The sequence below is a fragment of the Leiobunum rupestre genome, chromosome 1 (assembly GCF_980474605.1).
Source record: "Leiobunum rupestre chromosome 1, qqLeiRupe1.1.hap1, whole genome shotgun sequence".
NCBI classification, from domain to species: Eukaryota; Metazoa; Arthropoda; class Arachnida; order Opiliones; family Sclerosomatidae; genus Leiobunum; species Leiobunum rupestre.
In genome coordinates, this window is record NC_143384.1 from 77572072 (window position 1) to 77641883 (window position 69812).

General features: G+C 37.3%; 3 protein-coding genes across 4 annotated transcripts; all 3 read left to right on the forward strand.

The window, feature by feature from the left end:
* Positions 1–11193: 11193 nt before the first annotated feature.
* Positions 11194–15586, forward strand: LOC149966697 (actin 403-like). Of its 2 annotated transcripts, none has more exons than XM_090153795.1 (4): positions 11194–11303; positions 12794–12933; positions 13838–14324; positions 14812–15586. In XM_090153795.1, the coding sequence occupies exons 2-4, from the start codon at positions 12808–12810 to the stop codon at positions 15327–15329; spliced, it is 1131 nt and encodes a 376-aa protein (XP_090009921.1). In that variant the 5' UTR covers positions 11194–11303; positions 12794–12807; the 3' UTR covers positions 15330–15586. The 2 variants fall into 2 exon arrangements, with proteins under 2 accessions (XP_090009921.1, XP_090009926.1); XM_090153800.1 differs by lacking the exon at positions 11194–11303 and adding an exon at positions 12478–12594.
* Positions 15587–21123: 5537 nt separating this feature from the next.
* Positions 21124–55986, forward strand: LOC149966698 (solute carrier family 22 member 19-like). Its single transcript, XM_090153806.1, has 11 exons — positions 21124–21175; positions 21243–21400; positions 27129–27232; positions 31883–32037; positions 48522–48693; positions 50467–50614; positions 53517–53605; positions 54371–54582; positions 54639–54838; positions 54934–55064; positions 55792–55986. Exons 4-11 carry the CDS (start codon positions 31968–31970, stop codon positions 55874–55876), a joined length of 1107 nt encoding a protein of 368 aa, XP_090009932.1. The 5' UTR covers positions 21124–21175; positions 21243–21400; positions 27129–27232; positions 31883–31967; the 3' UTR covers positions 55877–55986.
* On the forward strand, positions 28088–30897 carry LOC149966699 (uncharacterized). Its single transcript, XM_090153813.1, has 2 exons — positions 28088–28474; positions 28535–30897. The coding sequence occupies exons 1-2, from the start codon at positions 28160–28162 to the stop codon at positions 28679–28681; spliced, it is 462 nt and encodes a 153-aa protein (XP_090009939.1). The 5' UTR covers positions 28088–28159; the 3' UTR covers positions 28682–30897.
* Positions 55987–69812: the final 13826 nt, after the last annotated feature.

A 69812-nucleotide genomic window follows, 5' to 3' on the forward strand; every position in this document is an offset into this window, starting at 1 on the left:
TAGATGGATGTATAATTTATCGTTTACCACAAATTGTTCTAGAGTAATCACAAAAACGGCAGCGGCGGCGGCGGCTAAATCGCCTACGCAATGCGTGAAACTAATACACACAAATTATTAAGAACTGTGTGTAAGAAACTAAGAAATATCATATTTCTGTACGATTTAGTGTAGTCGCGTCAGTTTATATTATCTGGGACCAATAACTAGTTAAATATAATACATAATTTAACTAAATAATGAACCTGATAATTATCAGGGTTACTTCAATAATTTCAGATTCAAATTCCCTGACCATTTTAAGAGATTTTCCCTGACTTTTTAAAACCAAAATTAGACAATTTTTAGCATTATATATTAATTTATCAGAAGTTTATAAATTGATATCAACCAACATTTTATTAGAAAAGTATTATTGCAACGTAAAAAAATTCTCAAAAGTTTAAACGAAAAAATAATAATCATAGAATTTGTCAGATAACTAGATTCAAATTACCTTAAAAAAGTGTCAAGATAAAATTGAATTCCCTGACTTTTCCCGGACTTTTTAAAAATTCTTAAAATTACCTAACCTTTCCCTGGCTTTTAGGCCCACTTTTAAATTCCCTGATTTCCCTGACGTGTGGCAACACTGATTATGATTGTATGTTAAATGGCTATAATTAAAAAAACCTAAAAATTATATTAAAAACGTAACTACATGTATGGGAACTAGCGCTTTATTGGAATATAATGCTAATCCTTAGCCCGAACACGAAAAAAACATCGCTATAATACATTACCCTTCGGACTCCTTCAGCCGAAGACTTCGATGAGCAACCGATGAGCAGCGTGACGTCAAACCGGAAACGCAAAAAGCATTCAGTAAAAAACCGATGTCAGCGGTTACTAATAGGTGTATTCGATGAGAGTTACGTAACTATTTATAGAGACTACATAACTAGAAAGGGGTGAATAACCAACCGAAAAGAGGGAGTCAGAATTTACGGATGGCCCATATCCTCAGGAATTAATACATACTAGCTGCCTCGCTCTGTCATTTTTACTGGTTAATGGGGTTTTCCACACCATTTTTCGGTTTCCCTTTTTCATAAACACTTATCGTGGTTAACAGTAATAGTGAGTGTAGAGAGATGTTAACTAGCTTGACATGAAGGGCTTGCCATCACCCTCCTATGCGTTTTAGCCACCGGCGGCGTTGATTTTTTTCGGCGGCGGTGGCGGCGTGAAGGAGAAAAAATGTCTCCCCCTTTTGAAAATTGAAAAAAAAATTCCAAAACGATTTTGAAAGAAAAAAAATGAGTTACGTAGGAAAACTCAAAAAATTTCGGCGGCGGGAACAAAAGTTATCAGCGGCGGCGGCGTTGGATCGGGCTATTTTATTTATTAAAATAGTCACAGTAGCTCTTAACCATTAGGTCAAACTTATTTGGTTATTTCTACCTCTCCTCGAAAGCAGGGCGGCCTTCACAGTTTTACGGGCCCTACGCAAAGTCTTCTAATCTGGCCCCAATGTAGCATTTCATTTTTTAGGTATGGAAACCTACCTTTAAAATTCGGGCCCTTCGAATGTATGGGTCCCTAAACAATTGCCTATAATGCCTATTCTGCTACGTGGCATGCGTAACGAGAGTATACTGTTATAATCACCTGCTTATCCATATTTGATTTGATAAAATGACCACAAGTAGCCATTCTCGGAAAACGTTTCTACCTAGCTGACTCAAACTATTTACCATCACAGAATCGGAGTAAAAGAGCGTCATAGAGCAGCGTTTCCAGACGTACCATAATTATGGTACAATTGAATAATTCAAGCTTGGAATTTAAGCCGTACCATCATTTTCACAGTGTGCTATATGGTACGCCTTTTCGCAATAAAATTAATAAGGTGTACCAAAGAATATAAAGCCCCAGGAATGGAAGGTGTAGCTCCGTCTAGTGGAACTTTTGCGCCTCTCGTTTTTAAAGAGCGACCGGGTTGCGGTAACCTTTTCCGGTTACTCTGATTTGCTTTGCCGGAAGTTTCTAGCACAGCCAAAACACGCGGCCAATTTTAACAATCCTTCCATTCCTGGGGCTTTATATTCTTTGGGTATACCATAATTTCAATAATTCTGATAGGAATAATTTTCGAGCAAACTTACATTTTACACTCATGTTTAGCTCAAAAATGTTATTAATAGTCTTTAAATAAAAGATCATTCATAGCTGATTAAATAGTTTGTGCTGCTGCGACTGGACATATAAATGGTTTGTCTATGGTTTATCTTTATATTGCCAAAGCTGAAAAATTTCTATGCATAGATCTGGCAGCATTTTTCAACAGGGGGGCAAGACAGTCAGAGAGGGGTTTATTTAAACGCCTGTTGCCTTTGTAACAATTAAATCTCGATGTTCCCAACGGCAATATTTCGTAGTTTTATCATGAAAAATCACTTATAATTTTTAAAAGCTCACTAATCTCTCAAAACAGGCCTTCATAATGGAAGTGAAATAATTTTGCCAAGAATTCAATAATTTTGGAGCTTGTATACCATAATTTCTTTTTTTACCTCTGGCAACACTGTCATAGAGTTATGCTTCTTATCCTACTCCAAAATTTAGGAACAGGCGAAAAGAAAGCACGTATAGTAATGCAAAGAGAGTAAAAGTATTTCCCAAGACCTAAATGTTCTGTCGAATATCTAGTAAAAGTTTTTCGTTGAATTATCCAACCGAATTGGAAGCAGCAGACGAATTTGAACAGCAGACTACAATTCAGACCAATCACTCAATTTACACCGATTGTTCGAAGGGTAAAAGTGTAAGCCCTTCGCCCCTGTGTAAACGAATAATTTTCGTTTATTGCTAATTCAAATAACCATCCAATGAGCATACATAAAGCCATTAAAAATCCTAAAATTATAAAAAGTTAAAAATCAAAATACTAAAATAAATAATTATTGATTAAATTACTATTTTAATTGTCAAGAAAATTTTAATATAAAAATTAAGGTTAGAATGTGATTAAATCATGATTAAAATATTTGTGTAGCTTTTCAGAAATAAAACAATGAATAACTTTAAATGATTGAATAAATATTAAAAAGGTCTGAATCGCGATTAAAATACTAGAATGCTAACTAAAAATGACTAATTCGTGAATTAAAAAGATTCAGAAACTAGCAATGGTACCAAGAACGTAGTCTAAAAAATACGCGTTATTATCCGATTAGTATTTTTAATATAGCGATATAGGTAAAGTGATTTATCAAAAAAAACTCTAATTAAATACACATGCCAATAAATATTTAAAATGGCAAAAATAGCTTGTCAAAAATATATTTATTCAAATGTTAAAATAGAATACGATACTATATCGTATCAAATACATAAATAACATAAACTAACAGTTCCATTAACACGAGATTAAAAATATTTGTATAATATAATATTAAAATAAATTCTTACCAGGACCGATAACTTTCGCGAATATACTAAATGTGAAATGAGCGTTCGCGGCGAAAAACTGAACTCATTGTTCGTTCTGCCGACGACGAAATAGCGCCATGAACACAAAGAATCGTCTGCTCGCCCGATGCCTCTTCCCAAATCGTGGCGTTAGTATTTTTAAACTCATCCGCTGCCGCTTATAGAAGTAGTCAGTAAACGATATTAATAGATCCCCCAGTGCCAGCAAAATAGGGCCAAGGAAGGCATCGGGTCTCGTTCCCTTTCCATCCTCACTCCTAACCGAGGCTTAACACGCGCTAGGCCTCGGCCTAACAATTTCCAGCCAGTTCCAGAAGCTATTGGCGTTACGCTGAATTCACGCTCAACTCTCTCCGAGAGAGCGTACTGAAGAAAAAACCGAAGTTGCCAAATGTTTCCAAAATTTGCTAGACTATAGGGTTCGCTAACTGCAACTCCGCATTTCTTAAAGGATAAGCCACTAGAGAGCGGGAAAAACGAGCGGTTACTAAGTTGCAGTTTTCTCAGTGTAGACCTACACGTCTATAACACGGAATTTAAATTATAGCTGCAACTCCGGATAGTATCAATTTCAACGCCAAAATCTAAGCTTTGTAAAAATGTAATGACGAAATTCGAACGAAAGGGGGAGTCGATCCGTAGTTCCAAAATCGTCCGCCGCATTTCCGCTCCCGTTTAGCGTCTGAAACGATCGTTATATCTTGGGAGAGAGGCCTGTGCCCCTGGTCGCCTCCTCCCCCTCTCGCGCCTCTTTATTGCGTCTCTCGGCTGCAGATTTCCCAGCTATACTTCCTCTTCGCTCTATTTTTGGCCTGTCTCCTAAATCAGCCGTCTTCAAACCGCGTAGGAGACTAGCTCTCTCGTCTTCCCTTGGTCTCTCCCTCTTGGCTTGTAATACATGGTTTTTCAGTTCGCGTTTTCCGAGCTGCTCCTTTTAAGGAAATATTTAAGTCTAAAATAGGCCAGACAAGGCTTAGCTTTCCCGACAACGTTTTTTTCCTTCATTTCCGAAACTGTTACGCGCTATTTTTTTTTACGAAATAGTTTTCGCTCATTTTACGCGTGCCTTTCCAAATGTCTACGTCAAATTTAATTCAGTTTCAATTTGCGTATTTCAATTAACTCTTACAGTTAGTGCTAGATGACACACATATTCAAAAACGATCAAATTAAGTTGGTTTCAATCAAAATCAATAATTGGTGAAGAATTTCACTAAAAACTGCAATGGACTGCTAACATATGGGGCACCCTAGAGCTAGGGTGCCCTATATGTGAGCAGTCAATTGGTAGTACTATAAAATCTAGGCCCTAGATGTTTATTAGTTAGAACTAGCCAAAAATTTAAGATGACGCGTGACATCTAGATGTATTTTAATGGATATCGATTTCGTATGTCTCAGAGCGCTAAATATAAACATGAAAGTTCTCTCGCAGTGTCAAATAATTCAATTGATAATAGATTTTGATTTTTTATCATTAATCCTACTAGGGCCAGAAATAGAGCATAAATTGATTGACTTAGTACCATTAGGCAGAATTCTAAATATTAGTATTTGTACAAACTACGCGTAATAATAATAATCAACTAGGCTAATACCCAAGACACCACCCTAAGCCCAAGATAGCTAGCGACTTTTAACGCCTTGAATTCGGGTGGTCGGGTTACAATGCGTAGGAGGGTGGTGGCAAGCCCTTCATGCCACGCGAGCCAACAGCAGAACCCGTAGCTAGCCTACTTGGCGCCCTACTAGGCAAGACACCAAAACTGCGCCCCCTAGTATGTTTTTACTAATTCTGCGCGAATACCCAAACAAATATTTAATATTTCTAAACAAGCTCATCGAATTCGAATATCGATTAATCTGACCAGTTTTTGGGAGGTCTAAATTATAGTCCACTTATTTGATCACATACCAAATCGTTTGTTAAATATAAAAATTTCATCAAATATCAAATGATTTATAACATTTCATTTCGGAAAATGGTTGAAAAAGCTTTAATATTTTAGTTAAGATTAACTAATTTTTTTAAATTAAATTAAAATTCCAAATTTTGCTTTTGGTTTTACCTTTATTTCTATAAATTCTGGTCGTCAATGACCATCCCCGTAATATAACCAATAAAAGACTTAAGCATACAGGTAAACACTGTGACGTTATAAATTTAATGTTTAAGCTAGAAAGCTTTAGTTTTAAAGAAATAACTGCCGGATATTTGGATAAACTATTTGATATTTTGCAAACCTTTTGATATTTGGCAAATTTTCAAATACATGTATTCAATATTTTATTAAAAAATCGAATGTTCGCGAATATTTTGAAACTATATTCCATATGTTAGGATTTTGAACAGGTTTCCCACTATTGTAAGTCCGGGGTGGATTTTAAGGGAGAGCTATTTCGATGTGTGAGACCTAATTTAAACTAGAAACGGACACTAAAATTTTCCGTTAACTCTTTTTATTTGAATTTCACTAAGCCTATTTTTTGTTGAAGAAGAAAATACAACTTTTAACAACCGATTTTTATTCGAGAGTAAGCTTTTGGTTTTATTTCACTCGCGTGCTGCGCGCTAGCGCTCGTAACAAATATAATATACTTATACAATATTTTTATATACGTTTACAAAGCAGTATAATAACGGTTACTTTTAAAATTTAGATAGTTTTATATAGTGTAACGAATAAACATATAATAAATGAAATTTTCTACGCGCACAGTTCACTCTTGACGCGAGTTTTTTAACACCATACAACGAATCGAATAATATTTGATTTCATTTCTGTTAAAATTATTTAAGCTTTTGATAGTAAAACACGGTAGGCAAATTTATGATCGCACGTCTATTGGTGAGCAACAAACTACGTACAGCAATTAAAAGTCATTGGAATTTGATATAGGCCTACTGTAGTCTTAAGTTATATTTTGTTAGTCATGAGTTCTACTCTAGCTAAACTTTTTAAAATTTCCGTCTGCTTCAAATGCAATTATCAATAGGAAGCTTTTAATAAGGGTTTGATTGTGAAATTTTCTGATCGTCTGATGGTTTCAGATTCTGAATTTGACCCATTTGACCTGTTATCTAAACTAATTGCGCATAATTGGTGTTTAACTATATGTTTAACCTTAAAGTCCCAGGAAATCTTTAGCTAACCATAATTAAAAATCACATATTTTGCGACCCTCAGGATTTTGCGCCCTTGGCAAATGTCCCGCTTGCCATAACCCAGCCGAGGGGCTAACCACTCTTAGAAAGTCTGTACACCGATTACGCCGGATTACGCTAAGATTAGCACTGTCAAAGGCAGGGACTTCAAAGATTACGCATAATCCCATTAGTACAGTCAAAGGTACGGCTCTGTACACCGATTACGCGGAGTGATCAGCCCCTCGGACCCAGCTACTGCTCTGGCCAACAGGTCTCTACACCGACATTCACCGTTAACCTCAACACCAGGGCCAGATTAAGACTTCATGGGGCCCTAGGCCCAAGATAATTTTGGTACCCCCTTTCAATAGCGAGCGAAGCGAGCTAGGCGCCTCCTCAATTTTTTATTGAGAAATGGAAGGAAAATTCATTTTGCTGCCAGATTTAGTATGTCGTGAGGGGCTAGGCGGCAGTCCGTCAGAGAATGTGACAATCAAACGTTTTTGGTTCATAGGGGTGGACGCATTTACTAAAATTACTCCGGGAAATATTTTATGAAAAGCAAATGATTCAAGTTTTGTACTTTTATTTTTTTCGAACCCTCTTGGTGCCCCTGGTAGGCTTGGTGCCCTAGGCCCAGGCCTATTCGGCCTATTTGTTAATCCGGCCCTGCTCAACACGTATTTATGGTAAGAGGAAACCGAAGAAATCAATGGAAAACTCTTTTAAACGAAATACGGTTTCAAATGACAAAAAAAATTACTTTTACAATACTTTTAAATTCTATTAATACATTACTATGTATTTAATCTCGCTATTTATTTATCGCAAGGAATATTTTAATAAAAATATTTTGCTAAGCATAATAATACGGAAACCTAACCTAAGCTAAACTAACCTAACGTAACCTTCAGAAACAGTGAATTTCGTCTTTTTAACCAAACCCAATACAAACTAACCCAACTTAACCTGAGCTAAATTAACCTAACGTTGCCTAACTTAACCTACAGATCAACAATGAATTTCGTCTTTTTAACCCAACAAACCCAACCTAACCTACCTAAATAAAAACCACATAACATAACATAATCTAACAGATCAAAGGTTTAACCAACCTTAAAGGGAATATAACCTCTGGTATTTCTGTCGCCCTCCGAGGGTTCCAATATTGTCCGCTGCCTCCCATGGATTTTCACACTTGCGGCGCTGATAATCGCTGATTGTGAAGGGAATAAAGAAAATTGATGTGCAGTCTTTTACCCTGCACACCTTTAGTTTCGACATTGCACAGTAGGTGGCGACTGGAAACGGGTAACATTTCATTTCAATTTACGTTTAACATAAATTTCATAAGATATGGCTCTTTGCATTGGCATACGCCTGTCAAGGATGAAACGGATGGTTCCTGCAGTACTTCTGGTACTCGAATGAGCAAAATTATTCATATAGTCAGAGTCAACACAATATTTATTTCTTAATTTTCGGTGTATTTCCAACAAACGAATATGGACCTTATAGCACTGCTATCTTTTTTGGCGGACTAAGACTGTTCTTGCCTTCAGCGCTGTTTTCAACTCCCAAAATGCGTCTACACAAAAACTCTCCGTTGGGCCTCATACATTTCTTTTGCGTCTACTTAATACTCTCCGTTATGCTTAATACATTTATTTTGCGCCTACCCAAAAAATCTCCGTTAGGCCTAATATATTTCTTTTGCGCCTACCCAAAAAAACTCCATTAAGCCTAATACATTTCTTTCGCGCCTACCCTAAATACCTCCGTTATTCCTAATACATTTATTTTGCGCCTAGCCAAAAACTTTCAGTTAGGTCTAATACATTTCTTTTGCACCTACCCAAAAAATCTCCGTTATTCCTAATACATTTCTTTTGCATTTACACAAAAAATATCCGTTAGGCCTAATACATTTATATTGCGTCGCCGGAAAGATCTCATTTAAGCCTAATATTATTTTGACGACAACGCTCACCATAGCGGCCATTTAGCCCTAGTGGAAAAACCAGCCTTAAGTCTATCAACGTTTAAATATACACCTTTTTCGTCTAGTTAAATTTCCTCTGATTAATTAAGAGACCGTTTTAACTCTTCAGTGGCGTAGACAAAGGGGGGTTTGGACATGGAACCCCCCCCCCCTTGTCTACGCCCCTGAATTGCTCTATTACCTCTTAACAGGGACGCCTTATCCATTAGGCATACTAGGCAAAGTGCCTAGGGCCTCTGAAAATTTAAGATAAATTAGGGCCCACGATTCCACATAATAGGGTCTACGAAGGTCCGAAATGAAGGTAAATGAGATTTTTGCCAATGCCAACTGAAGAGTTAAAACGGCGTCTAAATTAATCAGAAGACATTTAACTAGACGAAAAAGGTATATATTTAAACGTTGATAGTCTTAAGGCTGGTTTTTCCACTAGGGCAAAATGGCCGCTATGGTGAGCGTTGTCGTCAAAATAATATTCGGTTTAAATGAGATCTTTCCGGCGACGCAATATAAATGTATTAGGCCTAACGGATATTTTTTGGACACGGAACCCCCCCCCCCCCCCCCACCCTTAGGCCTATCTTAGACTGCACTAAATTTCCACCCCCTTCTCGAACCCCCTTTTAACATTCACATATTTCGACCCCCCCCCCCTTAACGAATTTCTGGCTACGCCGCAGGAGCAATTTAGCTCGGAAATTTTGGGCCGCCGATAGGATAGCGAGCCTGGGTCCGGTAAAACAATAATTATGGGCCCCGGTAATTTATACCGGATTTACCCTGTTCTTTCTTCGGGCCCGCACAAAATGAAAAAATGCCTAATTTATGTACATCACTTTAAAATCATTCGTGTAGTGAAACTTACCTGTTCTGGGCTGTTTATTTGCGGAGGTTCCCTCTTTATCAATTTTCTTGAAAACAATTAATAGTTTCCGCCTTATTTAATTTAGTCAGCAGTTGCTATCATAAATTCCAGAGAACGCGCAAAAAAGTTAAGGAAGAGGAAGGGTTCGACGTTACTTGGAGAAATGTGTATTTTGGCAATACTTGTATCTCGAGCAATGATACCTTGAGCAATAGCAAGAAATATTTGGCACAGTTTCCCATTTTCTTAAACATTTTTTCCCAACAACATTTGTCGTTCATTTATCTTCTCATTTCTAGAAATTCAAGAAATAATCTGATGAAATTTAAATCCAACCCATGCTTAAATCCTAATTATACATAGTATTTTTTATTTAGAAACTTAATCTTTAGCGGTGATTTGTATCGGCTAAAATATATTTAACACAATTCATTTGTACTGGAGACATGCATAAATAAATTAAATTCTGCATAATCATTGAGATTATATAGAAGGCTTCAAATTTTGTGTCCCAAAGAAATTGCAATAAACTTTAAATATTAATTTTTCACTGCACTTTCTCAGAATATTTGTTTATCACCAATAAAGTCATATTTAATTGTTACGTTACTTTAAATGATGGTGAAAGCGTAAACTAAGAAAAATAAAAATACAAGGACAAAAAGAAAAATGAGCCTCAAATTTTTGCTTCCAAGTTTGGAAAAGTTTAAATATAGAGATGCAAAGTAAATACTTAAAACCTTTTGGACTTTACGGTATTTAAATCATTTCATAATTATAACGAAACCCACTACTTACTTAACTTATATTGGTAAAAAGACATAGTCTGAAAAACCTTCTTTCGCATCAGGTTTTATTGAAACACGTGAATGAACTAAAAGAATTTTTAACATCTATGTGTAAAGATATGAAAATATATGGATAAATAATTCGTTTTGTGATTGTATCAATCAGCGTTTATCAAGTACCATAGACAATGACAAATCAAAGGAAACTATGAAATGGGTGATTTGAAAAGATATTCCATCATGCACCGTGTATATCTCTAAGGAGACCTAAAAACGAATTGATTTTTAGACAATTACTCAGCTATCATGCTCGCGCCATATCTGAATATATACGAGCGTTCAAAAACGGGCGATCTCATGGTCATTCTAAGTACTTGTAGGGTCACTTTGGTGGCTCTTTCAAGCTTCTCTGATAGTGACAGCGAGGGAAACAAGGCGGTTTCTGGTCCACTTAGGAATCCATATGCCGTCAATTAATCCATAATTGATATCATCATATCAAACTCTGGCTGTCTTTAATCCATAGTAGTAAATAAAGAGGTTGCCTCTAGTTCTAAATGAGGTCGCAAGCTCGATTTCTGGCATACCGTGGCCCGCTCGTTGTCTGCGAATCAAAAAAGAAGAATAAAATGGTCTAGCACGAGGTACTTCCATTAGATTCCAAGGTCCTTAAACTCCACGTGCCTCTCGAGGTAAAATCTGTTTGGCGCGGTGGCCGCTGGAGGATTTAGTGTCGCTGATCGAGGCTGGCGTATTCGACCTTCCGGCCTATGTATGGGTGGCTTTCCTCTGACTTTCGGCGTAGTTTTGGCGCGAGGCACTACTTATAAGGGCTTGGAAGTTTCGCGCGGAGGGGAAAGAAGAGCTCGAAAGGGGGCCTGGCCTGACTACGTCACGAAAAGCTCAAGTAGAAAACCGACGTCTCGGCTGCTCTAGCGTTCACTTTCGTACTTGTTACTTGCCGGAGCAGAATCGTTCCGTTAGCGTGCACTTTGTTTATCTCGGAAAAGGAACACCAAGTGTTCGGTATGGATTATTACCAATCGAAATATACCGCGTTCGGGATACCGTCACCCTGAGTCTTCGGGACAGACCCGGCTTAAGCCCCCAACGGACTTCCTTCGACGGCTTTTCAACCATTCCGGATAGAATAGAGAAGTATTTAGTTTTCGCGAAATCGTGAATTGTGATAGATACCAGCGGATTAACCATCAGGATGGCAGATAATCGATTTGGAAGTAGTCTTTAATGTTTCACATGGGAAAAGAATAGGATACAGCATGTCATGCGACGAAATTAAATGAAAAGAACGGAAGTTGTAGCTTGAGATTTCAGAAAGGAACGGAAGTTGTAGTTTGGGATTTCAGAAAGGAACGGAAGTTGTAGTTTCTGATTTCAGAAAGGAACGGAAGTTGTAGTTTGGGATTTCAGAAAGGAACGGAAGTTGTAGTTTGGGATTTCAGAAAGGAACGGAAGTTGTAGTTTGGGATTTCAGAAAGGAACGGAAGTTGTAGTTTGGGATTTCAGAAAGGAACGGAAGTTGTAGTTTGGGATTTCAGAATACTTAAATTTCTTTATTCGGTAAATGTATTCATTGACAGTAAGGAACGAAAGTTGGAGCTTAGCAATTCAGCATAGTTAAATTTCTTTAATGGGTAAAGTATTCATTGATAGTAAAGTGATAGCTTAGCAATCAAGCATAGTTTTATATCTTTAATGGGTAAAAGTATTCATTGGCAGTACGGGAAGGATATGTTAGCTTAACAATACAGTGCAGTCTAAAAGTAATCTACTTAAACTAAGAAACGAAAGCTTTAGCTTAGCATTAGTTAAATTAACTTGATCGCACCAGGAAATTGTACTATCAAAAAAATAAAACAAATCTGATTAGTGGGTGTAAATGTTCGGTTATCCACTGGTATAATCATAGCAAAAGATTTTATCGAAAAAAAACCGTGTTCGAGTGGGAAACGGACTAATCTTTATTTTTAACTTCTAAAATTTCTCGGTTGGGGTATTTGAAAGTCTTAGGTAATAATTCGGAATCCCCCATCTTCCCCCCGCCTAGGGTTCGGTCTTTGCTATCCTCTCTTTGAAATCCCGCCTGAGAGACACGGAATGTCTCTACTGGGGTCTCTTCTCTCCATTTAGGGAGATGCTTGGCCCTGTTGCCAAAAATGAGACGCGCTTCGATTCTATTTTTGGGATCCCTTCGAACTCGCGGCTCTCGGGTCTCGCCGACGATAACACTTCATTTCGTGGATAGGACGGAAGCCGGTCGACACGAGAACCTAGCTACTCGTTGCTTGCCTTATTGGTAGGCGAACTTTAACAATTCAATTTTAAACTATTCCCCGGTTAGCGTATTCGCGACAGTTATCGACAAACGGACTTAGATCTTTTCTAGAAATAATTTTCGCGTTTCGGACTTCATTAAACGGTTTATTTCCTACGGGACGGTTTGTGGAAGGTTTTATTAAGATGACATTTTCTTTACTTTTTTTCTTCCGGTACAGTTCTGTAAGTAAATATGTGTGACGACGAAGTTGCTGCTCTCGTTGTGGACAATGGCTCCGGCATGTGCAAGGCCGGTTTCGCCGGAGATGACGCTCCCAGGGCTGTCTTCCCATCCATCGTCGGTCGCCCCAGGCATCAAGTACGCATCAAGTACCCTCGCCCCCTCCCCTTAATTTCTTCGAACTTAATTAGCCATTGACTATTAAGTCTTGAAAATTAGTCAGCGATAGACTAGTACTATGTGGGGATTTCAACTAGCTAAAAGCCTTCTTAAGGAAATCCTGATATCTCTGATGGAGGTTTGAGCATAGGTGATTGATAGCAGTTGAGGTATCGATATTAATTTATTAACAATGCTTCTATAGCTAGAAACCAATATCAATTGAAATTTATAACACTTTTCTACAGTTATCTAATCAATTTAAACCTTTTAATTATCTCTATTAAAATTTACTCTTAAATGAACTAAACCGATTAATAATAAATAAATACCTTTAAAAACCCTTTTTAGAGATACTAATTTTTTTAAATTGAATTAACAGTAGCTACTTTATAGAAGAAATTTTATACTACACAGCTTAAGAAGTTTAGTAATAGATAGCAATAATTAACTAACAAAACTCAGGTTCACAATATCTAAAATTAGTAAATAGGATAAATGTATTGCTAAATTAGTTATCACGATGTTAGTTAAAGCGTTAAAAAAGTTGATAGTAATGTTAGATCATTTTAGAACTAAAATAACCTTAGGAAAGGCGTTACTCTGTCCATTAGAGAAATTTCTAGTAATATTTAGACCATTTTAGAGTCATGTCTAGTACGTTAATTTTCAAGTTAAAATAATCTTAGTGAAGGCGCTACTCTGTCCGTTAGAGAAATTGATAGTAATTTTTAGACCATTTTAGAGCCATGTCTAGTACGTTCCTTTTGAAGCTAAAATCACCTTAGTGAAGGTGTTACTCTGCCCGTTAGAGAGTGTATTTTCCCTGACCGTTTAGGGGTCCGTATGGACGTCCTGTTAATTTTAAAAATGTCCTTTCCAGGGTGTCATGGTCGGTATGGGCCAAAAGGACTCCTACGTAGGAGATGAAGCCCAGAGCAAGAGAGGTATCTTGACCCTTAAGTACCCAATTGAGCACGGTATTGTCACCAACTGGGATGACATGGAGAAGATCTGGCATCACACCTTCTACAATGAATTGCGTGTCGCCCCCGAGGAGCACCCCGTCCTCTTGACCGAGGCTCCCTTGAACCCCAAGGCCAACAGGGAGAAGATGACCCAAATCATGTTTGAGACCTTCAACACCCCAGCCATGTACGTCGCCATCCAGGCTGTCCTCTCCTTGTACGCTTCCGGTCGTACCACCGGTATCGTCTTGGACTCCGGTGATGGTGTCTCTCACACCGTCCCCATCTATGAAGGTTACGCTCTCCCTCACGCCATCCTCCGTTTGGACTTGGCTGGCCGTGACTTGACCGACTACTTGGTCAAGATCTTGACTGAGCGTGGTTACTCTTTCACCACCACCGGTAATTATCACGATCTTATTCCCAAAACCTTCAGAGGGTGCCCCTTTAAATAAATATCAATTTCAATTACGGTTAACCATTTTATATCGATAGCTTATAATTAATGAAGATAGTGGACTTTTATTTAAAATGTAAACAAGGAGAACCCGTGACGATGTTTTATTTCTGCATTTCCCTTTCTTGATAGTTGTAATTAACGATTTATCGGGTGGGGGGGGGGGGAACCCGTGATGATATTTTATTTATGCATTTCCCCTTCATGATAGTTGTAATTAACGATTTATCGGGTGGAGGGGAACCCGTGACGATATTTTATTGATGCTTTTCCTCATCATGATAATTGTACGTTATGTTATTTGGTGGAGGGGAACCCGTGACGCCATTTTATTGATTATTTTCATAAGAGATAAAGTAGGGACCCCCGTGTCGTTATTTTATTAATGTTTCATGGGGCAGATAATAATAACTTTTTTCCTGCCATTTGCAGCTGAGCGAGAAATTGTCCGTGACATCAAGGAGAAGCTTTGCTACGTCGCCTTGGACTTCGAGCAGGAAATGGCCACCGCCGCTTCCTCCTCCTCCCTCGAGAAGTCCTATGAGCTTCCCGACGGTCAAGTCATCACCATCGGTAACGAGAGGTTCCGTTGCCCCGAGACCCTCTTCCAGCCATCCTTCGTAGGAATGGAGTCCTGCGGTATCCACGAAACCGCCTACAACTCCATCATGAAGTGCGACATCGATATCCGTAAGGATCTCTTCGCCAACACCGTTTTGTCCGGCGGCACCACCATGTACCCCGGTATCGCTGACAGGATGCAAAAGGAAATCACCGCCTTGGCTCCCAGCACCTTGAAGATCAAGATCATCGCTCCCCCGGAGAGGAAATACTCCGTCTGGATCGGTGGTTCCATCTTGGCCTCCTTGTCCACCTTCCAACAGATGTGGATCTCTAAGCAAGAGTACGACGAGTCCGGCCCAAGCATTGTCCACCGCAAGTGCTTCTAAACATCTCGAGTTCCACACCGTTATATTTATTAAAATTTCTATCGCTGGGGGATTATCGAGGGGTGAGATTCGGGCGATCGTTTTTCCCCTCGCGCCACGCGAAAACAACACACGACATTTGCCGATCCCCGCCAAAAATAAAAAGCCCCCCAAAAGTGCCTGTAGATCTAATGTTAATCGCCCCCTGGACTGAGTCCTGGATCTGGCACTGAAATGTATTTTAAATTAATAAAAATACACTTTTTTGCTTTGTCTTATGTTGTGCACAATTGTTTCAAAGAACGTGAAAATAAAAATTTATAAAAATTTTATTACACTGAACAAAAGTACTGTTTATGATGCAATACATATTGCAGCTATTACAACTCGCCGTGGTAAAAAAAACTTTTATAGTTTCGAAAGCACGTAAGACTAAAAACAAAGATTTATATCAGAATTAATATATTTCGTACGAGGGAAGTATCCATCTAGCCCAATAAAGTGAAACATCTTCCTTCGCAAGCTCGAGGCCATTTTCAGTGCGATTAAGTAAAAATTACAATCTTTATTTAAAGCTGCACTATTTTGTCTTCCAAAGACATTTTCAGAAATCAATGGGAACTTGCGAAGGTATTATTAAAATAAATACCATTAATTAAAGGAATTAAAAGTCGTTAGATGACTTGGGCCTAGGATGGAGTGTCTTCTGGGCCGTGCAGAGGTATAATGAGGCCCGGCTCAAACTTACTCGCGGGCCCCTTCGATTTGCACCCCTCCCCTTGAGCCCTGAAGTTATCTTGATTTGCACCCCCCCCCCCTCTGCACGTCCCTGAGTGTCTTCCCCCTTCCCGGAAGAAAGTGGGAAAGATTACATAACCGAAGACGGAGGGACGTGGTTTTTCTTCCGGAACTCACGAGGCGAATAGGGTGCTGCTGCTTATCCTCTGCTAACACGGATAAATCCTTGGTTGTACGAGTTCACCCGTACTTTTTGCTAAAATTAGAAACATATTCCTCCGAAATGGTGTCTATTGCCAAAACTATAAAGTAGTACTTTTCTATAGAACAGTTATTTAAATATTTTAGAGTTTGCCTTGTTGTAAAAACTGTATGTTTAATCGGCACGTGAGAAGGCAACGTCTTCACCCGTAGGCATTTTCCATTCCTACTTTCTGCTACACCAAGAATATATTTATACTTAGAGAGAATAACTATGTGGATTCGCTCGCATCTTGGATTAACAATAGTAGTGCCTACCTGGATATACCACTTCGAAGAAACCTGACAAGCAAATGACTTTTGCGACAGCAGCGCCGCTTCGGCGAAGTTGACGGAGAATTTCCGAAACTCCCGTAACGCGTAGCCTTCTACAAGGCAGAACCCGTAACAAACACTTAGCAAATGCACGCGGAACGCTAGTGTGATATATCCAGGTACGCACTACTATTTTTAATCCAAGCTGGCATCATGGTCGAATTTTCCCAATGGAAGGAAAAAGTCACAGGCGTGGGCTTCAATCGCGTCCTTAGACGTCAGTTCTAAGGAACCAATAAGATACCGGGGCTGATTTGATTGAACTTAGGAACTTGCTTTCCAAGGGTGAGGAAGATTGGGAGCCACGCTAAAAATCCGAAAAATTGTCTCAACTTAAGTTATTCTCTCTAAATAGAAATATATGCATTCTTGCGGAGTGTCGTAGATAGAAGGAATAAGGGCGTAGAAAAGGGAGCCCAGCTGCAGCTGCTTCGTCATCAGGGTTGGATTAAGGCCTCGTTCACACGGAAATAATTAAAAATGTTTCTATCGTTTTCTCATTCTGCGCTCCGCCTTCCGCAGTGCTATCAGAAATAGAGAAAACGGGGGAATTGGTTCGCGTGTGAATTAAGCTTTAGCACTCTAGAAGTTTTAACAACCACGTCGGGAGTTCCTCGACGTTCGAAGAGAAACATTTTTTAAAATCAGTTTTCCGGCTAACGCAATCAAGTAGTTTTGCCATCGAATTTTAACAAATTGCACATCTTTCGATAAACCAGGGTACCCGATGAATTAAAAATGACGTTTGAACAGTATTAAAGCAGGCGTTATGTATGGTTATGACTGTTGTCAAAATACAATTATATTTTTCTTCGTGTGCCCGGAAGTACCTCAAACGTTTCTCTTGCTATACTCTAGTCTCGTACTTACATTTATTTCGCCAAATTCGTCTAAACTGTACAAGGCCTGAGCCGCTGAGCGTATTTCAATTCAAACAAGTACGCTGCCAAATAAATAATAAGTGGTCATAATAAATAAATTATAATTATCAGAATTTTTATTTTAACACTATAAATATATTACGACTTGTCACGTAAGCTCGACAGAAAAAAGGCGTCGTCTTGATGTTGTTAAATATTCGACTTTGAAGCAGACATGGGCAAAATCGCTAGTGATATTTAGAGTTTCACTCTCACTCAAGAGTGCGAGTGGAACGTTAATTAAAAATGTTCCATCTTTCTCACTCTCGCTTTTCGTCACTCGCCGAGTGCACTCTTCCCCAAAGAGTGAGATTTGTCAAGTTCACCAATTTCACTCGTATTCTTGACGGGAAACTTGAAAATTAAGGCAGGAAATTTAAATTCGGTCCCAAAAGTATATTTTAGCCTTCTTTGCCGCTTATAGATGGCACCACGCTCTCCAGTAAAGTCTTTAAATTAAATATAAATCCAAATTTCCCGCGCGTCTTTTAACAGCCTTGAAAATCGATCAGAGTGAAAAAGTTGACCTTGACCAGCTTCACTCTTTTCGCGCGAGCTCACTTGGCGAGTGAAAAAAAGTGAAAACTCTACTCTTACAAGTAGAGTTTTTATTAGCGATTGTAGTGAGAAAAGCGTGGGGTAATACCACTCGCCAAAATTCACTCCGAGTTTTGCCCAACTCTGCTTCGAAGAACCAATGGGAAAAGTAAAACGTCTAAAATGATCACGTGAAACCCGACGTTGTTTGCTCAAACTACTAGAGTGTTCTGCTTAACCTCTCTATAAAGGGCAGTGTTCCCAAAATACCACTTTTTACGAATATTGTGCTTACCCATGGTAAATAACGGTAAATATGGGTTTTTAATCTTTAAATTTTAAGTTCCTATTAGGTTATTTACATTTCAATGTTTTTGAAAATTCCAGTTCTAAATATTATAGTTTCCATAAACGTAGATTTCAATTTTAAATATTGTAAATAATTAATGGAAGTTTATTATTAACGTTATTAACCATTACTTAGCACTGGTTAAATAACACCTATGCCCGAAACAAGTGTCCCCATCTAGCGGTCAAAGTGAGAAGCTCACTTCGCCGTTGTATTTTCGTCAGCTTGACAGACTGCTGTAGCTTCATAAGAATACATAGGTTTATTTTTTGTTATTATACGGTAGAGTATAGCTTTCGTGCAGGGTTGTCTTATTTAAAATTTTTAAATTAAGTTTCACTTTGAAAAAATAATAAATTTATACAATATATTATATTTAAATGTATTTAAGGAAATCTACGAAAGTAAATTCTAATGCAAAGAGTCAATTCAGAGCAAACTAGATTAAATTTAATTTTGAGTTAATAATTTAATTTAATTTAATGAACATTAATTTCCAATTTAGTTTTACATTGTCGCTGCCCTGAAATTATTAATGGAATTTATCAAGAAAAACTAGCAGAAAACTTTGACAATTAATAAAAGCAAAAAATCAACAACCCTGCTTTCGTGATATCATATGTAAGATAATTCATTATAGCATAAGTGGATCATTCTCTCTAAGTAGACAAATTCCGGGTCTCGGTCGGGTATCTTAGTCTGGTTTTCGTGACGTCAGAGCTTGTATAGAGAGCAAACTGCAGAGATAAAACTTTTGAAAATATGTCGGCAGAGGCGCCACCGAGTGGTCAAGACAGCAACTAAAGGGGCGTTTACTCTACCCTTGGATCTGAAACTGACCTTGAACAAATATGGTATAGGTTTTTTGGGGGGGAAAATTCGCGGAGCCAACCCCCAAAATTTCTCTCTCTCGGCCCTCGAGACACGTTCCAGACGTGAAACGTACCATAAGAGATGTAAGAAACGTTAGATTCGCCAGTATAAATTCAGAGTGAAGTTGAGGTGATACACAGTATAGAGCGGTTGTAAAGGGCAGCCAGACCGACCCCGACAAAGACTCTAGTCATAGGTAGCATTGCGTTTTGTCTACTTAGAGAGAATGACCCATGCTTTTTCCTATAGAGAAAAAAAACGCGCCTAAAATGGCGGCCATGTCCAAAGCTAGGAGGTGATACTACTCTATGCAAGTATCATTATTTATAAAGTCAAATTTACGAATAACGATGAGGAAAAACTAATAGCGTCTGCTTTAGCCTCTACCTATCTAGGTTTCGATGGCGAACCAAAGGGGGCGTAGCGGTAGTTTTAGGCCCCCAATTAGTGGACCATAAATGGAAAATTCTTATATTACTTGTGCCATTGGAAAGGTTACCATGGAAACAATATCTCGTTTGCGCGAGGACCGAACTTAACTATAGGCTGACGAAGCCAGAAAGATATAAAATGTAAAGAAACTATTATGAATCTGGGATACTTTGTTTTTTATATGTGATAGGTGCAAAGTTGCGTGGCGCCTCCTAGAAAATAAACTGGTAACAGACCTGTGGGAAATTTAAATGGACAATTTCGATAACCAATTTCAAAACGTAATTATTTTAGACTTCGTGGAGTTTTTAAGATTTTATTTTAAAAAAGTAGTTTTTTTTTCATTTTTTAAACTATTTACTTTTTTACTTAAAGTAAAACAACAGACGCTTCAATAAACCATCCCGGAATCATCCTCCCAGGAAATCGCCAAGAAGTAATATTTCCGAGTGCCAGGACCTACAAGACACTGTTTATATAGTGCTTGCTAAAATAATGGAAATCTTTCACCTTTACGGCAGCAACAAGCGTTCCCTTTTAACCAGGTAGCTTTTTAGACATATTAAGGCTTGGCAAAAACATGACGTTCTGTTTACAGGTGAAAAGTTTCCATTATTTCCACAAGCACTATATAAACAATAACTTGCGGGTCCTGGCTCTCGGAAATATTACTTCTTGGCGATTTCCTGGGAGGATGTTTTATTTAAGCGCCTATTATTTGAATGCATTTTAGACTACACGAACCTAAAAATGAATAAAGCTTGTGCCAGTCCTGGCTAGACTACTGCTTAAAAAATACTTTCATTGCTTTGAACAATACTCACGTTCCAAATTTATGTGAGCTTTCAGTACATGTGGTGCCAGTCATGATATGTTGCGAGAAACTCTTGATGAAAAGATTTATGATTTCATTATGTTCCTTTACGTCGTGTAGACACAGTCACGCGTGTTACCATAATTAAAGGCCACATATAATCTAACTCTAGCTTAGTAGTTGTGTATTGTTTTTCTCTATATAAATTTAAAAAAATAATTACGCAGCTGCTTGCCACATGATCTGGTACTTATAACGCTTAAGTTTTTCTTCAGAGATATCCCGTGAACAAAGTTTTATTAAAGATAATACCTTTATGGCATACTTATGAGTAATTATGTTACATATGGGGATACGAATAGCGCAAACAGAAGTACATGTATCAAGCGTCGCGTTTGCAGGTGTTAACTCGACACATGTGAAGTATCGTCAACCGTTGACGCAGTCACGGGGCATTTCATCTACATCAACATTCACTGGCGACGGTCTTCAAATAGAACTCGTGACTATTAAAAAGAGTCCTTCTATATTAGAAATGGATGTGACCAAAGTGATCGGGCAATTCGGTAAATTTCAGAAGCGACTACTAATGGTGAACATCTTGAAACAATTCGCGATCTCAACGGTGGTAAATAATTACGTATTCGTGTCTCGTAGTCCTTTGTTTCAGTGTAATGATTCTTCGGTGATATTAGACGAATTGTCAAACCAAACACGGACCTTCAATGACAGCTACACTTGCCACCTTCCAATATTGCATTCCAATGTGGACGATTCCAATTCGACCAGCCAGTTCGAGATATGTGACAATTTTGTTTACAAAACACCGCACCGATTTTCAATTGCCCAAGAGGTAACATTTTGGAATGAACAAACTTAACTTATCTGGAAGTTGTAATAAAACGGGCGACAATTTCAACCCATTCTTAGGTCTTTCATTCTTAAACTAAAAGCTAGACCTTTCCTGGCTAAGGTTATACTCCCTTTAAGAGCTACTTTTGTATCATGAAATGCGTATTTAAAGGGCCACACTGGCGTTTGGATTTGACATGTTTCAAGCGCTTGTTTCCAGAATAGGTTTGGTCGTATTTGCTACCACGTGCTAAATTCGGGACGAATTTTTCAAACGCCGGTGTGGCCCTTTAAAATGGAGATGATCGTTTCAAAGGTCATAATCAGGGAAATGTTATGTTTTTGATAGGCACGTGTGGTAGAAAATTTGACGTTTATCGTGACGTATGCTCGCGCTCGATGACTTTGTTGAGGCTAAGTCAATCATGTATTTAATTATAATTTGCCAGTTTCAATAACATTACCGCCATCTATCGGTTTCAAAAATTCACCATTGAATAACACAGCGCGTTCTTAAAATTAGTCTCGCGCGAAAGTACCATCCTGGCCAATCGCGATAAAATAAAAGTGCGTGTCAAAACTATTGAAGTTGTGTGTACTTGTGGTATTTGAAAATACTTTTACATTATTGAAACTGGCGAATTGGGAAGAATAAAAATGTTGAAACGATTTCCGGGTATCATGGTCGAATTAGCCATGTCAATAGAGGGGGAAGGGAAACCGTCACCGGCGTGAGCTTCATTAGTCCTTTAAATAAAAGGTCAGTCAAAGCCGATTATAGAGGTTGTGCTGCTGCGACTGGACATATAACTGGTTTGTCTATGGTTTCTATTTATACTGTCAAAGCTGAGAATTTTCTATGCATAGATCTGGCAGCATTTCTCAACAAGGGGGCAAGACAGTCAGAGAGGGGTTTATTTAACCGCCTATAGCGGAAGACGTAAGATTTTGCGAACCAATGACATACCGGACTTATTTGAATTTTTGGGGGAATTAGCTTATTCCTCGATGATGAGTTGAACTGACCGCAACGCTAAAAATCGTCTCAATCATGGTCATTCTCCCTAAGTTGGAGTGAATGCAATCTTGGTTATGTTATGAAGTAGTAACATGTTCCCGCTAAGCTTCTCCTTCGGTTATAAAATCAACTATTGTCTTTTATGCTTACTTATAATCTGCATTTAAACTTTCCAACGTAGTGTAACCAGAAATAAAACATCTTCAAGGAAATTGCCAAGAAGTAATATATCCGAGAGACAGGAGCTGCATGTTACCGTTTATATAATTCTTGATGAAATAAAGGAAACTTTTCACCGGTACGGTACGCATCAAGTGTGTCCTTTTAACCAGGTAGCTTATTTTGACATAATAAGGCTAAGCAACAATATGACGTTCTCTTTACTGGTGAAAAGTTTCCATTATTTCAACAACCACTATATAAACAGTAATTGCAGGTCCTGGCTCTCGGAAATATTACTTCTTGGCGATTTTCTTGAAGATGTTTTGTTGAAGCGTCTGTTCGCAAAATTTCAGAGGTAGTACGATTTAATATACAGGGTGTTTGAAAATGTTATGCAAAATGTTTAAGGAGTTGTAGGGGTGAGTTGATAAATATGCCGGTTTATCCCCCATTTTCGTACGAATACGATGAGTTAAAAGAGCGACAGAGAGCTTCAAAGTGTGGTCTACTAGCCCCTAGAAATAGGCTGTAACAAGCACAAAATCAGCTGAACATTGTGGCAACCCGTGGTCGACATACTTCGTTCCTGTTCTATAAGACGAACAATACGTTTGTAACGAACCAGTCGCAGATAAGATGGAGTAAAAAATTAAGTAACGTACCCAGAATGTGCCTGTCTCACGTAATCTACGATGGACATTGCTAAAAGTCCGTGAGACGGGGATGCGCCGGTTCGGGTACCTTTCCTGTTACAGACGTTGAGCAGCTAAAGCATTGCAATCCGCTAGTCCATACACGCAGTAGCGGCGCTAAGGTTTTTCCACAGGCGGGCTTATTATTTTGTGGCCCCAAAGAATTTTGTGGCCCTTACAACTTTACTACTTTAGTGACCCCTTATAAATTTTCCAGGAAGTGAGAAGAGCAAGATCGTTTAATTGTTGCGGCTCTCATCGCGTTTACTGAATCCCCTACTGACTTTGTACGTGACCTAGAAGGGACACGAGCATGCTCGGGGTATTTCGCTAAATTCCCTTAGGCCCATTTCTTTTCTTTCTACTGACCATTCAACTTTCTCTCAATTTCTGCTCCCTTCCTCCCGAATCTGTTCTTGGTCTACTATCTTCTCGAGTGAACGAATTGATTTTTAAAGATTTATTTCTAGAAAAACGTTTCTTGGCAATAAAACAAATTTCTAGAGATAAACAAAATTCAAACATCAAATATGTGGCCTCGTAATTATAAATATGTGGCCCCTCTCAGAAATGCAATGGGGACTAAAGCCCACTTCAGCCCACCCTTAGCGCCGCTACTGCATACACGAAATGATTATCCGCCAGTTCTTCCGAAGTGAGCTCCATTGTTGCAGTTTGAAAGTGATGAGAAATCGCGGTCCATCTCGACTTTAAATACTGTTTAAGTTTACTTTTTTTACGCTGGTTACCTCGATTTGTTTACAAAGTACTTTTTTACCTATCACACGAACCCAAAACCTTAATGTTCGCATTTCCCTGCTGCTTGGTTTTGCGCTTGTTGCAGCCTACTTCCAGGGGCTAGTAGGCCACACTTAGAAGCTATTTTAACTCATCGTAGGAAAATGAAAAAAAAACAGGCATACTTTTCAACTCACCCCATACAACTCTTTCAAATTTTTGCATAACCTTTTGAAACACCCTGTAATCAAAGCTACACCCAAGGGGGCGGGGGGGGAGTTAACACATTAACCTCACAACTTTGTTTGTCTACGTCACTGTATTAAAGAGTTGGCTTTCTAAAAAAAAGCTGGGTTAAAGCATGGACACTGTATCTCTAACCGGTTTCAGTTGCCGACTTTATTCATGGGCTTTACCACGATCATAATTTCCAAAAGTGTTTTAATTCCTATACTTTCCAATGCTAAAGATTAACTGAATGAAGCTACGGAGATGGACTATGCACCCACTTCCTTGTTTGTTCTTTAAAACGAAGATAGATGGCGGTAGCATTTCAGTACAGTGTTTAAAAAAATCATTAAGCTCGTTAGCCTTCTCTAGTGCCCCGTTAGTTCCCGAAGCTCTCACCAGGCGTCACTATTTCAACTTTTGAACTTCATTCCCTCCCCAATGAATTCCCTCCAAACTTACCCTTCGCGACTGACATTCATTTCAAAAACGCTTCCATTTACACACTTTTGCTACTTATTTAACTATTGCCATTAGTCTGTTCTTTTTATATTCAAAATATAACTGAAATCGATTTACGATTAATTTGTTATCAATTATTAGCTTTATCGCTATTGATAGATTGTTCATGAATAGATGTTTCTATAAATGAAAATGAAAAAGGAACACAACAAAGAAATGTTACCTCACAACAACCGAGCGCTTTATTAGTATAATCATAATAAGGTCCCCATAAGTAAAGGTCTAGCATAGGGGCCCATGGTAACGGCGTTGTCCTGGAGATAAGAAAATTAACGTACTACGATAGGGCAGTAGCTACATCTTTTTCACGACAGGGCAGAAAAACGTGTCCCCAACTCCCAACTCAATCAATATAGACGTTAATTTGGGTATTTATCGTTAACGGAGAATAGCGCTGCAAACCAGACGAATTTATCTAAGTTTCATTGGGCACGTGTTTATTATTTGGATAGAAATCTTTAAAATACTTGACACTACGGTGCTACAAGCGGCGCTGCTGTAGAAGCCCTAAAGTGACGTACTGTCTGTACAGCATGATCATCAGACCACTGCTCTCTTATGCTGTCCCATGTTCTCTCGGAGTATACGGTGGCTAACAGTGATGGGCATTCTCCTCTCACCGTGAGATCAGTGAGAGCAATTGAGAGAAGGTCACCTGAATTAAACGCTTTAAAAGTCGCTCGATGACTTAGGCCTAAGGTGGGGCCTTGGGTATTAGCCTAGCTGATTATTATTATTATTATTATTATTATTATTATTATTACTCTAAGCTTCCAATGGAGAGGAGCGTGTGAGGAATTGATGCTATTGCATGTGATAGAGACCTCCAGTGGCGGAATTTGGAATCACCGAGTGAGAGGTACAGTCGTGGTAAAAAAAATCTTTTCCCATAGCGTTACGCGATTTTCGAGGCGTCTTAAAATGGTTCTTATTTCTTAACCTAATTAAATATAGTTAATAAATAATAAATATTAGCGAAACGGCTTCAGAAAGGATCGAAACATAATCTATTAGCGTTTTGAGATATACTGGAACTTTATTTTCAAAGTAAAAAAGGGGAAAAATATGAAATTCTCGACATGTCTTCATGTAAATTATTTACTAATATTTATCAATCTCTTGTATAGTGCCGCTTGTAAGAACCTTTACTTTTACCAATGCTTTAAATCACAGCTGTAAGCTACCAGCTGATGCAGGACGCGGAAAATATATTCGCCGACTCGCCGAAGCTTAAAAAACTATGTCATATTTTCCCCCTTTTTTACTTAGAAAATAAAGTTCCAGTGTATCTCAAAACGCTAAAAGATTATGTTTCGATCCTTTCTGAAGCCGTTTCGCTAATATTTATTATTTATTAACTATATTTAATTAGGTTAAGAACCAATTTAAGACGCCTCGAAAATCGCGTAACGATATGGGAAAATATTTTTTTACCACGGCTGTACCTCTCACTCGGTGATTCCAAATTCCGCCACTGGACGTCTCTATCACATGCAATAGCATCAATTGCTAAGCTATGAATTTAAGTGAGAGGAGAGTGAGTGGAAATAAGATTTTTAAAAGAATGTATTTTTAGTGTGAGCGAGGTTAATTTAATTAGTGAAATGCGTTGAGAGGAGATCAGCTAAAAAGTTAGATGGCGGTGGTGAGTGGAGGTGAGTTTGAGTTTCGATGTAAGAAAAGAAAACAAAGGAAATATAAAAACCTGGCCTTCTTGGAAATAATTATGTAATTTTGGCCAATTACAAAACCCAAAGACTATAAAGAAGTTAAATACAGTAAATCTAATGTGACCACCGGCCAGTGATGGTCGTTGTTCTTCCCCTGTGAGAACAGTGTGAGAATCTGAGAGGAGGTAAGATGCCCAAAACTTCAAATGGAGAGGAGCGTGAGAGGAGTTTCACAAAGTACGCGTTTCAGAGAGAGGAGATTGAAAGGAGGTATTTTACGACTTCCATAAACGGAAAAGAGCGTGAGATGAGATCAGATTTTTCAACAAAACTAGCGGGAGTGTGCGTGAGGTTAGATTAGTCCATGGATTAATTAGCGAAATTCGATGAGTGGAGTAGGTTAGAGGAGCTGAGTTTGAGTTTAAAATTTTAGAAACGGGAACGGGGTGGAGTGAGAGTTATCACAAAATTTTTAAAAATTCCCATCACTGGCTAATGATAGAGTGGAATATTCATGGTTTCATCTAGGTTTTCCTTTTTCTAATACGTTGAGAGGGCAGGTGTTTCTCCCCCAACTAGCCTGGAGGAAAGTCCCAAAAGCAAATTGCTTCCATGTATGATAAATATAGCGTTCTGATAACACAAATTCATTTACTTTTGTTATAACCATTCGTAATGATTGTATTTGTTTATTTTTAGTGGGGCCTAGTGTGCTCGAGGCAATGGCTCGTGTCTGGCGGCTATTTAATTTTTTCTCTCTCCAATTTGTTCGCTTTCATTCCTTGCGGTCTTTTTTCCGATAAGTAAGTGTTTTATTCGCATAAAAAGTTTTATTCAAGAACGCATAAAAGTAACTAAGAACTATAATTAAATGCTAGCACCGTTAAGTTATACCATATGTAACATAGTCACTCATAAGTATGCCTCTGCGTAACATTTCCATAGAAAAATTCATTGAGATCTTGTTTGAGACGGAAAATACAAGAAGCGGACCCAAAAATGCCAAAATTCTAGTGTTGGTAATTTTCCGGAAAAATAAAATTCGGAAAAATTTAGTAGGAAATCGGCGGCCGCAATTCCTAATTTGGCTTGTTTATGGTTGAATTTCTACGTATACCTGCGTGCGTTATAGTTTTGGAAAATACCGTCTATTGCGTTATATTTAAGATTTAAAAACAGTTGAATATTTTATTTTTACCTCTCTGAGGGGACTATGTAAACTAGGAGGGGTATACCAAACACTATGTCTGTGGGTCTCTGGGTCTGTCTGTATGTCAAGGTAGCTTTCCCACATAGTCCAGTGAGTAAAATCCAATTTTCCATTAAAATGAGTTTTCAACTTTATTATCTAGTGAGAAAAATTCGATTTTGCTCACTGAAATTTATTTGCCCCTCTCGACGCACTTGTTTATTTCTGCAGGAGTGAGCAAATAAATTAATAAATAAAACAAATAGCCCTTTTCGCAAACCGAGGGGTCGTAATGGGGGATAAACGCTCACGCATGCGCAAATAGCTGTTGGGGGCCAAGTTACTAGACGATGGTTTGTTATTGTGCGGGAATTTAATGCGGTTTGATAACGCTGTGTGACCATTTAAGTTAAATCGTGTATATTTATGTTATATCAACATAGGTTTTACTTAAATGGAAACTAACAGAGTTCCCAGAAGAAGTGATCGTAACTAAGCCTTGGAGATATGCCATCTCGCTGTTGCAAAAGTCACTCTACCTATGGTGATAGTAAAACGGCGTAAATTGTGGCAAAGACTACTTAATCGTATAGAATGGAAAGCTGCACGGGATGATAAAGTTTGCAGCAGGCATTTTGTTAGTGGGTATCCAGGGTGGGAACCATCGGATGTTGACCCGGTACCAACACTTTTTATGAAACCTATTATAAATAAAGTTACCCATAAAAATGCTGTATCTGAAAACAATGTAGAGAACGATTCTTTTGAAATAATTAACCCATCTGATGACAACTTGAGCAGCAATGTCTTAGAGCTCTCACGAGAAAGTAGATATGAAAATCGGATTAAAAAGAAGGTATGCTTTTATATTTCAAAATTATTGACTCGAACTACTTATTAATGTAATATTTTATAGAAAAAATTGGAAAGAGAGTTATTTGATAGAAATTCGGAAAATTTATCTCTTCAATCATCACTTTCATTTCATGACTATGTAGGAGACAACCCGTCTGAACCAGTATTTATTGAAAATAATGAAAAATCATTTCGAAGTAATTTTTAAGTGGTTTCCCTTAAATATCAATAATCTCACTTCTTGTGGACGAAAATGTTAAACTGAAGCAAGAAATACAGGAGTTGAATAATATCTTTCCTCCCGCGTTTCGTGATTGTGACCAGAGTGACTTTTGGGACGGACCGACTGCTGAGGGTTACGGTAAACGTCTCAACATCCAAAAGGCAGCGGTTCCAACAAATGTTCACGGTATACGTCTTATTATTTCGTTTTGCTTACTTTACTCGTAACTTCGTAATTTATTTTACGTGTTTTCTTATCGGCTTTAAATGTGTGATACATTTTCATTAATGTGGTTACGTTGGTTTTATATTTTGTGATATGCGCTGTTGTTTAGCCTTCACTATTCAGTTAAGGTGTTTTGGTGTGTGTTATAAGCCGGGTATTGTTAACGGTAAGGTGTTTTTGGTTTTTTCTATTACAATTTTCATTACCGTGCAGTGGCGTAGCGTACACGGGGTTTGCCAGACAGGCGGGTTGGGGGCCCCATCGCAATCGCGAACAAGAAGAGGTGGCCCGCGTGGGAATCACTGCAGGTGGCAAAAAATAGGGTAAAAATAATTATTTCCACTATTCCATAATTTCATCTAAAATAAAAGCTTATAATTAAAAAATATATGGCTTCAAATTACTTAAGCTTTAGGTAAAGCAGGGTAGATGAAAATGCAAAATGTGTCTGAACTAAACTCACTTTGTCACGTGAAGTCGAGGGTAAAAATTGATCGAGGGGCTGATCACTCCTGGTAATCAGTGTACAAGCACTAAAATGATTACGTAAGTGAGTACAGATCTAGCACTACCAAAGGCTGTACTCATTTTCATATTTATGTAATCGGTGTACAGATTTTCAGAGAGTGGTTAGCCCCTCGGAATAGATTTTTGAAAACTACATTTTGTATCTTTCGTGCGGCAACGTATATAATTATTAAAGGGATATACAAGTGATGTTGCATGGGCTTTGCGTCATAATTTTATGAATTGCTAAATTTGTAGTCATAATTTTAATAAAATTACCTAAAATCTGAACCGTAATAGTGTGTCAGAATTCATAGCCCGGTGTACCTAGTAACAGAGACCATACCACCGGAGGTCTATCATCATAGTGCCCTACACCAGCGTCCACCTAGCCCGGACAGGTGACAAAACCAGCATGGGTAGTAGTACCCTACTACTGATGGTCGCACCTTTTCGCGCAAGCCACTCAACCCAGCAGAAGGTGCAGCAATGGGTTGACCATTTCCCACTTCGCACACAGCAGTGGGATTAAGAGCGGATGCTGTAGCAACTTCAGCCGACAATCTACCTACGTAGGTAAAGAGTCAAACCCTTTGGAGAGAGCTCCTAAAGGGGAACGACGAGCACAGAGCAGTACAAGTAACCCGGCAAAGCTGGCACCGGAGATCCCGGTGCGACTCCAAAAGGCCCGCCGCCCCACAGCGGGCTACCCAATGCGGCGAGGCGGCCAGTTTGCACGAACCCTCTCCGTTAGCCTGAGCTGAAACTCAGTTTCCAGCCCCTACCTGACCGAAGTCGGAGGTGGAGATAGGACCATTTGACCAGAGCTAACATCTCCCAGTGCGCCACCGCCCTTATGGGTTACAAGAGCCGGACCCCGACTCCCCGGTAAAGCCACCAGTTATTGCACACTCTGACCCGTTAAGGGCCAGAATTTAGTAATAGTCTGAACTTGTTTAAGTTGACCTTTATGGGTGCGTTTTAAAAACAGGTAGGGTGTGGGCCCCTTTTTCGCGTTCAACCATGGGCCCCACGTCAATTCGCTACGCCACTATCCGTGCATGGGTATATGGATTGACATTTTCTGGATTTCTAAGTATTTGAATTACCTTGTTGTTTGATTGGGTTATTATAGAGTAATGGCAATCCGTAGCTTTGACCATGGTCGCCATTTTGGTCGCGATTTTTTATCTATAGGAAAAAGCATGGGTGACGTACCGTGACGTCACACTGCCATTACTCTATTATATATTTTTTATTGCATATTTCTGTTAATACAATGTTTATTACTGTGGGTATTTTGATTAACTTTTTCTTGATTCCTAAGTATTTTAACTAACTTGTTACTTAGTTGGGTTATTATTATATATTTTTCTTGTTTGTTGATAATGTGGGGGATAATTCAGATCTTAACCTGCAACTGACATTGTGACTTTTGTGAGTATAGCAGGCTTATTGGTTTTTTTTCACTCGACGGAAACGCTACCGCCATCTATCTTCGTTTAAATACAAAACACGAAAGAACAAACTAGAAAGTGGGTGTATCTTCCATCCCAAACTCTTAAAATATAAATGTTATGAAAGTGTTTAAGGGTGTTTTAGTGGTGTGCAAAGGGTGTACAGTCCCCTTAAAGGAATAAAAAGGAGTGAAACATGTGCAGAGCTTCACTACACTTTGTTGGAGTTGCACTACACCTTTTAGCGTATTAGAAAGGTGTAAAGGGCGACTGCCTAGGGCGCCGCGCTTCACAATACTTCCCGGGGGCCCCACTTTCAGTGTAAAACTATTTTTGGGCCCCTATTTCATATCTTGCTGCCTAGCCCAGAGCCCCGCATACCGTTAAAGTTATAATAAGCCTTTCAGTGATTCTAGCCTATCTAGGCGCTCAATCTCGCTATGCAGTCAGTCTTTAACATTGGAGAGTATAGGAACTTACTCTTGGCAAAAGCGACATAAGACCCAAAAGTGTGTCAGTACGGTATAATGTTTAATGAGAACTTGTCGCGAAGTAAAAAGAGGGAGTGGGAGAGGGGGTGGAAAATACGTCATAAAAATTTTAAATTTTCTCCACTTCAGCGCCGCCGAGTGAGGCGTTTTAGAACGTATGTTTACGGGAGAATAAAACGAAGAGATAAAATCGCGGCAGACCATAGACTAAATATAACGTTGCTAGTACTATTCCAACTAGTGGGTTATGTAGTCTATTGTGAGACTAGCTCTCAGTAAATATTCCAACGGGCGCAAAGGTAGAGTTGACACACTTTTGGGTCTTATGTCACTTTTGCTCTTGGTAATTATGTCACTTTTGCTAGTATAATCATGACTATCTCGACCTTCAAAACAGCGATGTTTAGGCAATATCAGGCACTATGCTTACTAGATTGTAGTTGAATAACGAACTCAAATATAGGTATTAAAATTGATTAGTTAAGAATGTTTTTCACTCGGAACAGATTTGGCCGTCGCTACGCTCTCCTGAGCGGCACTGCTTTCAATGTGGTTGGCTGCTTCTTATTGACCATTTCAGACTCCTTCCTCATGTTTTGTGGATCTACCATTTTCCTGGGAATCGGCTGTGTTTTAGTAAAAGTCACGAGTGATTTGTATTGTAGGTATACACAATTATTTATTCTATAACAAAACTTTTTAAGAGAGTAAAGTCTGTACTGAATGTGTTTCCAGCTATACCCGAAGTAAATTAACCAAAGTTATCAGACCGTTATATCTTTCAAACTAACTTGTAACAAGAGACATAGAAGAAAAAGAGTCTGCCTCTTGAGCTCTCCCCTAGCTTCCACCACAGGTTTCCTGAAAACTTCCAACCTCCCTCTTACGCCCCATACTAGCGAGCCAATCATATTGTTAGAATTCAAATTTTTTTTGGGGAAAAAATAGTATCGCGACACTAGCGACCCTATTAGTAATTCGGCCGAATTCACGAAACTTCGTCTGCTTTAGTCAACGAGTTTCCAAACATAGGCTTATTACGTTATAATCGTTTTTTATTATACTTTTACGTGAAATAAATTTTAAAATGTCGGGGAAGAAAAGTAGGGTGAAGTTGACCAATAAGTCAACGCAGTACAATGCTTTTGCAAAGCTTAAATATGTTCGTTAAATTGGTGTTCAGTGCCTTAAGTTATACTGAGAACTCTCTCATGCAATTTATTTCCTGTTTTCTTAATCCAGTTTCATCAGTTGTAAAGAAATCATCCTTCTCATAATCTTTCAATATGATTTCCCAGCCAATTTTACTAGTTTCCATTTCAATTAGTTTTTAAAATTTTCAGTACTTATAATATTAAATAATACACTAAGCCTTGGTAAAAACGTGTTTGGTTACTTGGTAAATTGCAACTAAGCCTTGGTAAAAACGTGTTCGGTAAGTTGCAAGTTTTTGCAACTATGCAAGGAGTATAATTTCAGCAGCACTATTTTTCTCAGCCGAATAACGCATATTCAAAGTGCTACGCCCGTCAAATTTCTAGTAATCTAGCGCCTCCACAATGGGGAAAAGAACTGAGGGAGTAATTGGAAGTTTTCACGGCACACGGGGCAGCGCTGAGGCAGACTCTTTTTCTTATATGTCTCTTGCTTGTAAGTGCATTTTCCACATGGGATTTCCCTTTAATCGACGTTTTCAGGTTTCACGCCTTCATAGCTCCATTATCGCCATCTAGCAACTAGTAGGTGATGACGTGTATATCGAATGTGGATAACCACCATTCCCAGGTGCAATTTTTGGCGGCATTCCGATGGGTTTTCATCTCCCCACGTTAATTAAAATAGCTTTTAAAATTTTGGCCCTCTCCAATAACTTCAGTTCATTTACTTCTGGCTATACCTAGTACCTAAAATTAAAAACGGTTGAAATTTTAATTTGTAGAATCAAGTTGAAACATTCACTAAAAAGTAATTTTTCGACTGAAAACAATATAGCTCGACTAAAGATATCAGACCTTAAAACCCAGTTTAAATCGGTTTAAATGCCAGTTTTTACTAATAAAATTGACATAAAAACTGATTTCAATTGATAGTGTGAACCATAATGTTTTTATTTCAAATTATGGAGAATAACCTTTGACACAATTTGGGGCATCGAATTTTGCCTAGTCTCAAGAGGGGGTACAACGTCACCAGCATGCGCTTAATTCGCATAGGAAGACGTCACCCCCGGAAACTCCAAAATTCATACAGTAGAAAACGCACCGATGTTTCTGATAAGTGTTACTAAACGTTAAATGTACTCGTAAAAGAAAATTTTGATTATAAAATCGTTGGCGATACGTAATAGTTTGACAATAACTGCCACTTACATTGTTAGTTCCGCCGCTCCGCGTCGTCAAGTAAAATTCATCATTTTTAACTCATTTAAAATACCTCATTTTAAAGCATTTCGTGATCTAGAGTTTACAATACTCAAAAAATACATCGTTAGCGATATCTGCAATTTGAGGCGCTGTAGTAACCTTTAATTCTTAATTGATGGATTTTTACAAACCACCAGCCTCGGTGAAAGATACTTGCAATTATCATAAAAAGGTAACAATATGAACTAACTAACTGTCACTTGGGGCCTGTGGTAACATTTAATTCTTAATCGATGGACTTTTACAAACCTCGACTTTTAAAGCTATTGGCAATCATCACTTGCATATGGTAACACAATGAACACATAAAATATTAAGATAACTAACACTAGGGCGCTCAGTGGCGTAGCTGATGGTCCACAGGGCCCACGGCGCGGGCGAGCTGCGGGGGCCTCGCTCACCAGTCACCATAAAAAATAGAAAAGAGGGGCCCCATCAAGATTTTTGCGGGGTGGCCTCTGAGTTCTCAGCTACGCCACTGAGGGCGCTGTAGTAAGATTTTAATATTTATCGATGAATTTTGACACACCGCGTAGATTTAAATACCTCGTTTCAAAGCTATTTGTAATCATCACTTGCGCATGGTAACACTAGGTACTTAATTAATAACATAATTGTCACTAGGGGCACTTTGATAAGTTTAAATTAATCGTCAATGTATCTGATAGGCTACAAATGTAAGCATTATATCCATTATTTAAGTAACCCAATTAGGATATCTCGGCAGATACGTTTCCGATGAGAATAGCCTTCAACTTGAATCCCTTGCAGATGTTAGTTCTTGTACGCCGTTGGCTACAATACACCGCTCTTAATTGGAAGGTCCTTGAGTTAATAATAATAATAATAATAATAATTTTTCTTTTCATTGGTCTGAAGAGTTGTTAGGAAAAATACCACCGCTAATGAATATTAAACCTTAAGTCTATAAAAATGTGAGAAGTATACCTCTTTAACAAATATTTTATTGGAAGTCAATCGCGGAGTTACGTCGCCATAGAAAGTAAAGCGTCCTCTAATGAAGCGCTGCCAAACCCCGGATTTGACTGATAAATATAATTAGAGGCCTGCGCCGAACTGATATGGGTCGGCGGCGGCGTTTGACCCAAAATATATGGCGGCGGCGGCCTACGCCAGCGTTTAGGCTTACGGCGGCTGCGTCTTCGACGTGGCCAAAATGACCAGCGGCGGCGGCGTAGTTAGGAACTAACGGAAAAATAGGGTCAACCGGGGAAGAAGGAAAAGGGGGGGGGGGACATATCGATAAACCAAGCAACATTTCAATTTAAAGGGAATTAAAATAAGGATAAGCCTTGGTTATATTAGTGACTCTCTCTATAGCCAAGATAACAATGCTGGAATCTATTGACGCTAAGTGAAAATGCTATTACTCTGCGTCGACCGAAATCCGAAAACCGAAATTTGATGTTCGACGTCGTGTTCAAATGTCGTTATTTTCGCGTAAATGAAAACCAAGCTTAATATACCAAAAAAAAATATATAAAGAAAAAAAGAAACGGCGGTGCGCCGTTTAGCAGCGGCGCAAGCCTCTAAATATAATTACCATTAGGCAGTGGTACAGAATGAGCCTACATAATTTAAAGTAAAGGACCATGTAAGGTTCTAAAATCCAGAATCATAAATATATTATTATCTGCCCTGTTTTATTTGTATCAGACGTCTAAGCAGACGTCTCTTAAGTTTAAAAAAAAACGTTTTAGTAACCCTGGTTTTAGTTATAATCGGTTGTCAAGTCCGCTGACATGTAATCAATAATCATTGACCATTAAATATAACTTTATGTTTTATAATTATATGTACTTTATCAACCTACGAATATCACAGACGACCTAAAGTTTCGACAATTAAGGGGTCTCCGAACTCAAAATGAAGAACACATAAACAAACGAAAATGAGCTGCAGAGCTTTCGGCAGCACTTTCGTTGGTTTGTTTCATTTTCGAGTGAAGCAGAGTACACGACGACGCATTCGAGTGTTCGGACACGGCCGTCTCGAGATCTGCTTCGCGCTCATAGCGGCCTAGGCGATCGTACGAAAATCACGTATGGAAATTAGTTCAAAAACTTCTCACATCATTTTTTGGCGTTAGTGTAGCCCCCCCCCCCCTTCAGAAAATTCGTAGCCATGTTAACGAATGGGAGGAACTGCGCGTAACTTTGGAATTTTTCAATTATTATCGCGTAATGTGTAATTTTTTGTAAAATATTTTTTTAGTAATATTTAAGTTAATTAATAATAAAAAAGTTAAACACCTCTTGAGATTTTTTAACGCAAAGTTAAGTTTTGAAAAACGTTATTAAAATTTGGTGATTCTGGAGCCAGAAGTCGCCGTCGACGTTTTCTGCATAAAAATGTCAACATAAACACTTGGTTCTCCTTACAGCTGTATTTTTGTTATGTAGTAACTTCCAGAGGCCTTTGTTTTGTATTAATGTTTAAAATTTAATTTAATTAAATTAGTAAAATAAATTAATTTTAAAAGAAAACAAATGTGACTTCTCTTGAAGAATATGTAAAACTTTATTATTAAGGTATTGACTTGTTTTTTTAAGAGCCAAAATAAGTTTAATAATACATAATAGTTGGAATATGGGATAATGTATTATAATGATAATTTATACAGGACTAGTTGGAATATTGTTTAACATAGTATGATTATTTATTCAAATATTGACTAGTTAAAATATGGGTTAACGTGTAATAATTTATACAGGTACGTAAGGGTGGTTCAAAAAAAATGCAAATATCGAAATGTTTTGGTGCACATGGATTTTCTTGTTCATTTTGATGAGAACATGACCCACGAAAAATTTTAGGTTATTTCATTAATATTTACGACTGCCTCAACGAGGTTACGTTTTACCACTATGAACTAACCCATTTATAAGCAAAAATCAGTTATGTCACTTAAATACTTTACTTGAACCAGTAGAAGGAAAGTAAGGGTGTGGCGTCAAACCCGGGTTCGGGTTTGGGTTCGGGATCGGGATCCGGGATTTAAGGGGTGAAATGGGGGTAAAATCGTCGAAAATTCATAGCGGCTTTGGAATACCTAAGGAACTACCAAGGAAGTCATCCACAAGCGCACAGTTTAAAACAACGGGTTCAACTATCACTTATATGAAAGTTATTCAAAAGTGGTCTGACATTCACAATGTAGCCACTATGAGTCTTGGATACAGGTCCAGAAATCAGAACAAGTGTCCATTCTTCTCTGTTAATGACGAGAGACTGGCTTGGCTAAAAAATGATTTTCCTCAATATCTAGAAAAAGTTCAAACCAACTGCGAGAAGAAAATATTGAAAAGGAAACACATGAATCTATTAGAATAACTTCATTGTCTACAATATCTTGCGTGTCATACCTCCTAAAATCTGGTTTCCAGAAAATGAAAGAACTTGTGTATAAGCCTCTTTCTCGAAAAGTACTTCCAAGTTTCCATCACTATTTTCATTCATAGTGATCTTCCAAGTGACAGTTAGTTAATTAATCCATTCCAGTATAAATTATCATTATATGTTAACTCATATTCCACCTAGTCAACACATGTACATGGACGTACCTTAGGGTGTTTAAAAAAAATGCAAATATCGAAATGTTTTGGTGCACATTGATTTTCTCGTTCATTTTGGTCGGAAAATGACACAGGAAAAATTTTACGTAAATTCTTTAATATTTAGGACTGCCTCAACGAGCTAAAGTTTTACCATTATAAACAAACCCATTTATAAGCAAAAAATAATTATGTCACTCAAATACTTTAACTGAACGAAATATTTAATATTTATTACTTACTTAAATTTACACAGGGTTTATTATAGTAATAAGTACCGGTACACAATAAAATAATTGGCAGAAATCCCCACAAAACCAGGTCCTAACTTGTGATTTTCAGCAGTTATAACCTGGTTTAGTGGGGCTTTCTGCGAAATATTTTATTGTGTACCGGTACTTATTTCTATAATAAACCTTATAAAAACTTAAATAAGTAATAAATATTAAATGGTGGTAAAATCATCGAAAATTCAATGTATTTATGATATTTCTCGCGACGATTTGTTTTTTCGTATATCAACATATTATGTTCAGGCCAACTTGTTTATTTATCTCCGCATATCTCGAGTAAGACTTAGCGTACGGAATAAGTTGAAATGATGTAAAAAGTGATAACCTGAGTGGGAGATAGCGCGCGTGCGCGGATTCCCCGGGGGACGCGGTTAATTTGAATTTAAGAGTGTTTTGACGTCATGGAATATTCGTTGTTAAAGTAAAATGAAAATATTTTTAAACTTCATTTTAATATCATTGCAGTACGCTTGGCACTTGAATCTATCTCACGAGTATTTCTTAAAACGAATATCTCGATCGCGTTTTATCGTACGAAATAAGTTGAAATTATGTAAGTTGTATGATACTTAATAACCTTGGCGGGAAGATAGTGCGCGGATTACCTGGGAGGCGTGGATTGACCGGGGGCGCGGTTAATTTGAATTTAAAACATGGATTCCCTCTCCGAAATAATTCATGTACCCAAAATTGGACCGCAAGTTTTTTTCTTTTTAGGGGAAGCTCTATGGGAGTTTAACATTACAATAAAGCTAATAAGTCCAGTTTGGGGTACTTTTGGTTCGAAATGGGGTACATAGGGCCGAAAATGGTGACTTTGGTCGTTTTTAGGGTAGTTTTGGTCTATTTTGGTCCATTTTTGGGTACATCAGAAAAGCAGTTGGAAAAACGAAGAGCCTTATTTTTTTTCCACCCATCCCCAAACTCTAAAAATTTATTGCTATAATTTATTTATCGCTTCCGTAGGTATAAAATAAGATAAAAACCACTTACCTATATTTTAATTTCGGTAAATTAAAAATACTTAATTAATGTACTAAGTTACGTTTAAAAGAACCATTTGTAACAATTCCAATATGTAAATATAGGTAAAAGGATTGAAAAAATACTTAAAGTAAGTGATTTTACTGATAAACTCTAAAGGAATTTAACTTTAAAGGGTATCTTAGATTATTGTTTTTAATTTTATTCAAGTTGAAAACGTATTAAGAGTCCTTCAAAGTACTATAAAAGGATTTTATTTACGAACTAAATTCATATTTTCTTCAAACTTTCAATTCGCTTTTATTACTATTTAAATACGGTAAAATAGAATTCTAATACACAAATATAGTCAAAAAGATACTATCAAACACTAAAATTAAAATTAAATGAAATTTGTGTGGATAAGATTTGTAAATATAATTTTGAAAATAATTACTTTCACGCTTTATTTAACCCCACACTCTCGATCCAGCTCCCTACTATACGTGCCCATTTATAAAATCAAAATTGAACCGTCATGAATAATCCATATAAACGTAAAAGACGCGGGCGTCTTGAAGTCCAAGTTTCGTCTCCACTGAAATAGAAACAACAAGAGGAAAGGGTCTTTCTGGTGACCTAACTTTTAACATTGCTGGACGTTTTATATTTATTGTGTTCTGTTACTTATAGTCATATGGATTTCCATTCATTCGAGGAAGTTAGCGAAATAGTGGAAGAGTATAATAGGACGTGGTTAGATATGCAAGAAATAAAAGGGCATTTGGACGAAATGGAAAAGCATTTAAAAAGTGGGAATTGAGTTAGAAGAAGCTTGTCAAAGGGAAATTGTACTGAGAAATAAAGTTACAGATATAAAACCAAATACAATTGGATTGAAAATATTGCAAGATAGTTGGAAGGGAGCAGAGAAGTAAAGGGATAATATTGTATGTCATTGATTGGCTTAAGACCTGTTAAATAAAATATAAAATAAAATATGAAATAAAATAAAATATAAAATGAAATGAAATGAAAAAAAATTTATAAAAATATAGAAATATAAAAATATAAAAACATAAAAATATAAAAATATTAAAATATTAAAATTACTAATTTTTAACAGAATTTTCTAAATTATTCTAATTTTTTACCATAAGCCAACTTAATTTTAAAACTATTGTCTATTTATGAAAATTGAGTTTTGTAGATATTTTGAATTTTTTCATTTTTATCCCTAAATTTTGTAATAAATTTATATTATTTTTATCGGCTATACGATATTTCAAGTTAATTTATAAAAATTATAAATGAGTTTAATTAAATTAATAATTATTAGTGTTTTAAAAAGCGATATGAAATACACTTTATTTTTTAACTACGTTAGGGAATATTTGACAAATGTCACGAGTGTTTTGAAGTGTAATTTTTAGCTCCATTTTAGTATCATTAAGTGCCTACATACTAAAGTGGCTGTTAAAGCTGGATGGGAGCAGAGAAGTAAAGGGATAATATTGTATGTCATTGATTGCTTTAAGACCTGTTAAATAAAATGTAAAATAAAATATAAAATAAAATGAAATAAAATAAAATAAAAAATATAAAAATATAAAAATATTAAAATTACTAATTTTTAACAGAATTTCCTAAATTATTCTAATTTTTATCATAAGCCAACTTAATTTTAAAACTATTGTCTATTTATGAAAATTGAGTTTTGTAGATATTTTGAATCGTTTCATTTTTATACCTGGTTAAAAGTTATTATAATTGGGGATATTTTGTTAAAAGTTAGTATAATTTGGGAGATTCTTTTAAAAAACTGTATAGTTTTCGTTATTTTCAAACAAAAATAGAAAATTAAAGCCTGCTTTTTGATTTTGGATACCTTGGATCTTAATAACAACGCTAATCACTTGCATCTTGTAAAAACAGAAACCTGAGATTAGAATTAAAATTTGCAAAACCGTTACCGGAGACGATTTCCATTCTAATATACGCTGAGTTTCAAAATTTGATTGAAATTGATAAAAATTGAAACGTGATTTTCGATTACAGTAATTAATGGATTCGCTACAGATAACTAAAATTCTTGAAAAAGATTTAAGTACTAAAAGTATATTTCGAGGCGTGTTCGCGGCTGACAAGCTACCTAAATAGGTAAAAATATTCCCTTCTCTATTTGTTGTAAATACCGATACGAGTGCTGAACCTGGAGAACACGGGGTTCTAATATATTTTTCTAAACATAAAAATAGTGAATACCTGGATTCCTTTGGAAACCCGCCAGATTATTTTAAATTTAATGACTTTATTGAACGAAACAGTAAAACTGTTACTTTTAATTCTAATCAATTACAGAGTAATTCTAGTAATACGTGTGGAGCATTCTGTATCTATTTTGCTATAAACAGGTGTAAAGGAATAGAAATGTATAACATTGTGTCTAGGTTTAAGAAAGATAAAAATGTAAACGATAAAATGATTAAAGAGTTTATCTGCAAAATGTATTCAATAAAATAATTTTTTACAATTTATAGCAATAGCAGTTTTTATATATTCATAAATACAAGCATTCATTATCATTTTTCAATATCTTTATGACCGTGCGCTAAGGTACGAACCCCGCCGGGTAGAATATATCTCTGATCATCATTTGGTGATAAACAAAGTTTTCTAGTATTTAAAGTAAATAGCTCATGCTTGAAACTAGCTATACGCATCATCTTGGCTGACATGGTTTCTTGATTAAAAAGACAACGTTCATAGTCTTCGTGGCGGATGACGATTCTAATAACGTTCATGGCAACACCCTTACAAACCTTTTTATGGTTTAAAATTGACTCTAAAGATTTCCCCAATCGCAACTCCTTTTCTATCTTTTCAGCGGTCTTAGACTCCCCGTACAATTTAATAGAATAAAGCTTTGGACGAAGTCCTACAAAGCTTTGAATTAACTGTGAATTTGTTTCGTCTTTAAAATAGCCGAGAGCTTTTTTATTCTGATCAGAATGAAGGAAATTCGAAGGTGGATAATCAGAGAAGTCAAAGCGGTTTTTATGAACTTCAATGTCTTTATAAACATCATCCGTCTTAATGTTGTACGTTAAACTGTCTGTAAATATTTTATGTATTAGTACTATTTAAATAAAAAAATTAGGATTTTATTTACAAACTAAATTCATATTTTCTTCTAACTTAGAAGTTGGTTTGTATGAAATACTTACTAATACCTGAAAAATGGACTTTAGGCCATAACGTCGACGCCGTTGCGTATTGCTAGATCTGAACGTGGAGCGAAAGATACATGTACTATAGAATAAATTAAAGGGGAATAATTTTAGTAACCATTAATAAATAATTACCTATACGTCCATATTTATTTCATTTCATTTTATATTTTATTTTATTTCATAATTTATTTTATTTTATATTTTATTTAACAGGTCTTAAGCCAATCAATGACATACAATATTATCCCTTTACTTCTCTGCTCCCTTCCAACTATCTTGCAATATTTTCAATCCAATTGTATTTGGTTTTATATCTGTAACTTTATTTCTCAGTACAATTTCCCTTTGACAAACTTCATCTAACTTCAATTCCCACTTTTTAAATGCTTTTCCATTTCGTCCAAATGCCCTTTTATTTCTTGTATATCTAACCACGTCCTATTATACTCTTCCACTATTTCACTAACTTCCTCGAATGAATGGAAATCCATATGACTATAAGTAACAGAACACAATAAATATAAAACGTCCAGCAATGTTAAAAGTTAGGTCACCAGAAAGACCCTTTCCTCTTGTTGTTTCTATTTCAGTGGAGACGAAACTTGGACTTCAAGACGCCCGCGTCTTTTACGTTTATATGGATTATTCATGACGGTTCAATTTTGATTTTATAAATGGGCACGTATAGTAGGGAGCTGGATCGAGAGTGTGGGGTTAAATAAAGCGTGAAAGTAATTATTTTCAAAATTATATTTACAAATCTTATCCACACAATTTTCATTTAATTTTAATTTTAGTGTTTGATAGTATCTTTCTGACTATATTTGTGTATTAGAATTCTATTTTACCGTATTTAAATAGTAATAAAAGCGAATTGAAAGTTTGAAGAAAATATGAATTTAGTTCGTAAATAAAATCCTTTTATAGTACTTTGAAGGACTCTTTATACGTTTTCAACTTGAATAAAATCAAAAACAATAATCTAAGATACCCTTTAAAGTTAAATTCCTTTAGAGTTTATCAGTAAAACCACTTACTTTAAGTATTTTTTCAATCCTTTTACCTATATTTACATATTGGAATTGTTACAAATGGTTCTTTTAAACGTAACTTAGTACATTAATTAAGTATTTTTAATTTACCGAAATTAAAATATAGGTAAGTGGTTTTTATCTTATTTTATACCTACGTAAGCGATAAATAAATTATAGCAATAAATTTTTAGAGTTTGGGGATGGGTGGAAAAAAAATAAGGCTCTTCGTTTTTCCAACTGATGTTTTTTCTGATGTACCCAAAAATGGACCAAAATAGACCAAAAGTACCCTAAAAACGACCAAAGTCACCATTTTCGGCCCTATGTACCCCATTTCGAACCAAAAGTACCCCAAACTGGACTTATTAGCTTTATTGTAATGTTAAACTCCCATAGAGCTTCCCCTAAAAAGAAAAAAACTTGCGGTCCAATTTTGGGTACATGAATTATTTCGGAGAGGGAATCCATGTTTTAAATTCAAATTAACCGCGAGAAAATCAATGTGCACCAAAACATTTCGATATTTGCATTTTTTTAAACACCCTAAGGTACGTCCATGTACATGTGTTGACTAGGGGGAATATGAGTTAACATATAATGATAATTTATACTGGAATGGATTAATTAACTAACTGTCACTTGGAAGATCACTATGAATGAAAATAGTGATGGAAACTTGGAAGTACTTTTCGAGAAAGAGGCTTATACACAAGTTCTTTCATTTTCTGGAAACCAGATTTTAGGAGGTATGACACGCAAGATATTGTAGACAATGAAGTTATTCTATAGATTCATGTGTTTCCTTTTCAATATTTTCTTCTCGCAGTTGGTTTGAACTTTTTCTAGATATTGAGGAAAATCATTTTCTAGCCAAGCCAGTCTCTCGTCATTAACAGAGAAGAATGGACACTTGTTCTGATTTCTGGACCTGTATCCAAGACTCATAGTGGCTACATTGTGAATGTCATACCACTTTTGAATAACTTTCATATAAGTGATAGTTGAACCCGTTGTTTTAAACTGTGCGCTTGTGGATGACTTCTTTGGTAGTTCATTAGGTATTCCAAAGCCGCTTTGACAGGAGTTGAAAATATATCTATTGCTCGCCTTACACTCAACTTTTCTAGATATGTTCTTAGTCCATAATTTGCATAAATTTTCATCAACTGGAAACTGATAAAATGATACATTGATATTCTTCTTAGATTCACAGAATGGATCACAACAAATTTTTGTTGTGGGCATTTTTGAATCTTAAAAATTGGCAATATTTTAAAACTAAAGTTTGAGAAATGTGAACTTAATTTAAAGAATAATAAAACTATTTTTTAAATAATATGAATAATAGTGTGGTTGTTTATTTAAAATTCTGATAAAATAAATGCAAATACTGGTTTGAAAACTTAAAAACTTGAATCCTGTAAAAAACTTTGGTTAGGCTTAGCAATTAACTTATAAAACTCAATTAACTAGTTGAATTTACCGCCATAGAAAACTATTAAATATCCCGCTGATTTTTTACATTTAAGGGGGGGGCTCGGACAGCGCTCCTAGTGTTAAAAAAAGGTATTCACTGGTTAACATCTCAAAACAAAGTGTAGCTCGTTTTATTTAATTCCACTCTTTTTATCCAGGGCCACCGGATATGGCTTTGTAGCGAAATCTATAATTTTTGTTAAATTCCCATTTGATATTGAACGTGACGTCACTAGGTGACGAGGTGATAGATAATTTTTTTGTTTTTCTACAGTGAAATATCCTTACGTTTATTTATCCACGACTATCATTTAAAATCGCGCAAGCTGTGGAGCTAGTGTCTCAACCAATTTCCAACAAAATTTTAATTTTAAACTTTCCATAGCGGCTCTAGTGGCAGGTATTGCTAGAGGCTTGCGCCGCCGCTAAACGCCGCCGCCGCCGATAATTTTGAACGCGCCGATCGCACCGCCGCCGATTGATCGAAAATCGGCGCACGCCGCCGCCACCGCCGATACAAAGAACGGCGAGCCGCCGTTTCTTTTTTTTTCTTTATACACTTTTTTTTTTGGTATTAAGCTTGGTTTTCATTTACGCGAAAATAACTACATTTGAACACGACGTCGATCGTCAAATTTTGGTTTTCGGATTTCGGTCGACGCAGAGTAATAGCATTTTCACTTAGCGTCAATAGATTCCCGCATTGCTATCTTGGCTATACACTCTTTTTCGCGGACTTTTCGACCCCTCTTTTTGGCCGCCCACTAGTCGGCCATTACCTGGAACCACCGGTGGGGGGTCTAGGCTCGGGTCTTTGGTCCCAGGATATGGAGAATGGGACTTAAGGGGGGTGAACTCAACATGAACGCGCCCAGCAAAATTCCCAAAAAAAGAGTGTATAGATAGAGTCACTAATATAACCAAGGCTTATCCACATTTTAATTTTCTTAAAATTTAAAGGTTGCTGAGGTTTATCGATATGTTTTCTAAAATTGCATTATATTAATCAGTGGCGGACTGGGTCTAATATTTTTTGGTTGCTAGGAGACTAAGGATCCCAGCTTTAACAACTATAACGCTACCATGTTTACGGAGGCCCACTTCATGAACGGTCCATGGGATCCACGCCATCGGGCAGGTTACCTCAATGGCCAATGCGAGACTGATTATATTTTTTTATTTTAAATTCAATAAATAAGGCATTTGATATCCTGCATTTTAGACGTTCAATACGTTTATAAAATCACATAATAATACCTTAAATTATATTTAAATGGAAAATAACATAGCAATCTATGTTCGCCGTGCGATGATAACCTTCGGCAGCAAAAATCATATTATTCGTAACTCGGATTTATTTCTGATTGGAAGGCTCAGAGCGTCAGTGGCGTAGCCAGAAATTCGTCAAAGGGGGTCCAAGAATGTTAATATTAAGAGGGGTGTCGAGAAGGGGGTGTCAATTTAGTATAGTCAAGGTAGGCCCAGGGGGTTGACATTGAACCCTCCTTGTCTACGCCACTGCAGAGCGTTATCGTGGAGCACGACCAAAAAAATAAAAAGCCAATATCGAGCCTTCAACCGAATTTTGACCCGGCATAACTGCGAATAACTTTGGTTGTCGTTTGACGTGACCTCGGAAGGACCATGGACCAATTAATGTTCTTCGCACATTAAAACATTAAAAGAAACGTTTTACAAATTGAGCCAGTCCCACGTGTTTTCCAGCTGCTGAGCTACATTTGTATTTTCCCTCCCCTAACCCCTTTTCCTTCGTCCCCGGTTATCATTAGTTAGTGTGTTCCTAACTCGGCCACCAGAGCGCACATTTAACATTCGCCCGAAGCAAATATTCGGGAACGGGTCGTCCCTGTGCGAAGTACATTAATTGGTCCATGGAAGGACTAGTACGAGTTGGAATTTGCCCTTGCCCTTCTGGTCGCGTGTTTTTTAAACTGTCGCTACAAGAAGTAGCTCTAAAATTTATACAAACGCCGGCGTACGCCGCCGGTCATTTTGGCCACGCCAAAGACGCCGCCGCCAGTATATTTGGGCGCAGGCCTCTAGGTATTGCCATGATTTGAAGACTATTGTATTATGATGTTCAACAGATTGCAAAATAAATTTAATCAAGCCTATATTATTCATAAACTAGGGCGTCACAAAACCCCAACGGGTATTTTTGACAAAAACCTGAGCGGAATGAGCTAGCGACAATATAAATAATTCAAATATTGAACACACATTTAAAGAAATTAAGGTAATAACTTTTATTTTTATGACATTCATATCAAAGTAGTTTCAGCCTCTCCAGTTCTTTTTTTTGAAAGCTAGCCCGGTCTTACTAATGACTTTCAAAAGTCGTTCTACGTTAAATCTGGGATCGAAAATTATGCTGTCCAATGTTTTTACGCGCGAAACGACAACGTATGCCATGCCGAGAGCGAATTCGTTGGGTCCGAGATCAACAACTGCTTGCTCAAGTGTTAAGCCCTGGGAACGATGAATGCTGATTGCGTAAGCAAGTTGCAGTGGGAATTGCTTACGAGTACAAGTGGCTGCCCCCTTTTTAAACGAAACGGTGTCTGGTGGGATCGGTATCAGATTGTTGTATAACGACGGACCTGAGTATGTATGTTGGAAAATTAACAAGCACACAAAGTGGCAACTCGTTTAAATACTCGCGAGTATCGGTGGAAATATAGATAATATCAATGACTTTGCCTATAGTACCATTGCCAGTTTCCCTATCTCTCAATAAAAAAAACCCTCGAAGGGATTCCCCTCATCAATTACTGTTTTCGAGATATTGCGAAATTTCTGCGAATTATCAGAGCCCCCACCCCCCTCCACTTCTCTACAAAACGTTCCCGTACAACTCGCTCCTATCCCCGCTGAGCGCCCCCCCCCTCTACCCTCTCTCTCTCTCTCTCTCTCTCTCTCTCTCTCTCTCGCAACAAGTGGCTCATACAATTCCTCTTTCTCTTCCGCCCCCCTCCTTTGAAACTTACTAACGGACGACCGTTCCTATCCCCGTCTAGCACCCCCCTACCCTCTCGCTTTCTCTCTCTCTCGCAACCCGTGGCTCATACCAGGCCTCTTTATCTTGCGCCCCCCCCCCCCCTCCTTCGAAACTTATTAACAGACGGACGGACGGACGGACGGACGAACGGACAAAACTTTCCCATTGAACTCGCTGCTAAGAGAGCTACGCTCAAAAATACAGTGACGATGATTTAAAGATCATAACTATACACGTTTTAAAATACAACTGACGTTGATAGTGGAATGGCTTTAAACTGGAGATATTGTCATACCATTGGTGCCCAAATTTCCAAATTAAAAGAACAGCATTTAGAATGTATAAATCGCCATTTTGAAGGCAGTTATTCTTTAATATACCATTTCAGTATATTTTTGAGTTAAACATTTTGAAGGTCGTGATTGCCATTTTCAAGGTCGAGATCACCATTTACTAAAGATCGCCCATTTTGGCACCCCGGGTTTATGGTACCGTAAAAACTATTGCTTTTCGAATGTTGCTTAAAATAGGATTTTCCCTCAACTGGTTTTTGAGATATGACATGATTGGTGTTATGAGACCAGGTACCATCTTGAACCGAGAATGCCTAACTCCTCAGGTTGGCAGGCGGTAGATTCGTGATCAGCGCCCTCGAAAATACCCGAATGAATCAAAACTTGGGCTAAGTAAGGAGATTTCCATCTATTTCTAGGAGAAAGTTAGGAACGTTGGAGGAATAACAGGAGGTAGACTCTCATAGGAGGTTTCGATAGTTGGAAGCAAAAATTCAAAAGGAGGTCGCAAAATTTTAACGTGGAGACAGTCAGACTCTGTGACCACCGTACAAAACCAGTTTTATAATGCAAAAATGGCGTTCATGTGTCATTCTGTCATTGATTGATACCTTTACAACTTTTGAATTACCAACCTCAACACATTCTAGTAGTGTTTCGATAAGTATAGGGTAGGATTTTTCTCACGAGTATGGAGGTTTGTTTTTTTATACTTGGCCACACTGATCAAAAGACCTTGGTCTTCTCGTTCACTTGGCTGTGAGCTGTCTCTTCGTTTATTGAGGTCGATTTTAAATGGAAAATATTATCTTAGCTGGATTTGTTTTCTCGTTTAGTGTTGGAATTCGTCGGCCCGAAGTTCAGGTTCGTTTCTAATTTGGAACTGATTGCGCACGGCTTTGGAATCATTTTTCTGTCGGGAGTTTCTTGGACCATCGTCAATTGGAAATATTTCACTTTGGTCACGACACTGCCAATAAACGTTTTGTTACTGGGTTTGCAAATAAGGTGAGGTGAGCTCTTTATCTAAATTTATGATAGTGCAGATAATGGCGAAATGTATGTCACGCTGGTACGCACAGTAAACAATAAAGAGACCACAAATCGTTTTAAAAATTCTGACCGAATTTCATGTAGTTCCTCCCTTTCTCCCAGGCATACCTTCCCGTTTCCCAAAACATGTTATTCCGTAGGCCCACCATCAAAATTTAAACGAATTTGAGACCCTTTAACTGAATCGAATGAAATTTTTGTAATTAGTAAAATACTTAAATTAAAATTTGATTTTTCAAGTACAAGCCGCACCATATAAGTTAATGGGATATTTAGAAGAAAAAAAATAGATTTCATTGGCATGAAGGGTACTTTTTCCCCACCTTTATTGTAACCCATCTACCTGAATCAATGGCCTTAAAAGTCGCTCGATGACTTAGGCCTAAAGTGGTGCCTGGGGTATAAGGATAATTGATTAGTATTTTATTATTTTGAATATTAGAAGACCAGAACAACTGCTAAGTCCTTACTTTTAAAATTTAATATGTGGTTTGAAATATTTGAATTTAAAATTCGACATGTTAAATCAATTGGTGAAGCTGATCAAAATTAACACATATTAGTTATCCATCGATTTAAATAAAATTTTCATATTAACATCATAATAAGCCGAAAAAAAGCCTAAATCCAACCAAAATCCGAATTTTAAAAATAAATCTGTGACCTGATGTATTTGTCAGGGAAAATAGTTATTTGGGAAAAATGGGTTGTAATATTTAGACGACCCATATATATGCTTAGTAGCTCGCTTCACTTCAGTATCGGGTTACGAGAGACAACCTAGCTATATCATAAGTAACATATGAAAATAAGTATGACACTAATTTTATATGATCATCTGATTCGTTAATAACCATATTATATAAATCATTAGCTGACTAAGAACTGAGAACTGTCGCGAAATGTTTGTGTTCTTTGAAACTATTAAGTTTCGCCTGTTTGAAAGATCAGCCGAGGCTTATCGGAAATTGAAACGTTTTAACTAGTAAAACATTGTTTACTTGCGAAAAAGAATGATAAATTATCGAATTGGAACATAAAATTGGCTATTAATAAACACCCACTTCGTATGTGAAAGTATTTATTTTCAAATTTGGCTATCGCCATCACACCAACCTGGCAGTCACTTACCAACGAATTTAGTAGGGTGTTACGAATTTCCTCTTCCGATGACCGTGTCGTAATTTCACTATTACGTTACTTATGTCAATATTTATTGTAAATGTTTGAGACCCTTTAATTGGCACAACTGAGAATGTATTTATATGAAAGGACACCATAGTCAGTGTGTGTTTTTATGGCGTCGCAAGATTTACGGAACTAATGGGATACCGGACCAATTTCATTGACACTTAAGGAGAGGCACATACTGGCATACCTTGAGGTGGATAAACACTTTCCTTAAGTATAAACACAAGTGTATGATATTTTCACATAAGTATGTGACTTCCTATTCTTCAACTGCAAAGGTTTTACGTAAAACCAGTTACAACACAGACTCTATAGTGGACTTCGTCGCGGTTTCATGTCCTCTCACTGTCGCGTCTCGTGTAGTCTTTGACAGGGCCTCACCAGAGGGAGATTATCTCCCGCGATGACATCACTTCACGAATGGCTCTCAGTAAAATATTTCACAAAGAAACATAATTAAGGAACATTATTATAAACTTATGGTATAAATAAAACATTTTCTTGGTGAAACGATAAAACCACGTTATATTTCGGCAGGTACATTCCCGAGTCTCTACGATGGCTGCTGTCCGTCTGTAAATACGAAAAAGCCTGGAAATGTTTGGAAGCTATCAATAAAGTGAACAATCTAGAGATAGCTGAACCTGAGGACACAATGGGAAGATTACGGTATAAAATCGATGAGGTAATTAACTTTATAGTGCAAATTATAAGTATCAACAGGAAACTATAGAGGTATACACTTGGAATGTATAAGGTTCCATTGGGACGGTGATACGAAAGCGCGTCGAGAATAAGGCGGGGCTTAACTACGTCAAGTGTAAGACGTAACACGACATTTCAAATTCATTGGCTCGAGGTTTGACGCGAAAAGAATGCGTCGTCATGGTAACAAATAGGCGATCTTCCCGCGCAAAAAAAGCTTATTAAATGATGGATTTAAAAACCTCAATTTGTTATCGTACTTAATATTTTGAAGTAATTATAATGTTATTCGCGAAAGAAGCGTAGTGATACCTAATTTCAGGTATTTGCATGGTTAGAAAAGAGATAATCAGGTAAGCTAATAATATAATAACCATGACTAGGCTTAATGACGAGTTTTCGTCGAATTAGGGTAGCGAGGCGCGAGAGTGTTCTCGTGAGTTTTACCGCTTTAAGACACGACCATTTCTACGAGCTTCATCACTGCCGTTAAAATCTTCCTTAGACATTCCAAGTGTATACCTATATAGTTTCCTGGTATCAAATATTTAATCAGTTCGACCAGCTGCACGATAGGCGAGAAACAATCGTCTCCACTCTGCCAATCAGGACGTTAGTTTCGGAATTTTCCCGCCAACGAAGAATGGCGCTGCAAATCTGACGTTCTCTCTCGGTTCTCCCTCCACGAAGAAGTTCTGCTAAAGAATGAATCGATTTGCAAACCGAAATCAGTTGTTGCAATTAATTAAATAATATAGGTGTAGAACATGATAGCATTTCTCGAGTTCACTCTAAAACTGACACTAAAACAATTTAATTTAAATGAATATTAACATATATAAAAAATTTGCCAACAAAATGAATAGCATTCGTGCAATTTTAAAGGGCCACAGAACCATTTGAAACATTCGTCCCAAATTTCAGATCACTCCTCCCCTTCCGTACCTAGTGATAGCTCGTGCAACGAATGATAATTTGGCATTTTCCAAGCCCTATTTCCGAAATTATAACGATTCTGTGGCCCTTTAAGTAAAATCCCTGCTGCCTTTTGAAATACTTTTCGAAATAAATAATATTGCCCAGGGACAGTACGTCATACTTTCAAAATTATTGAGAAAATAATTTATCACTTTACATGAGTAGGCGGTGCAATAAAATAATTAAATACGCGAATAAGTAGAATTATAGTCCATAATTAAAAAGGATAAAAAAGCTAAACCCTAAACAAATTTGAAGAAATTTAAAAACTTACAAATAGCTCGTACCAATAGTTCGTACCAATAGCTAAAATGTGCTATAATAAAAGAATTACATTTTTAGCAGTGACGTGGTTTCCCTGAAAATTATCGTTATGTTTTTAATTATAGTATATACTTTACAATTTTTTTCCCGATAGTAACACTCAGATCAGACAGTAGAAATAACCGGGCCCCTGCAACTTATGTGGCCCGTGTATGCAACAGCTAAGTATCCTTATCCCGAGTTTCTCCACGAAATTGTATCGTTATTTCCAATCGAATGGGTCCCCGGAATTAATGCTTTACCAGGCCTGAGCTTGGTGGCCCTCGTACCACTGGAAATACTCTATTATGACAAATCCCATTTTATACTTCCCTCAATTAAAGATATTTATACATGTATTAAATATAATATGTATATATAGAATCCAGAATGAATGCACGTTAACTGATATCATGCAAACCAGGGGGGCACAGGGGGCACATGCCCCCCCCCCCCGAAACGTATGGTCGTACGTACAATTTTTTTTTTTTTTTTACTTTTTTCAATGGTGTGCCCCCCTCCCGAAACAAAATCCTGGCTACGCCACTGATGCAAACGATACCACCGCCTCTGTTTTCTAGGGCTGTGCGAGTAGTGGTATTAGGCAATCGAGTATCAAATTTTTTTTCATCGAGTATTGATTAAGGGCAAACTTTATCTTATTCGAGTCGAGCAACTAAAAAGTAATATTTTTAACGAGTGGGGTTATCGAGTACTTGATTAGGTGCTGGTTTTTTTAATTATGAAATTAAATTTAAAATGATTATAAAGTAGCTTTCAATGTTGAAAAGTATTCCTTTAATTTAAATGAACCACAGTTTCCACAACTTTGAAGGTACCGTTTATTGCCCCCAAAAAGTTGAAAAATCCCCTCTTTGAACTTTGAAGCAACCGGTATAGAAAAAAAATACTCGACGAGTTTAGAGAGCAGCTTATTCGAGTAATCGGGTACCCGACTATTCAATTTGTTGGTACTCGGTAATCGACGAGTATTCTCCAATTACTTATTCGAGGTCCAGTTCGAGTACTCGACCTTTAAAAAGACCGGGTATTCGATGATGTTCGAGTACTCTTCAAGGGCGTGTCCAGGATTTTATTTCAGGGGGGGGGGTTTGAGGGAAAATTTCAAGGGGGGTGCTGACGGAAGTTTCACTGATTGTTATTAGGCACCCCCCCCCCCCGTCATCAGCATTTCGGGGGGGTTTGAGGGAAAATTTCAAGGGGGGTGCTGACGGAAGTTTCACTGATTGTTATTAGGCACCCCCCCCCCCCCGTCATCAGCATTTCGGGGGGGTTGGACCCCCAACCCCCCCTTAAATACGCCCTTGGGACTACTCTTACAGCTCCACTGTTTTCCCGATTTAAGGACGATATGCTGCACCCACCGAGAGTGAATCTCCCCCTGCCAGACGAGCGCGAACGGTGTGTCTTCCCCCTTTAGCTCGGAAAAGATAAGAGGCCAAATTATTTCGTAAAATGTGCTATAAATTGACATAATGTTTTGTCACTCGGACCAAATTTAAAAATTCCAGGGAAAATTAACCATTGTCTTTATACTTCTAGCCATTTGATATAAAGTATTAATTTAAGTGTGTATTTAGGATCAAACGTGGAATTTAACACCATCATTTCGTTCTCTAACGAAAAATGTAAAAATTAGGATGGTATTCATTTCATTATCGATAATCGGGTACGTCATTGGTTTAATGTTATTTTAGTTTTTTTAGCTACGCCTATAATCGATATGTTTCTATATTTTCCAATCCAGAAATTAGGGCGTGCATGCTAATACCATTTTTTGGAGATCGAATCGAATGTTAAATATTTCTTCTCTAGCCACGTCAAATACCAAAATCGTATATCTAATATTTAAAACGTGGAATACTTTGGTACAATATTTGAAACGTCGAATAGTTTTGTTGAATATTCGAGTATTTAAAATGTAGAATAGTGTGGCCGAACATTCGACTATTTGCTCAGCAAAAACGAATATTTAAAACGTCGAATAGTGTTGTCGAACATTTGACTATTTGCTCAGCCAAAACGAATATTTAAAACGTCGAGTAGTTTGGTCGAACATTTGACTATTTGCTCAGCCAAAACGAATAATTAAAACGTCGAACAGTTTGGTCGAATATTCGACTATTTGCTCAGCAAAAATGAATATTTAAAACGTCGAATAGTGTGGCCAAACATTCGACTATATGCTCAGCAAAAACGAATATTTAAAACGTCGAATAGTTTGGCCGAACATTCGACTCTTTGCTCAGCAAAAACGAACATTCGCATACATTTTCAAGGTCCATTGGATTCGACGAATGGAATATTCAACGTGGTATTCGATCGAAACCCAACATTTTGCACACCCCTACCAGAAATAGATCATAGCGGTGATTTAAAACGCGAAATTAATTAATTAATTATTAATAAAATCTATTTCATACCTTTATTCTAGATTTACGAGATCATTCATCAGGTTTGAATTTGTCATTACTACAACGCAGTTCGAAGGATCTTTTCACTCGAAGATGTGCTTGTTCGGTCTATTATCCGTCATTCAAGCGTTCATCGGGGCTCTAACTATTAAATACGTCAGAAGGAAAACAGCCATTTTGATGAGTTCAATATTATCCTCCGCGTTCTTTATAGCGCTCACAATTTTGTTCGGTAAATTTAGATTTCCAAACAATTTCTTGTCTTGTAAGGTTTCTTCTAAATTTTAGGTTGTACTACGAGTAGTGCGTATCATTGGCTAGAACTAACGCTGGGCGCATTGGCTTTCGCTAGCCACAGTGCCAGTGGATCTGTTTACCATTTTTATCTGACGGAGGTTTTTCCGACAAACGCGAGGACCACCATGACCGGCAGCGTTAAAACATTCGCCAAATTTGGACAAATGCTTTCTCCATTGATTCATCTACTGGTTCGTGAACTTACTTCAAGCTTGTATATTTCCTAATTGTAACAATCACTTTCCAATTATGGACTTGATGATATAACTATTCTTGATATTATCAGGGCAGTTACCACGGTATCTTCGTGGTTTCAACAATATATGCCGTACTGGCGATTTTCCCCGCATTTCTGTCATTAATGCTACCAGAAACTAAAGATCTTTACTTACCAGACACCTTCAGCGAGACTAAAAGGTAGACAGTGAGTAGAAAACGGTTAGCCTGGTTCACAAAACTCCTTCGAAATGTTTTGAATCAATAACAATGCAGAGTGCAAACGCATCTTTATTTATTGAAAAGACGCTTACAGAAAACTAACTATAAAAGCAAGAAATCCTAGTTTCAACTAAAAATGTAAAATATTACAAAAAATTGTTCGTATAAATTCCTATTTTTAGCTAAAATTTTCCTATAAATTCCTATTTTTAGCTAAAATGTTGCTATAAATTCCTATTTTTTGGCTAAAATGTTCCTATAAATTCCTATATTTTCTATGAAATTTCCTATAATTCCTATAATATTTAAAAAAAAATCGCTGGGAGCCCTGCTTAATTATATTTGAACTGCCTCCGAAAAAAGTTGTCATTTTTTAACAAGGGTGTTTTAAGTCGGATTGTTTAAAAAAAATGGTACCTAAAAAGGTCATCAAAGTCTTGGCTTAACGTTTGATTATCGTTTAACAAAGAATTGAATCCATACTGCTTTTGACCCAACCGCAAGAGTTCATGTACGCCAGATTTTTCTGTGTACATTTACACTTCGGTTATTAAGCCCTAGCTCAAAACGTAGTACAAAAACACTTGTTTTATTTGTTTTTAGTAAACGTGTAAACTGAATTATATTTTGGTCTATTCTCCCAAATATTGGCCTATTTTAATAGTAACTCAAAAAGACAAGCTTAAACAAATTTAATTTGTTCTAGGATCGCGAATAACGACATGTCGAGGAAATCTGAAGACGAGGAGAACCACGATAATGAATATCAATTAAACCTAATGTTAATGTAATTGTTAATGTAATCTAAAACTATAGACTATGTTAACTTCTACCCACTTTAGAAATTCGTTACTATGATTATTAATAGAAACGTAAATCATAGAATTCAAACTATTTTTTAACCTACAAAAATAAATACAAATTTAAAACATTTCATTTTTTTGAGTGATTACCTCTTTTGATTTGCTGTGTCAGCAGAAATTCATACAATATACTTTATCTTCCTATCTTATATTTTTTTCATATTTGACTACTAAACTAAATGAAAACCATGATTGACTAATATAGGTTTCGAGCTTAGGAAATATATCGCCATCTGCCTTAATATCCGTCAACTAAATATGTGAAGAAATAGCAGACGACTTTTTCGGTTGAACTTTCAGCTGTTGCGTAGAGATAATTTTGAACGAGCAAACAGCTTTCATATATTTAATTTAAAACTCGGACGGTAGGCGGCGATACTTATGACTAAAATTTAAACTTCGCACGAAGCCTATAGATTGGTTACTAAGACCCATCAATTTAGCAATTAGTTGATTTGATATTTGATATATTTCGCGGCATTAAATTACGCTTGATAATAATACGAAAATTATTTCATGTCTTATTCGTCCCTTAATAATTTACCATAATTCACATTTCCAAACGACATCGATTATAAGCCACAATTGAGCAATTTCAAATCTTACTTCACGACACTTTCCCTCGGATGAATTACGTCTATTCTATTCTCTATTACAATTTATGTAGCACAAATATACCTTATAGGGTATTAAATAACAAATGAAGAAACGAAGGCAATATATAAAACCTTTTATCGATAGGACTACAATGGAAATATTCCGTTTTAAAAACAACTTCGTCTGTAATGAAATATTAGGCTATACACGAAAATAGTCGTAACAGAAGTCCCAAGAAAATAACACGTTACTGAGTTATATAATCTAAAGCCATTTCCTTACCAATAGAATGAATCCCTAAATAGAGATATGTGTTTACCTCAAAACATCTTTCAAGGAAATTACCAAGAAGTAATATTTCCGAGAGCCAGGACCTGCAAGTCTTTGTTTATAAAGTGCTTTTTGAAATAATCCTAACTTTTCACCTGTAAATAGAACGCCGTGTTTTTGCTAAGCCTTAATACGTACAAAAAATACCTGGTTAAAAGGAAACACTTTTTGCATACCGTGCAAGTGGAAAGTAACTTGCAAATGCTGGCTCTCGGAAATATTACTTCTTGGCAATTTCATTGAAGAGGTTTTATTGGAGCGTCTATAGGTGGAAACTAAGTGTCCCGAGATACAACACTGCCAACTTCTACCGCAGCTCGTGGTACATAAGTAGCGTTCGAAACTGCCGCAGTAGTGCAGTACCTAACGCTCACTAATGCTTTTTACCTATATTGATGGTCAATATTTTGAAAAGGGGAATAGTAATTTCCATACAGAACTCATTCGGCTTATAAAAGGTAGCAACGTTTATCAGTTTAGTCGATTGCGTTTTGAATCTGTATCATGCTGCACCTCAGAGTAACCGCAAGACGAGTAAGTACTTTTACTACAAGTGGTTTTCATTTCTAACTGACAGCCAGCATGGAAGCTTTGTGCTTCTCCTGCTCTTGTTTTATGCAGATCCATTACGAAAATGGTGGATCAAAATTTTATTAAAATTAAAAAAATAGGAAGATCTAAAGTGTCATATTTGATACTATCACAATTTATGAAATTCAACGTTATTACAATTGAAAATAATTGGATACAAACTGGATGTGTCTTGATTCCAGTTGGATCCAAATTTGAACATTGGATTAAGTCATTATCGTAGGGGATAACATACATGCAGAATTGCAGATGACAAAACACGTTCACCGCACTTGTAAAATGCGTTTGTAATGTTGAAATATGTTAACTGCTCTGATTTTTAAATATAAATCCGTTAATAAAACTGAAATCAGACTTTAGAATTGTATTCTGTTGGTTTTTTTCATTATAGATTTTAACAGACACTTTTAAGAAGCATTATCTCACGTTAGTTAATTAATTAAACGTAACGTTTACTTTCTGATATGATATCTCGGATAAATTGTAAATTTGGTTTCTGTGAACCAGCCAACTGCTATATGCAAATGGTTTTAAAAAATTGGTAATACTGATTTTATACAGTTTAAAGTATCTAGGTAATAGCAAAAGTGAAATAATTACCAAAAGTGTGTCAATCGGACCTATTTGTTAATGAATGTTACGAGCGAAATACAAGTTGGGAGGGGGAGAAGGGAAAGTATGCCTTGGGGAGTGAAGGAAGTTAAAACCAACAAATAACGCCTCGTAGTGAGGAACGGAGGAACTAAGTAGCACTGGTCAAAGTTAGTGTATTTTTTTAATTTTTCGTCGTTCTGTGGAGATGCTATCGCCATCTACCTACGACATAAGACCATAGACTAAAAAAGATCGAGAAAGACAATAAATAGTCTTTTATGTGGCCGATCTCGAGCATTCATTAAACCTTTAGCATACGAAAGTACAGGGATTGTCATACTTTAGGTAATTATGTCACTTTTGGTAATAGCAAACAAAATATCAGCACTTCTGATCTAGCGTCGGCTATTGTCAAATATGGAAAAAAATGCTTAAAGCTAGGTGTCGTAGTTGCTCTATGTAACCATGGAGTAAACACAAAACATTGTGAAATATTCATAAAATGTAAAATGCATCTATTTCAGTCGTCATAAATCTCTAATAAGCGTAATTACGTACCGTAAAACGTTCATACACTACTGGCTGCTAACGCTAATAGCGTCTGCTAATACGCTACGTATCTAGTTTTCGACCGCAACGAAAAGAGGGCGTAGTGATAGCTTTAGGTCCCGAATAATGTTCTTATGGTGGGAATTTACAAACTTCGACGCTGATTAATTAAATTAAATATATCAGAGCCTCAGAGGAGTTCAGATTAGTGACATAAAATAATATAGAGGTTTCATAATGTTGGAACAGAAAGAAAGTGAAGTTCAAAGAGTGTGTGGTCGTTATAGATACTCCAAGTTTAAATGAGGTCATTATAGATACTCCAAGTTTAAATGAGGTCATTATAGATACTCCAAGTTAAAATGATGTCATTATGGATACTCCAAGTTTAAATGAGGTCATTATAGATACTCCAAGTGAAAATGATGTCATTATGGATACTCCAAGTTTAAATGAGGTCATTATAGATACTCCAAGTTTAAATGAGGTCATTATAGATACTCCAAGTTTAAATGAGGTCATTATAGATACTCCAAGTTTAAATGAGGTCATTATAGATACTCCAAGTTAAAATGATGTCATTATGGATACTCCAAGTTAAAATTAAGTCTATCTTTAGTTGCAGCACATCTGTCTCTCCACCAAAGTTTGCGACAAGGGCGATAACATCAATGATTTATTTCGATTCTTCGTGTCATCAAACAATATTTCGTAAGATTTTTTTATTTCAATAAACATAAAATCTACAGGAAATGCCTTGTAATGTTTGTCAAATATGTATTAACTTATACTTTGAGATAATTCCTTAAGCAATTAATGTGTGTTATATATGCAGTGGCGGAGGAATAGGGGGTACAGGGGTACATTGTACCCTCCTAGATTTCAGGTGGGGGTACAATCAATGTATTTGTACCCCCTAAATGCCCTTTCAAGAATTTCATAAATCACATTTTGGTCTATAACTTTCCAAAACCCTCAGAAATAATAATTATATTATACATATAATATAATAATGTATTAATATAATTATATAAATAAAGAAAGTGGTTTAATTAAAGACTGAATTAGACTTGCTATTTGCTAAACACTACTCTATTGTCGTAAAAATCTCTAGCAAATATGGCCATACAAATACGTCATCTGTTCGGAGCGCTGTGGGCTGCCCCGAATTTTTACTTTTCTACCCCACCAAATATTTTCTTTCCGCCACCATTGTATATATATTAAGATGATATAAATAGCTGATTTCCACCTTCATTAGATTAAGAAATACTAAAGCACTCGTCCGCTTGTAGAAATTAAAAAGTGCCCTATAATTACCCGAGTAATTGTTAATTGTTAAAGTTCAAGTCTGGAATCAGTTGCGGAAAGGGTTTCAAACAAATCAGAATGGGGAACCATGACGGAGATGCTCCTTAATAATGTACGTAAGCCGCGTATTTTTCTACTTTGCTTCAACACGTATTTATTCAACCGGATAGCTGCTCCATAAACACAACATTGTGCTGGCCGAATATAGTACGACCGAACAGTGGCTTAAATAAGGCCCCCGCAATGCAGGAGGGTCACATTGATTCAGGGGGCTCCTAAATTCCTTTCAAATATTATGCTAGATACCGACTAAAACCAGGGTTGGTAAAAACCGGAAAAAAGTGGAAAAATCTCTTTTCATGCTAAATTAATCATTGATATATCTATTAAGTGACTAATATGGTCATTGCAAATAGGAGAGATCAAAAAAAGAGGGAATAAAACAGAAGAATATACTGCTTTTATTATTTATTTTTTGTAGAATTTTGCCACAAGAGGTGGAAATACGATTTTCCACACGGTTTTTAACAGGAAAACAATAGGTGGAAAAACCCCAAAAAAACTATTTTTTTCTAGAAAAAACCGCGGTTTTTTCCACCCTTGGCAAAATTGTGCCAACCCTGACTAAACCCCGAGGGGCTAACCACTCTTAGAAAGTCTGTACACCGGATTACACTTAGATTACCACTGCCAAAGGCAGGGACTTCCAAGATTACGCGTAATCCCATTAGTACCGTCAAAGGTACGGCTCTGTACACCGATTACGCGGGGTGATCATCCCCTCGCTAAAACCCAGAAAAGAGTTGCGCGGGGGGGGGGGGGGCTAGGTTGTCTTAGCTACGCCACTGCGACCGAAAGTGTATATGTCCCGAGAGACAAATGTTTATCAGAAGTACACAAATAATTCCGTCCTTCACTCAAATTTCATTAAATTTCTACTCGCTTTTGCAATATTTCAATAATCGAAAAACACAGAATTTTCTCCGTACACCAAGTGATAAAACGTTTTATTATACACGTAAAGACTCGTATTAAGAGAAGAAGTGGTGACGGATTAGTGGGTGCAGAGGTTCATTGTACCATGAATATATTTAATTAAACCACGAATATCGAACTGAATTAGGTAGTTTGGCCTCAGTCGCTACAATGGGAGGGGTTTCATTATTACGTGGTTGGTCCCGCGCCACCGCTCCAAAATTATTTTGATGATCAATTTTTTTTGCAAAGGCTAGGCTAATAATACTAGCGACTCTTAATGCCATTAATTCAGGTTATAATGCGTAGGAGGGTGGTGACAAGCCCTTCCTGTCACGCGAGCCAACAGATCCCTACACTAACTATTACCGTTAACCTCAACAAGTTTTTGCGGAACGGGTAAACCGATGAACTCGGGGAAAAACCACTTTAACCAGTGGGGAGAGTACTTGCAAACTCAACGTGGAAGGAGTGGTTCCGAGTTTTCATCAATTGTTACAAGCTGGGATCGAACCCGGCTCCTCTGGTTGCGACTCTGCGAGACGAAAGTGCTAACCAGTAGTATTCTAGTCCAATTAAAACGCGCAATCCCAAATCGGTTTTAAAGATCAGGTCAACGACAAACGCCTGTCTTCTGATTGGATTTTGTCATTACATAAAATGCCAAAAGGTACGACCCCAGATGGTTGAAATGGTAATGATATAGTTCAATATTCATGGTTGAATTGAATCAATTCATGATTGTACCTTCCAGATACAACAATAATAATAATGAAGTGTACAGAAATATAAATTTCATTAAAAACATAATCATTTACATAAATATTAACTAATGCTTTTAAGGCATTTCATAGTTCACTACCATCTTTGTGTAAATTAATTCTATCGTTATGCAATTACAGGACTACCGAGTACTAACAGGAATCTAAATGTGTACACTCGGAATGTCTAAGGATAACAAGGATTCATGGTCGCCGTTTTTCGAAAGCGGCTCTAGAACATTGCGCGTTTTTTTTAAATTTATGGGTTGGCTGCGCAGTAGGAAGAAACATAATGTATTACACTCACTCGGAAAAAAGACTTTAAATTAAATGAAGTTAAGAAACCCCGATTAGTTATCTCTCTGAAGATCTTGGATAATTTGTTCTTCACGAAACTGTTCTAGCTCAGTCTAAAATCCCGTATTGATAAGGTTTAAAAAAGAATGAAGTTTAAAAGTTAACTTCTATTCGAGACAAGGCTTAATTTCGACTAGGAGCCGAGTCTAGCAAACTACTTCGTGAGCTAAATCTCCATTCCCGCTTCTATGATAATCGTTGTGGCCACCACAGTCTTCCATAGACATTCCTAGGGTGTGCATATATAGTTTCCTGGTGCTAACACTGTCCCAAAGTATATGGCTATCTCAAAATAAGAGATAAGCTGCAAGATTTTTCATTTGCAGGAAACCGACTTGTTGTTCAATCCAGCCGTTTGTTTGGGCAACGGAAAAGAAGTGGGTTTCGGAAATACCAACTCGTATTCGTTCGCGCAGGTGGCCATACTCTCGAAAACTTGCTTCTCTCAGAAAACTGACCCGGAATTCTTAGTGAACAGTCTTAACAAGGAGGTAAAAAATCAACAAAGATTTGGTCGTACAATTAGGATTAGTGTTTCTGTTCCTTCCGAAGGTGTGGCTTGCGTTGTTCATTTCTTGGATAAGCGTTTCAATGTTTTCTTATACGAGTGAATATTTGTTCAGGAATGTGAACTTTGTGGCAGTTTTATTTCAATTTTGGTCTTATCTCTGCAGTCTTCTACAAAAACGTATGTATTCAGTTGAACAGAGAATTCCTCCTGTAATCTTTAAAGGGAGTTTAAAGTAGGTCATTCGATGGAGGATTAACGAATTTTACGTTTTTGCCGATAGCAGCGATGTTGATTATCTTATTACTTGTCTACTATCGTCGTAGGCCTACGCCGTAACTGAACCCCGCCTTGAAATGGCCGCCATGGCGACACAGATCACACGATTCCGCGAAATAATAACGTAACCGCCATGCATAGGCATTTTCATGTCGTGGCTGACCTAAACGCGTCCCCATGGCAACGAAAACAGGCCACAACCACGAGCAAAAAGAAAATTAATATTGTGGTCTCCTCGGTGTTAATCAAAAAATTTTTGAACAAAGACTATATCGAGGGGCTAACCACTGTAAGATGGCCTGTGCACCGATTACGCGTAATCAACAATGATATAGGTACAGACTCTAAATATTACGCGTAATCACATTAGTACAGTCAAAGGTACGGGCTTGTACACCGATTACGCGGAGTGACTAGCCCCTCGGACTATATATACGCAGGGCCGTAACCAGGGGGGGCGGTCGGGCCGTGCCCACCCTGGACCGTATGGTTGTATGTACAATTTTTTATTTTTTTTTATTTGTTTCCATTGCGTGCCCACCCTGAAATCAAATCCTGGTTACGGTGCTGTATATACGCTTCGCTACAATGGCTCAACTTGCATAGAATAGCAGCCGCTTGTCAAAATTTCCCCCACGCTTCAGCAATGCAACTAGTGGCGCCTCTAACGGCTTGTCAAAAGCTTCTCCCGTGTTTCGAAAGTGTTAACATACTTTTTGTATGGAGACGCATGTCGGGTAAGAGAAGCGTATATAAAGTCTTTGATTTTGAACTACATGAAAAACCTTAAATGTGGATTTTTAACGGAACCCTCTCGAAGTTTTGCTGTTTTAAAAATTCCAAAGGCTTCCCGGCCTCCGAAAGTTTTTTGAAGTTGGGTTAGGATAAAAGAGGAATAGTTCGTGGCGGCATGGAGCCCTGCAATCAGGGTTGGCAAGAGCCAGCCAGACTGGATTAAACCACCCTGGTTTAAGCCGGATTTAACCACCAAATAAAATCCATGGTTAAAACCACTTTTTTTTATAAAAAAAATTGAGAAATTAATTAGAAACATTGACAAAACTTAACCTTCACTTTTTGTCGCAAGTAATGAGAGCTAACATATAAGCAATTAGGGTATCTTAAAATTAATTTTGCGCGTGAAAATACGCTGCCATGTTAGGGTATAAAAGCGGGTAAATAAGTCTGCTATACCTCACAATGTAAAGGTACTGTCACGCGCAAAAACGTAATTTTTAAATCGGGAAATTTGAGCAATGAGGGCTTGATTTAAGCAATTTGATCATTTTTTATTAATGGATTTAACAGGATTAAACCACCGGTTACAGCCGGATTTAACCATACTGGATTTTTCAATTTTTAAAAAAGCCGGTTTTTTGCCAACCCTGCCTGCAATCCTCATAGCTTCGCTACTTCAATTGCCACTGTGACTGAGGTCATTTCTACCGTTGATGAGGATTCTTTCAATAAATAATTTCAAAGTTAGATCTAAATTTCTATTAAAACGAGCATGTTGTCAAGCCTATATTCCCGAAATATAACGGTTAGTTAGCTTAGATGGCGCCACGTGCTCCACGAGGGATTTAAATTAACCTTAAATATTTGTTTCCGAGGGGCTAACCCCTGTAAGATGGCCTGTACACCGACTACACGTACTCAACTATGATAAAGGTGGGGTGGCGGAGTGGTTAGCACTTTCGCCTCGCAGCAAGAGGATCCGGGTTCGATCCCAGCTTGTGGCACTGGGTGAAAACTCGGAACAACTCCTTCTGCGTAGAGTTTGCAAGTTCTCTCCCCACTGGTTTAAGGGGTTTTCCCCCGAGATCTTCGGTTTCCCCTTCCATAAAAACTTGTTGAGGTTAACGGTAATAGTTAGTGTAGGGAGCTGTTAGCTCGAACGCGTGGCATGCAGGGCTTGTCACCACCCTCCTACGCATTATAACCCAGCCACCTTCAAAAGTCGCTCGATGACTTAGGCCTAAGGTGGTGCCTTGGGTATTAGCCTAGTAAAATTAAAAATAAAGGTACATACTCTAAATATTACGCGTAATCTCATTAGTACAGTCAAAGGTACCGATTACGCGGAGTGAGGTCTTTGCGCATGCTCAAATATCAACCAATCCGGTGTTCACTCCCTAGTCCAGTTTTGAAGGGGTAGCGACGATTAAAAATTCCACACCCATTTATAACAGTAATCATAATCAGCTAGGCTAATACCCAAGGCACCACCCTAGGCCCGAGTCATCTGTCGACTTTTTTTGCCTTTAAATTGCGTAATAAGCGTACTATTTTAAAGTCATATTTATTTCTTTTATATCTAGCTTTAAACATTCCGCCAGTAAATCTCTGTATTCGGGTTCTGAATTTAAGCTGGATGATTTCAATTTGGTTTCTGGCATCTGCTTATTCGGGAAATCTGAAATCGAGCTACATCGTTAACGTCGACTGCGGCATCAATAGCTTCGAAGATATTCTACAAAGTCCAGAAAGAATCGTTTTGGTGAATTCTTATTCACCGGCAAAATACTTCTTAGGTGTAAGAAACTAAGAATATAATGCCTTTAAAAGTAATAGGAATTCATATGTGTTACCATAAGTTAATGATACCTCGGTGTTACTAGGATTGATTATTCAGTATAATTTCTTTGGTCGAACCGGTTTGTTCACGATTACTAATGAGAAGGTTACTCTCTCTCTCTCTCTCTCTCTCTCAGTGTTGCCAAGTTTTGAAAGTAAAATTTACCTCTCAGAACGTAAAAATTTCCCTTTTTGAGTAAAAAATTCCCTCAATAACCACAGCCCCCTTACATTCGTGAAAACTCCTCGGAAAACAGGCACAATATTTCGGGAGCGACCAAATATTTTACATTTTTAATGAAATTATAAAAATATTAAAAAAAATTACAAATATGTGACAAAACTTATTAAATAAAAGACGATAAAATAGAGGCTTTAGCTATATAATTGTGTTTTGAGAGCCGCAATGGTGGAGCAGGGACTTTCAGATTTGACCTTGAGGGGATACAAAAACCTGAATCTACTGCGCATGACGAGACTATTCGCATGCTGCCTTCACTTTTTCTATCTCGTCTCTATTCCCTTCAAAATTCCCGCAAAATATGAGTATTTCGAGAAAAATTCCCTTTTCCCCTCCCCGATAATTTAACGACGAAAATTCCCGCAAAAAATGAAATTTCCCGCACATTGGCAACACTGCTCTCTCTTTTCTACCTCAGTTCGCCAGTTCATAACGAGGAAGAAAATGTTGTTGGCGCCATCTCTCGGATTATTAAATGTGACAAACAATATTCTTCCTTGAACCAAATTGTTTTCATTAAACTATCAATTGTTTTTTATCCGTCAGGCGAGAAACTTAAATAACAAGTGGCAAAAGTTCATTAATGTCCTTTTAGAAGTAAAATGAGTTTGAAGACAAATACAAGCCATTTTAATTTATTAATACGATTTTAATTATTTAATCTAAAAATACGAATGTAATAAAAATTCTAAAGGAATGGTTTTAAAATTGTCTAATATTGTAGCTCATATGGCACATTGGTCCAGTAACTCTTATTGCACGGACGGGCTCAAGAAAAATGGGTTAGAAGCTCAAAGATTCAACCAGCAGTAGATTCCTAAAAGACTGGTGTCAGATCGACTGGCATTTGAATTAAAATCGAATCAATAAATTAAAATGGCTTGTATTTGTCTTCAAACTAATTTTACTTCTAAAAGTACATTAATGAACTTTTGCCACTTGTTATTAAAGTTTCTCGCCCCACGGATAAAAAACAATTGATAGTTGAATGAAAACAATTTGGTTCAAGGAAGAATATTGTTTGCCAGATTTAAGGCTGTGACCGGTTGTTTTGTGGTAGTTTTTGGGAGCCCATATCTCTGAAACGAAGCAATTTAGGACCCATGTTTATTAGACATTATTTACTCATAGAGACCCATAGAATGCATATAGAAAGTTTCGGTACTCTTATCTGTAACACCCTGTATAGTTGATTATTGGTTAATAATAATTGACTAGGCACAGAGAAAGTATCCAAACTTGCGTTTCTGTTTAATGGTGTTTTCTTTTCGAATGTTCTCGGACTAAAAGTGTACTCTTTTTACCCTAAAACGTTTTATTCGCCTGTTCCGGCGATGAGAATTACTTCGCCCCATAAACTATTCACTTGTTCCGGAGCATTAGGGCTACTCTTTTTACTCCTTCTGAAAAGGAAGTGTAAAGGAGCAAATCAGTTTTTGTCGTCTGCTAACCTGAATTTATCTGCTAAAAAGGCCACAGGCGGTCATTTTGAAAAAAAGGTTTTTACTCCGACTCTAAACTATTCGCCACCACAGAATCGGAGTAAAATGACGTCATAGCCTTACTCTTCTTACCCTACACCGAAATCCCGGAACAAGCGAAAAGAAACCACCTCTAGTACCAGGGTGATACGATCTTTTTAGGGGGCACGAACTTACTCTTCGATCATGAGGGGATTGAAAGAAGCGTTAAAATTCATCTCAACATAGACATTCTACCTAACTATAAATAAATATGGACATTCTTGTTAAATCTAAGTTAAAATTTAATCGGGTTGCAGATGCGATTAGTAGGAATTTTAAAAGGTTTATAATGTTTTCAGGTGAGCATTATGGATTTGAAGAAATCAGCGCTGAAACAATCGTTTGCCACGCGGGGAAATATATCGCAAGAAATCTTGAACGAGAGAGAAGTAGTGCAGCAGTTGATGGAGAAAGACGCGGTTCTTATAGAACTCTTGGAGACCATAAATGACATGATAATCACAGCTGGTCACACTCTCACCTTGGAAGAGCATAAGCTGCACATCAGTCGAAACATGTACTTCACGACGCCCATGGAAATGATTACCAATTTGTATCTGTCGTCTGAAGTTCTAGAATTCGTTAACTACAGGTAACTTTCAGGACCATGTGGTTCAATATCAATAATTATCCTATGCCTTTTGATATTAAGCAGTTTACAGTGGTGGCGCCAGTAATAGACAGGACTAGGCTGCCGCCTAGTTGATTTATTAATTAAAATAAGGGGCCTACAAATTCAAAATTGAGGACTAATTAGCAAACCAATCCCTGAAAGTATTAGATTTGGAACAATTTATTTTCTAATTGTTTTATGCTGTCTGCTTTTAGCACAGCTCTCGCAGTGTATTTCCTCGACGAACATTGGCTCTCGGCAGTATTTTAGGGGATTGTTTTATTTTTGAGTGGAGCAGAGTACACGACTACGCAATACACTGTTTGGACAAAGGTACATCAGACTATAGTATTTATTTACCCCGTGCACCGCCTAAGCATTACAGCCGACCTGTATATGAAATTAGGAATCACTTCCTAGAGCCTACACATTGAAGTATACACCCGTGAGTTCGTACAAATTTACAACGACGTAACGCATTACACGTTCCAGCTCGTTGATCGTTTCGATAGCCAGATTTAGAAATCAAGCATGGAGTGGTCTTCTTATCAAATGGTTCGTCTTGGGACAGTTACGAGCTAATTTTATGGCATAAGCCATGATTGTTTTTATGATTGCTTATTGCGTTAATAACAAAAAGACAATCAGTAAAAACATGAATGTATTCATTTCAACCATGAATATCGAACTATATTATTACCCTTTCTACCATCTGGGGCAAGAATATGCGGTGCCTTTTGCGTCTTACGTAACCACTTGAGCCAATCAGGAGACAGGCGATTGTCGTTGACTCCATCCACAAAACGTTTCCGGGACTGCGCGATTTAACCGGCGAAGAAAATGACTCGTGATTCTTAGAACAATTCCTGTACTTTAACAATATTACTTGATAATCACAAATAAAGGAATTTATTATTAATATTCTTTCTTACCTATTTTCGTTCAATCAGAACGATGTGTATTCAATTTTTTTTAACTAAATTTCTCGCTAAGCCTTGGCACTGAAATCTAGTCAAGTTTCAAATCGTTGCCCTTCGATACAATTTTTGGGCGGTGGCGCGTTCCCAACGTCATAATAACTAAGCTACTCCCATCCTTGCGACTGAGGACAGACTACCTAATGTAGTTCGATATTCATGGTTAAAATGAATACATTCATGGTAAAAACATTTGCGTCATCACCTGTACGTTGCCCCTGCGTCCACAACCAGCAAATACTCTCATGTATTGCTAATAACTCTAAAGAAAACGCATACACCTTTTCATTAGTGCGACTGACCATGTTATAGACTTCCACACCGTTCCTATACACAACGAATGCCAGTCCGACACCTCTACTGGACAACGAACCGTCAGTAAACACCACTTGGTAGTTGCTCTTCGATGTTTAAATTACCCCTGACCGCTGATCGTAAGGGATTTTTGTGTAGCCGATGCCGCCGCTGCCGTATTTAACATAACTCTTCAACAATTATTTCTAGAAGGGTCGGTGATACGGCATGCCCTCTGTAGCCCGTTATAAATTTTTGGAATCGAAGAATAAGAAGTTAATCATTTTCCCATTTTAGTGCATTTTGACAATTTTTGCCTTAAAAGTTACGTATTTCTTTAAATTAAGAGCGACTTGGTTGAATATGATATTTTTAGTTAGTAATGATCATTTCTGAACTACGTTTTCGGTTGCAAGTGAGATTTCTGTCCAATTCGCGGGACCCTACAACCCGCGTACGCACTACCTTATTTCCAAAACCAGGTAACCCGAAAAATTCGGTTCGTCTAAAAATTAATTTAAATTAACATGGTCGCGTTTCGCTACCTTATTTCCAAAACCAGGTAACCCGAAAAATTCGAATCGTCTAAAAATTAATTTAAATTAATGTTTTCGTGTTTCGCTACCTTATTTCCAAAACCAGGTAAATCGAAAAATTTGGTTTGTCTAAAAATTAATTTAAATGAATGTTTTCGTGTTTCGCTACCTTATTTCCAAAACCAGGTAAATCGAAAAATTTGGTTTGTCTAAAAATTAATTTAAATTAATGTTTTCGCGTTTCACTACCT

Coding starts and splice junctions, on each gene's coding strand:
- LOC149966697 (XM_090153795.1), top strand. CDS start 12,808: ATGTGTGACGACGAAGTTGCTGCTCTCGTTGTGGACAATGGCTCCGGC. Junction 12,934..13,837: donor TCGGTCGCCCCAGGCATCAA/GTACGCATCAAG, acceptor TGTCCTTTCCAG/GGTGTCATGGTCGGTATGGG. Junction 14,325..14,811: donor TTACTCTTTCACCACCACCG/GTAATTATCACG, acceptor TGCCATTTGCAG/CTGAGCGAGAAATTGTCCGT.
- LOC149966698 (XM_090153806.1), top strand. CDS start 31,968: ATGTTTTGTGGATCTACCATTTTCCTGGGAATCGGCTGTGTTTTAGTA. Junction 32,038..48,521: donor AGTCACGAGTGATTTGTATT/GTAGGTATACAC, acceptor TTTCTCGTTTAG/TGTTGGAATTCGTCGGCCCG. Junction 54,583..54,638: donor AGCGCTCACAATTTTGTTCG/GTAAATTTAGAT, acceptor TCTAAATTTTAG/GTTGTACTACGAGTAGTGCG.
- LOC149966699 (XM_090153813.1), top strand. CDS start 28,160: ATGGTGATAGTAAAACGGCGTAAATTGTGGCAAAGACTACTTAATCGT. Junction 28,475..28,534: donor AAAATCGGATTAAAAAGAAG/GTATGCTTTTAT, acceptor AATATTTTATAG/AAAAAATTGGAAAGAGAGTT.